The sequence below is a fragment of the Hippopotamus amphibius genome, chromosome 11 (assembly GCF_030028045.1).
Source record: "Hippopotamus amphibius kiboko isolate mHipAmp2 chromosome 11, mHipAmp2.hap2, whole genome shotgun sequence".
NCBI classification, from domain to species: Eukaryota; Metazoa; Chordata; class Mammalia; order Artiodactyla; family Hippopotamidae; genus Hippopotamus; species Hippopotamus amphibius.
In genome coordinates, this window is record NC_080196.1 from 26,739,313 (window position 1) to 26,811,068 (window position 71,756).

At 43.3% G+C, this 71,756-nt stretch overlaps 3 protein-coding genes across 3 annotated transcripts; all 3 read left to right on the plus strand.

Moving 5' to 3' along the window:
• Window positions 1-15,907: 15,907 nt before the first annotated feature.
• Window positions 15,908-23,943, plus strand: LOC130831761 (glutathione S-transferase A2-like). Its single transcript, XM_057700140.1, has 7 exons — window positions 15,908-15,983; window positions 16,076-16,189; window positions 18,564-18,615; window positions 19,480-19,612; window positions 21,556-21,697; window positions 22,833-22,964; window positions 23,821-23,943. Exons 2-7 carry the CDS (start codon window positions 16,103-16,105, stop codon window positions 23,941-23,943), a joined length of 669 nt encoding a protein of 222 aa, XP_057556123.1. The 5' UTR covers window positions 15,908-15,983; window positions 16,076-16,102.
• Window positions 23,944-27,431: 3,488 nt separating this feature from the next.
• LOC130831845 (glutathione S-transferase A2-like) lies at window positions 27,432-41,460 on the plus strand. Its single transcript, XM_057700273.1, has 7 exons — window positions 27,432-27,581; window positions 32,811-32,924; window positions 35,479-35,530; window positions 36,536-36,668; window positions 37,478-37,619; window positions 39,889-40,020; window positions 40,875-41,460. Exons 2-7 carry the CDS (start codon window positions 32,838-32,840, stop codon window positions 40,995-40,997), a joined length of 669 nt encoding a protein of 222 aa, XP_057556256.1. The 5' UTR covers window positions 27,432-27,581; window positions 32,811-32,837; the 3' UTR covers window positions 40,998-41,460.
• A 3,053-nt stretch (window positions 41,461-44,513) lies between these two features.
• On the plus strand, window positions 44,514-57,982 carry LOC130832054 (glutathione S-transferase A2). The gene is made up of 7 exons (XM_057700611.1): window positions 44,514-44,646; window positions 49,362-49,475; window positions 51,382-51,433; window positions 52,426-52,558; window positions 54,438-54,579; window positions 56,614-56,745; window positions 57,607-57,982. The coding sequence occupies exons 2-7, from the start codon at window positions 49,389-49,391 to the stop codon at window positions 57,730-57,732; spliced, it is 672 nt and encodes a 223-aa protein (XP_057556594.1). The 5' UTR covers window positions 44,514-44,646; window positions 49,362-49,388; the 3' UTR covers window positions 57,733-57,982.
• Window positions 57,983-71,756: the final 13,774 nt, after the last annotated feature.

A 71,756-nucleotide genomic window follows, 5' to 3' on the forward strand; every position in this document is an offset into this window, starting at 1 on the left:
TGCCATTCTCTAATTGAGGCCAAGGAAGTATTAATCCAATCCTAAGCCATAAGATGGGATAGGGCGAGTGCATGGCAATATTGGTATATGCCATTACAACCTTTTATAGGGATTGCAGGAGGAGTTGTTTTGGTGTAAACCATTAGAGACTGCATACCCCTTAGGGGACCAGTTTCATACTGTTCCATAGGAACCATTAAGTAGTATCACACCCTCCGTCCCACAGCAAACATCCCAAAGAATCTGATCTTGTCTGTCAGCCCATATCCGTTTTATTTCACACAAAGGTCTATCAGGGATGGCATAATTAGTAAACTTAGTATCCAAAGCTCAAACCTGAAAACAAATGTACAAAGTTCATCTCCGGAGATTCTATATCCCACTCAAGATGGCGTTTCTTTGGAACGCTCATCATATGGCTTAATTCTCCGAGATGGAATCCACACAGTTTCCAGGCCTTGTCCTGGTGACACACAAGCAAACCCTCTTCCCCATGTGATTAACCTTCCTGATGACCAGATATTAGTCAATGGGTCCTGCCACCATAGCAGCGGCTGTGCATCATTAAAATGAGTCACATTCTTAGACGAGGCTTGAAAATGCCTCTCAGCTGCTGTATCTGTAGCCTGTGCAGATACATTAAAAAAATTAATAGTAAATAAGGCTTTATTTAAAATTGTTTGTTGCCCTTGGGTGATTCCCCCTTTTTGTTTTTGGAGCATGTTTTTAAGTAGTTGGTTTGCTCTTTCAACTATTGCTTGTCCCTGGGGGTTGTAAGGAAGTCCTGTAGAATGTGATATAGACCACATATCAAGAAATTGTTGAAATGCTTCACTAATATAAGCAGGGCCATTATCTGTTTTAATGGCTTGTGGCAACCCCATGACTGCGAAGCATGCATATAAATGCTTTTGCACATGCTTTGCAGTTTCACCAGACTGGGCAGTAGCCCATATAAATTGAGAAAATGTATCAATGGTTACATGCACATAGGAGAGCTTACCAAAGGATGAGATGTGAGTAACATCCATTTGCCATAAAGAATTAGGGCGCAAGCCCCGTGGGTTTACACCAGGTTCAGATTGCTGAGGATTATTAATAATTTGGCATGATGGACACGTTCTTAATATATCTTTGGCTTGATTCCATGTAATATCAAACTTCATTTTTAAGCCTTTAGCATTTACATGAGTCAATTGGTGGATATGTTGAGCTTCATCCAATACGGGTGCAACAAGTCTATCAGCAGCTCTGTTACCTGTTGCCAGAGGCCCAGGCAAAGTAGTATGGGCCCGAATATGGGTAATATAAAAAGGAGCGTTTCTAGAATGGACAACTCGTTGAAGTAATAGAAAAAGATCATAAAGAGGCTGTGGAATAGACTGCTTGATAGTAGCAGTTTCTATCATATTAGTGGCTTGAACCACATAGGCAGAATCAGATAAAATATTAACGGCCTGAGGTATGTCTTGCAAAGCACAGATAACTGCATATAATTCTGCTTGCTGAGCTGAAAAGTGAGGGACAGGGATTTGTCGTGTTTTAAATCCCGTATATCCCGCTCGGCCCTTACTAGAGCCATCAGTAAAAATTATAGAAGCATCTGGTATAGGATCAGATTTTGTTATTCGAGGTAGAATCCATTGAGTTCTCTTAAGAAACTGCAAAATGGGATTTTTCGGATAGTGATTATCAATTTTTCCAATATAATCAGCAAAGGCAATTTGCCAACTTACACAATTTTGGAAACAAGCCTGAATTTCTTTAGTAGTTAAATTAATAATTATATGTGAAGGGTCAGTTCCAATTAAATGCTTACTTCGAGTTCTTCCCTTCAGAACCAACTGAGTTAATAATTCTAAATAAGGTGACAAGGATTTTACCACAGTATTTGCTAAAAACAACCATTCCACAATTCCTTCATTTTGCATTAATATCCCCGTAGGTGAATGAGGAGAAGGTAATATAATTAATTGCAATGGCTGATTAACAGTTACTCTCTGTAATTGAGAAGAATGAATTTTACTTTCTACAAGTTTTAGTTCCTCTAAAGCAGCTGATGTTAAAGTTCTTGGACTATTTAATTTTGAATCCCCTTTTAACAAAGCAAATAGGTTAGACAATGCATAGGTGGGGATCTCCATGCATGGGCGAAGCCAATTAATATCTCCTAGGAGTTTTTGCAAATCATTAAGAGTTTGGATTTGATCTGACCTCAGTTCCACCTTTTGTGGTCTAATAGTTGTTCTATCAACTATTGTGCCCAAATATTGATATGGGCTATGCATTTGTACCTTTTCTGGAGCTATTTTAAGTCCTGCTCTATCAAGGCAAAGCTGCATGCTAATATACGCAGAAGTAAGTAAATCCTGATTAGGAGCAGCACACAAGATATCATCCATGTAATGGATAAGATAACAATTAGGAAATTCTAGTCGTACTGGTTCAAGGGCTTTAGCAACAAAATTCTGGCAAATAGTAGGGCTATTCAACATGCCTTGAGGTAACACCTTCCATTGAAACCTTTTTCGAGGTTCTTTATTATTTAGTGCAGGCACAGAAAAAGCAAATTTTTCTTTATCTTTGGGATGTAATGGAATGGTGAAAAAGCAGTCTTTCAGATCAATAACTATTAAAGGCCAATTAGCAGGGATCATATTAGGTGATGGGAGGCCTGGTTGTAAGGCCCCCATTGGTTGTATAACTGCATTGACTGCTCTGAGATCTGTTAATAAATGCCATTTACCAGTTTTTTTCTTTATTGGAAATACTGGAGAGTTCCATGGGCTAAAAGATTCTTCAATATGTCCTTTTTCTAACTGTTCAGTCACTAATTCTGTTAGAGCTTCTAACTTTTCTATGGTTAAAGGCCACTGCTCAACCCATACAGGTGTATTAGTTTTCCAGGTCAATGGGATTGGTGCTGGGGGAAGCAGTAAGCTTTTACGAACAGTGGCCACTAGTGAAAAGACTGATATCCAAGACCTTCTCTATTTGCATTACCTTCAGCTGGAATGGGAAATAGTTTCCCTTGATGATATTTACCAAAACCTAACCCTGGCTGATATCCTTGATTTATTTGCATTTCTTGACTTTGCATACTATAAGTATCTATCGTTGGAATGTGGATTTCAGCCTTCCATTGTTGCAATAAATCCCTTCCCCATAAATTAATTGGAAGGTCTGCTATATAGGGTTGTAAGTGGGCTGGCTGCCCATCTGGGCCAATACAAGGCAATATTTTAGCACTTTGCTGCAAGCCATGAGCTCTACCTAAACCTACCACTGTGATGTCTGCAGGACAAGTAGGCCAGCGAGAAGGCCAATGATTACTGCTTATAATTGAAACATCAGCACCTGTGTCTATTAATCCTCTAAAAGCTTTTCCATCTATAGTCACTGAGCACGTCGGGCGTGTTTCTAAAATTTTTTCAGAGAGGAAAACTCCAGCCTCTCCTGTGCTTCCAAAGCCTTTCATTCTCCTTACTTTTGTACTATTGCCAATCTTATAATATGGCAGAATAAGCAACTGTGCTATTCTATCACCTGGATGGGCTTTCCATGGAACCGAAGTTGATATCATCACTTTAATTTCTCCAGTATAATCATTATCAATCACTTCAGTATGAATTCTAATTCCTTTTGATGTTAAACCAGACCTTCCTAGTATTAAGCCAACGGTTTCTTTTGGCAAAGGTCCAGTAATTCCTGTTCTGACCAATGTTGGAGTTTCTGCAGGCAGTATAATAATAGATTCTGCACAAGGAAGGTCTAAGGCTGCGCTGCCTGCTGTGGCTGGTGATAATTCCATGACACTGCGGAGTATTGGGCCATTTCTGCCTGTTTCTAGATCTGATAGGCTCCCTTTGGTTGCGGGGCTAGGAGTGAGCCCCGTTGATAGTTTCCCGACAAGGGGATTCCATCCTTATGGAAGTTAGATTTACACTGGCTTGACCAGTGAAATCCTTTTCCACATCTTGGACAAAGTCCAGGCTGTTTTTGCCCTTTGATTAAGGGTATCGGCTCATGTACTGCCTCATAAATTCCATTAGGATTATTAGGATCCACTCCAGGTGCCACCCTTTCATGAACAGTCACTGGAAATGCCATTTGCATAGCTTCCAGATCTCCCTCTTGTCTAGCCTGCAAAATGCCCTTCTGTAAGGGTGATAAAACTGAGTGTCCTTTAGACACAGGAAAGGCATAAGCTCCCCCAGGCGGCATTAAAGAGGGTGGAGGAGGGGGCAGTATAGGAAGTTCGCCCTTCTCCACAAGTGAGGGAGCCAAGGGTCTTAATCCCTCAGCCATTTGTATTCCCTTTTGTTTTTCAGTTTTGTTTGGCACCGCACATGCCCATCGGTCCTCTGACGGATCGGCTTTTTCATCAGAGCTATCTTTTGAGCCTTCAGGAGCCCATAGAGGCTCTAATACTAACTTAATCAGAGACCACATTGACCAAACAGAACCTGGTACGGGAGTCCCTTTAGAATGCAATTTTTTAAGTTTGCTCCCAACCTTATCCCCAAGTACATAAACCCAGTATTAGCCTAAAGAAGGAAACGATATACAATATTCTCAACTATTTACAGAATTTCTAACAATCGACCTTCACTTGCTTTTTACAAGACCTTCACTTGCTTTTTACTCCACCTGCCCTTAGGAGCTGCCGTAACAGGCATACATCTGGTCGATATTAATCTGAACTTTCTTTATTTCCCATATTTTACCCCGAACACAGACTACCCAAGAGATTTACTTACTGGCAGGATTTTTTCAGAGGCCTCTTACTCTCCTCTTGGGGGCTTCACGGCACTTCCCAATTCTTTATTTTTATCAATTTCACTTTCCGTGAACCTTCGTCACTCAAGCCTTTTGAGCCCCACGTTGGGCGCCACTTGCCGAGACCAGCTCGGCAACTCGAGGTGAGTGACGGGTGCCGCAAGCTTGAAGAAGACACAGACACAGACTGAAGAGAAAGATGGGACCGGGGGGCTCAAGACCTCTTGGATCAAGAGCCCCACTGACTCATCCCAGGCTGCTTTTATTGAGTTCGTGGGCTAACATTCTCAGGTTACACTCATAAACAGTCAAAGGCCTCACATGATTGAGGCAATTATCTTTGTTTACTTCCTGGGTCTGAGTTGAGCAGGTGTGGATTTGAGCTGGGGGTGGAGAGCAAAACAGCCCTGGGGGCAGGAGACCTCTCTCAGATATTGGGGGTCTGTGCCCCACCCGTGTTGACCCCTCTGCGACTGTGCCTGTCTTAGGTTGTTCCTCCCTTGAGGAATCTTACCCGTCTCTGGCTAACCAGTCATCCTCCAGGGCCAAACACGGTGATATAAGGAAGGTTCTATGCACCAACTCTGTTGGCCCCTCTGCGGCTGTGCCTGTCTTAGGTTGTTCCTCCTCTGAGGAATCTTACCCGTCTTTGGCTAACCAGCCATCCCTCAGGACCAAACAGGGTGATATTAGTCTCCACGCCCCGCACCCTCAGCTCCTCCACTGCTCAAGAATCCCATCGCTTGGCCCACATCAAAAAGGTTCCAGAATGTCTTCCCACACTTGTCCTTTGAAGTAAAATGCTGACTCAAGAGTTAATGATTGGGGGGCTTCCCTAGTGGCCCAGTGGTTAAGAATCTGCCTGCCAATGCAGAGGATATGTGTTCGAGCCCTGGGCCAGGAAGATCCCACATGCTGCGGAGCAACTAAGCCCGTGCGCCACAACTGCTGAGCCTGTGCTCTAGACCCTGCAAGCCACACCTACTGAAGCCCGCACACCTAGAGCCCGTGCTCTGCAACAAGAGAAGCCACCTCAGTGAGAAACCCCTGCACTGCAGCAGAGTAGCCCCTGCTCACCACAACTAGAGAAAGCCTGTGCACAGCAACGAAGACCCAATGATGCCAAAAATAAAATAAATAAAATAAATAATGAAATATGTCTTTAAAAATAAAAGAGTTGATGATTGGGAAATGTGAACATATGTGAAAATGTAGAAACAAAGAATAACAGTTGGGCTAGGGAACTGGTAACACGTTAGACTGTAATTCTGCCACATGGCAGATACAGCTAACTTCCAGTTCCCTAGAAGATATAGATAAAGGCCTGACGCACATTCCCAAGTTGTTTTTACAGGAAGCAGACCCCCACCAGATGGAAACTGCTGACCACAAGAACGTAGACCCTAGACTGGTTGAAACCTGAAGGTTGAGGATGCTTGAAACGTCACCTTGCTGCCAACCAATCCGAGAACTGTCCGCGAGCTGATCACGCCCTGCTCCTTGCACACTATAAACTCCTCACTTCCCCTCCAGGTGGGTCACACAGTGTCGAGGGCATGAGCCCACTGTGGCCCCCTGTGTCTGGCAAAGCAATAAAACCTTCTCTTTTCTACTTCACCCAAAACTCTGTCTCCACATTTCTATTGGGCCCCTGTGAACAGAGGCCCAGTGTCAGCAACAGTTGCTATAGCAACTTACTACAGCTGGGGGCTTAACACAACAGGATGAATTCTCTCACACTTTTGGAGGCCAGAAGCCCAAAGTCAAGGTACTGCCTTTCCCCCGGAGGCTCTAAGGGGGGTCCTTCCCGCCTCTTCTGGCTGCTGGTGGCTTTTTTTGCATCCTTGCTTTCCATGTCTTGTGGCTGCGTCGCTTCAGTCTCTGCCTCCAACTTCACATCACCTCATGCTCTGTGTGTGTGTGTGTGTGTGTGTGTGTGTGTGTGTGTGTGTGTGTGTGTATTTTCTCTTCTGTTATAAGCACACTTGTCTTTGGGTTCAGGGCTTATCCGTGTAATCCAGGACGCTCTCACCTCAAGTTTCTTAATTACATCTGCAAAGGCTCTTTCTCCAAATTCGGTCCCATCCAGAGCTTCCAGGTATTTGGACATGGACCTTTTTCTTCTTTTTTTTTTGAAGGCTATCATGCCATTCACAATAGGGTAGAGATGAAAAAAGATTGTTGGCAATTGCTGAAGCACGGCATGGGTGCATTGAGGTTTTTATAGTAGTCTATTACTTTGTATTTGTTACAAATTTTCCACTTAATAACTTTGAAAAAGCTCTGTTATCTATTGAGCTCCTAGTATGTGCCAGGTCTATGCTGAACTGTGAGGACTTGAGTGAAAGCAAAGTGAAGGCCTGGCTCCCAGGAGCTCATAGTCTATGGGGGAAATAATCTTAAACTTGTAATGTCAAGATAATGTAAGAAAAGACTTCATAGGGGAAATACAGTAGTAGCTCAAGGTAGAGTATTCCAAACAGAACAAATAGCATGTGCAAAGGCACAGAGCCTAGGAAGGGTGATTTCAGTGTCGCAGAGAGGAAAAAGTGTAAAACATCAGGTTGTCAGATCTAGCAGATAAAATACAGGATACACGTTAAATGTGAATTTCCGATACACAATAAATAATTTTTCCTATAAGTATGCTCCATACCATGTTTAAGATGTACTTCACAAAATGTTGTTTATTATGTGTCTGAAGTTCACATTAATTGGGTGTCCTGTGTTTTATCTGCAACTCAATGTAAAAAGTATTGCAGAGGTCCATGTGCCCTTTTAGGACCGGAGCTCCCTGGTACCCCCACAGGAGAGGTTTACCATCTGCCTTAGTGCTTGCATCGAATTCATGAAAACCTTACAGTTAGTGTTTTCAAGATGCCATACTTCACTGACTGGCAGAGAGGGTCCAATTAACCTGAAAGTTTGTGTTTATCTTTTAATTGTCAACCTTGAAAGAAACATATTAAAAACCATATGATAAAAACCATATGATCATCTCAATAGATGCAGAAAAAGCTGTTGACAAAGTTCAACATCCATTTATGATAAAAGCTCTCCAGAAAATGGGCATAGAAGGAAATTACCTCAACATAATAAAAGCCATATATGAGAAACCAAAAGCCAACATCGTTCTAAATGGGGAAAAACTGAAAGAATTCCCTCTAAGAACAGGAACAAGACAAGGGTGTCCACTCTCACCATTATTATTCAACATAGTTTTGGAAGTTTTAGCCACAGCATTCACAGAAGAAAAAGAAATCAAAGGAATCCAAATTGGAAAAGAAGTAAAATTGTCACTCTTTGCAGATGACATGATATTATATACAGAAAACCCTAAAGACTCTGCCAGAAAGCTGCTAGCACTAATTGATGAGTTTAGTAAAGTAGAGTTTAGTAAAGTAGCAGGATACAAAATTAATGCACAGAAATCTCTTGCATTCCTATATACGAACAACGGAAGAGCAGAAAGAGAAATTAAGGAAACTCTCCCATTTACCATTGCAACAAAAAGAATAAAATACCTAGGAATAAACATGCCTAAGGAGGCAAAAGATCTGTATGCAGAAAACTTTAAGACACTGATGAAAGACATCAAAGACGACACAAACAGATGGAGGGATATACCATGTTCCTGGATTGGAAGAATCAACATCGTGAAAATGACTGTACTACCCAAAGCAATTTACAGATTCAATGCAATCCCGATCAAATTACCAATGGCACTTTTCACAGAACTAGAGCAAGAAATCTTATGATTTGTATGGAAATGCAAAAGACCCCAAATAGCCAAAGCAATCTTGAGAAGGAAAAATGGAGTTGGTGGAATCAGGCTTCCTGACTTCAAACTATACTACAAAGCCATAGTGATCAAGACAGTATGGTACTGGCACAAAAATAGAAAGGAAGACCAATGGAATAGAATAGAGAACTCAGAAGTAAGCCCAAACACATTTGGGCACCTTATCTTTGACAAAGGAGGCACGAATATACAATGGAAAAAAGACAGCCTCTTTAATAAGTGGTGCTGGGAAAATTGGACAGCTACATGTAAAAGAATGAAATTAGAACACTTCCTAACACCATACACAAAAATAAACTCCAAATGGATTAAAGACCTACATGTAAGGCCAGACACTATCAAACTCCTAGAGGAAAACATAGGCAGAACACTCTATGACATACATCAAAGCAAGATCCTTTTTGACCCACCTCCTGGAATCATGGAAATAAAATCAAGAATAAACAAATGGGACCTCATGAAACTTAAAAGCTTTTGCACAGCAAAAGAAACGATAGACAAGACTAGAAGGCAACCCTCAGAGTGGGAAAAAATAGTTGCCTATGAAACAACGGACAAAGGATTAACCTCCAAAATATACAAGCAGCTCATGCAGCTTCATACCAAAACAGCAAATAACCCAATCCACAAATGGGCAGAAGACCTAAATAGACATTTCTCCAAAGAAGACATACAGATGGCCAACACACACATGAAAAGATGCTCAGCATCACTAATCATCAGAGAAATGCAAGTCAAAGCCACAATGAGGTATCACCTCACACCAATCAGAATGGCCATCATCACAAAATCTGGAAACAACAAATGTTGGAGAGGGTGTGGAGAAAAGGGAACTCTCCTGCACTGTTGGTGGGAATGTAGGTTGGTACAGCCACTATGGAAAACAGTTTGGAGGTTCCTTAGAAAACTACAAGTGGAACTACCATGTGATCCAGTAATCCCACTACTGGGCATATACCCAAAGAAAACCATAATCCGAAAGCAAACATGTACCATAATGTTTATTGCAGCACTATTTACAATAGCCAGGACATGGAAGCAACCTAAATGCCCATCAACAAATGAATGGATACAGAAGATGTGGCATATATATACAATGGAATATTACTCAGCTATAAAAAGGGATGAGATGGAGCTATATGTCATGAGGTGGATAGACCTAGAGTCTGTCATACATAGTGAAGTAAGTCAGAAAGAGAAAGACAAATATTGTATGCTAACTCACATATACGGAATCTAAAAATGGTACTGATGAACTCAGTGACAAGACAAGAACAAGGACACAGATGCGGAGAATGGACTGGAGAACTCGAGGTTTGGGGGGGTGGGAGGTGAAGGGGAAGCTGATACGAAGCAAGAGAGTAGCACAGACATATATATACTACCAATTGTAAAATAGACAGCCAGTGGGAAGTTGTTATATAACAAAGGGAGTTCAACTCGAGGATGGAAGATGCCTTAGAGGACTGGGACGGGGAGGGTGGGGGGGACTCGAGGGAGGGTGGGGGGGGAGTCGAAGGAGGGAGGGAATACGGGAATATGTGTATAAAAACAGATGATTGAACTTGGTGTACCCCCCAAAAAATAATAAATTTAAAAAAAAAGAAACATATTAACCAATTGTATCACGATAAGAGGATGACACCTTTTTTTTTTTTTTTTTTTAATCTAGCTTGGAACCCAAGGCCCTGAATACCTTGGGAGCGGCTTTTCCCTAAGTGGACCCTCTCCCCTTCAGGGAGGAGGAGTTAGTCAACTGTAAACACAGCTTATAAACACAGGTTGACTCAGCTTTGAGGTGCTGAGCCAAGTGGGAGACAGACTTTCATAGCGCAAGTACTGATTTTTTACATCTGTGTAATATGCCCATAGCACAAGAAAAACTGTTTCATACTCACATCGTGACTTCTTGCTGTGCTTAGGTGACAATTTTAGTCCATTGCTGTCGGACACATTGTTACAGAAATGTAAAAATGAAGAATTTAGAAACCCAGGCATGAGAATTTCGATCTGAGGAAAAGTAAGGATATGAGGAGAAAAGAGAATGGTAGCACTTTAGACAATCAGAGAAAGTGACGAGTGTGTGAGAGAGTGCAGGTGTTTATGCTAAACTTCCTTACTCTGTAGGTGTAGTCGACACACAGCAGATAGAATTGTGATGCTTTAATACCATGCAGGCTTTGGAAACTCAAAATTAAGATTTATTATAAGAGGAATAATTAAGTCAACATCAGCAAAACTGGATTTTCACTCAGTCTTTGCTGTGGTCAACCAGCTGGCACGTCCCTTTCTGTCTTTCGAGTTCAACCACTTCATGGGAAACCTAGAAATGGGCCGAAGCAGGGTTGGCCCTATTGACATTTCGAGCGGGGTAATTCTTTGTTGGAGGAAGCTACTCTGTCTATTGTCTTTTCTTTCGTTAAAAATATTTATTATAGTCATGTACCTTGAGTTAGGCTTAAGGAATGTACTTGAAAGTGGTGTGAACATATACATTTCCTCAAATTTGCAAACTTTATATCTCTTAGATATCTGCAGTGACAGCTTATTTACACGTTTTGCAAGAAAGCATCACTTCATCAATACTGTTGACACGTCATTTCACTCTGTACTTGTAGAAAGAACACAGGGTGTGTGTGAAATTCCTTCCTCGTCCAGTGACAGCCTGGAGATTAGAATAGAGGGTGCACGTGGCTACAGGAGAATTACTGTGTTTTACAAAATACTTTATCCTGGAAGATTACATAGTTTAATAGCCAACTGCATCAACCATAGGTGTTTTCAACTAAACATCCCCTAAATGTGTCTATTAGGATAACGGACTTGATGAAGAAAGCTGGGTACAGTCCAGAGTGACTGGTGTGGACAAGGAGATGCATGTAGGAGGCAGGGCCCCCCCACATCAGAGGCACCTCTGGTCTCTACCCAGTGATGTGGTGCCCTCCCTCCTAGTTTTAGCAACCAAAAATGTCCCCAGACATTGCCAAGTACGCTCCGGGGTACGGGGCAGCAAAAGCTCCCCCCGTTAAGAGTCACTGGTGTGTATGACTTTTCAAACTTCCAAACCCAGGAAGTCTAGATGGGAAAACTCGATAACCACGGGAACAGAGACTTAGCTTTTAGAAGCACAGATGTTCACCTGGCATTGAAGATATAAGTCATTCGAACTGGAATGTAAGAACGAACAAAGTCCTCACATAGGAGAGTTTCAGTGAGATCCTGTGGAAGTCCTGGAACTGCCCAGGCCATGACAGAATTCACAGGGGAAGTACCTAAGATACTGAAAAGAGAAGATACTGAGATGACAATGAGGAAAAGCACTTTGCAAGATGCTACAGAGAACAGTGTTTGCACAGGGAGGATCCCACATGAAGAGGAGGAGGCAGACATGGGGTGGAGTCGCTGACTTGCAGGCTGAGATGCCGTGGAGGTGGGCCACCTGGGCAGCTGGGCAGCACCCTCAGCTTTCTCAGCCTGCAGCCGCTCCCCCTGCTCTGACTTGTTTGACTGAGAGAATCATGATTCTTGGCTTGGAACCAATTAAGGTGAAGTCACCACAGGGCTCTTGGGCACTGGAGGTTGCCTACAAACCTGTTTTTCTGACTAGATGTAAACCCCTTCAGGGCAGGGACCACATCAGGCTCCTATCGTGTTCCCCACCAGCCATCATTTCTTAGCACAGGAAACTGCTCAGTGAGTGTTAGTTGCAGAAGTTTGAAGGAAACTTGTTAAGAGAAGGAAATATGTTTACACACCAACCAGAAACAAGGTGTTGAAGAAAGATCAGTGGAGCCTCTGCATTTGCAGGGAAGGAGCAGGAGGTAGGAGAGAAGGGATCATTTCCACTACGTGTTAACAGTGAGCCCCTGAGACTGTGAAAAGCACTGGGTCTCCTATTGCCTTGGCTGGAACCTAGACAAAGGGGGTGGGGGTGGGGCGGGAAAGATTCCCCAGTGCCCAGATTAGGGAGTGAGTGGGGGCGGGGCCAGGCCTGAGGGGAAAGGCATGGGGGTGCATGGTTCAGGGGTAGGATCAGGGGTCAGCTGCAGTCTTGGGGCCACAAGAGGCTGCGTTCAGTGCTGTGCCAGATCTCCCTGCACTTTTGCCAAAAAACGTCCTGCAATCCAGGTTATTCATCAATAAGGGTCACTAAATCATTTCACAACAGTCAAATAAAAAGAGAGCAAGTTAGTTGAAAAAAAGTCTGGATAGGTATAAAATCTGATTCCTACTAGAGCTATGGGTCAAGAGGTAGACAGACAGTAGATAGATAGATAGACAGACAGACAGACAGATAGATAGATGATAGATAGATATAGATAGACAGACAGACAGGTACAGACAGAATAAAGAAGATGCACTGGCTACCTAGTGTGCTCAGAGTCTCACCCGTCTCCCAGGAAGTGGGAAGAGGAGGGAAATTGGACTTGTCGGTCCCTATTGTGAATGTTTTATACTTTCATTTCATTTTCTCAACAGCCCTCCTTAGTAGATATAACTGTATTTTAAAAGAGAACACTGGGGTACAGAGATTAAACACCCCCCCTGGGTGTATGAACCTTATAAGGAGAGGAGCCAGGCCTTGCTGCTGTGCGCCCTTCTCTCTGCTAAGAAATGCTGTCATTAGGAATTCCCCCCCTCCCCCCACCCCTCCGCGACGCAGCTCCTTCAGTTCACGCTGGAATCATCCCAGGACACAGTCCTTTCAAGGAACATAAGCCGACTTCCTTGTTAAGGTCAAACATAGTTATACTAGTGCTCAGTTTACTCACAGGATGTGTTTAGGGTGTCAAAATAGGGCGAGGCACATGTATCCGTTTTTCTTCCTGTTAAGTTCCCCCCAGTTAGAGAACAGCAAGGAACGTGTGAATTTGACCTTTCCCTCTGTCCCTAGTTCACTAAGGATTCCGAATGGGGAAAAACATTAAGAAACGAGTGTCTCAGAGAGCAGTAGAGAGTCCCTAAGCATTACTTGGTGGAGGGGAAAAGCCCCAGCCCAGAAGTCAGAAGACGCCTGAAAACTCACCCAATGCTCACCAAACGTGTCAGCTACGCAAGTAGCTTTTTCTCTTTGAACTGAAGTTTCCTCCTCTTGACAGTAGGATGTTAGAAGCTGTTTCCCAGAGTTGTCCTGGGGGTGGACACACTTGCTAGATATTGGGTGTAAATCAGGACCACCCATGTGTGACTAATGGCAAATCATGAAATCTCTCTAGTTCCTCATTTCTGGGGACCAGGAAGTTTATATCAGCTTTGCCCCAGCCTCGATCAGGCCTTTTGAAACCTCTTATTCAAAAGGTGAAGAAAGTTTCTTATAAGAAACATACGATAAAAACTCATATAAGTTAAAAATTCATTTCCCTTTGTAACGTGATCTTCGGTCAATGGATAAGCGAGCTCAGTGTGAGGGGGACCCGTGACCACTAGTTCACAGCAACGCCCTTCACAGGATTCTGCTGAATCACAGCACCTCTGATCCCATGATAAGAAAGTACAATATACACAAACTCCAATTACAAGACAGATGAGTTCAGTGTATTTCCAAAGGATTCTTTACTTTCTAAAGGTTAGACTATTGAATCTCACATTTAAAGTGTGGATATTGGGGCTTCCCTGGTGGCACAGTGGTTAGGAATCCGCCTGCCATGGCAGGGGACACAGGTTCAATCGCTGGTACAGGAAGATCCCACGTGCTATGGAGCAACAAAGCCCATGCGCCACAATTACAGAGCCTGTGCTCTAGAGCCCACGAGCCACAACTACTGAAGCCTGCGCACCTAAAGCCCATGTTCTGCAACAACAGAAACCACCACAAGAAGCCCATGGACCGCAATAAAGAGTGGCCCCTGATCAACGTAACTAGAGAAAGCCCGTGCGCAGCAACAAACACCCAACACAGTCAAAAATAAATAAAGGCGTTTCAATAGTTTAAAAAAAACAACTGGCACCTTAAAACAAAGAAATGCGGATATTGAAATCATTTTGATACCTAAACTTCAAGTCATTCAGGCTTTATGGGTAAAGAGAAATACATTTTTCTCCCGAACTCCACAACAACAAAATATGCAAGAGAAACAATGTTTTCTAAACAAAGCTTGGGATTTGGATAGAAAATGCAACTATTTATCCTTAAGTCCTGGCTTTGAAACTCCTGCTCTTAAGGAGTTCTGTATGTTTCCATACACAGGCATGACAGAACTAGTTCTGTCCATTGTTAAAGCCTTGTGTTTCATTCTTTGGTTCCCGGCTATATCCACACCTCACGCAGGCTGCTGCAGACCAAGAGCTTTCAAAGTTGGTGAAATGGACACAACTGAACTATCTCTTGCCATTACAATGATCCAAATGAGTGTACACATGCTTTCTTTCTCCCATACATGCAATGCACATATGACTGAAACTAAAAACTCATGAAACAATCCTTTATTTTAAAATTTAGTGGATTCCACAATCCATGAAGGATTTTCACGCGTATGTTGAAAAATACTAATATGGAAAATGAAGCCGAGACTTGGTTTTGTATTGAATTGGGGTTGATTCCGAGGTTGGTCAAGTTACTCTAGAAACCTCAGTATCGACAACTGTAAAATGAGAGCAATGACAACCTTCACAGCAGGTGATTTTTGTAGGGTTAAATGAAAATCAATTTGTGAGAGTGCCCAGCCTAAGAAAGACATTGAACAAATGTCAGTTCCATCTGACTGTAAAGTTAATGCAGCAACATCCCTTTTTCTAGATATAAGATGTACCCAGAGAGGCAATGTAGAATTCGGCGGAGGGAATGAAAGAATTAGCATCCTGTGTCTATGGAAAGAATTAGGATCTTTTGAGCAACAGTTAAGCAAATCTGAGCCCTAATTTCAGCTTTTGAACAAATGCAGCATAACAGCCAAGGCGCTGAAGAGTCTCTTCTGCCTCTTCCTTCTCACTGTCAGTGAAGCTCCAAGGCCCCTCCCTCCCAGGCTCCCAGGACCTGCATCTGTGTGAGTTTCAGCCCTGCCCTCTTTGTAATCCTGGGCATGGAATTTCCATGAACGTCATTTAAGCTCTGAGTGTCCCATTTCAGCAAGTGAAAAATGGAGATAATAAATATTTCATGCGACTGACTGTTGTGAGGACTAAAGATATAATGCATCCAAGGTGTTAGTGTTGCGTCAGGCCCATTAGGTTTTCAGTAAATGCTAGTTCTCTAGTCCCTCCCCTCCCTAATACCCACCCATGCATCCTTACCACAGACTCACCTCTTAGGCTGCCAAGACAATCAGATTTTACCCGGTGGAGACTGGAGAATGGTTTGGTGCAATTTCTGACAGTTAGCTATTGGGGGTGGGAATGTGGGCCAAGGAAGACATTCCAGGGACTCTTCCAACTCTGCCCCGAGGGAGGCAGATACTTCAGCATTGTTGGTGCTGTTCAGCCATATATCATACAGTGCAGTTTGCTTCTGTGGTTCTATGCTTTGTTCATTCATTCACTCATTCATTCTTTCCTTAGGTTTAGAGAAGCCAGGAGACTGCCATCATGGCGGGGAAGCCCACTCTTCACTACTTCAATGGACGGGGCAGGATGGAGAGCATCCGGTGGCTCCTGGCTGCCGCTGGAGTGGAGGTAGGTCCTGAGTTCTTTTCTTCTCCAGTTGGATCTAAATTGATTGTATCAAACTACTTTTCTCACATAAGCTAGGAGATTTTCTTATTAAATGACCCTTTAAGAATTTGCATTCAAAAAGTCTGTTAGGTGTTAAGAGATTAACAGATTTGTTATTAAAATTTCTTCTTATCAAAGAGAATAAACAACTGAAATAAATTTAAGAAACTAATCACAGTGAGTGGGCCTTATTTGGATTTTTTTTTTTTTTTGTCTGCGTGGCTTGCGGGATCTTAGTTCCTTGACCAGGGATCGAACCTCAGTCACAAGGCAGTAGAAGCCCATGTCTTAACCACTGGACCAAAAGAAAATTCCCTGGAGTTTGACTTTTAAAGCCATAAAATATTATTCATGACATTCATGCAACAATTACAAATGTGAGTATTGAATATCAATTGATAAGTAATCATTGTTAATGTGTCAGGTGTTTTAATATATTATGGTTAGTTTAAAAATAGTTCTTATGCTTTAGAAATACACACTGAAGTATTTTAAAATGACATGATATCTGGGATTTGTTTTATTTATAACGAGGGAGATGGAGGTGGGCGTATAGATGACTCTTGGTTGGGTTGAGCTGATAATTACTCAGGCTGGTTGATGGGTACAGGGAGGATCATTGTAATTTGCTGTTTATTTTGTGCATGCCACTAATTTCCATGAAAAAAAGACAAAAATATAAATATTAGAAAATAAATGTAATTACAGTTAAAACATAAACGAAGAATACGGTGAGGGGTGGATGGTAACACGTGACCTGTAGATTTAACGCACTCACTCAGCAGTGAATTGGTTGGGCACGTTGAAGTGCCAGGTTCCCTGCCAGGTCCTGGAGATACAGGGATGAACAAGACAGACACAGTCCCTGCCCTCAGGCATCTTACACTCTAGTGAGGGTACAGACAAGTAAGTGGGTAATTAAAAGAAGGGGAGGAACACCTAGGAGGACACCCAAGCATTTACAGTGTTAAAATGCCATATTCCCAGCAGCAAACTTGTAGGTTTTTGTGGGACTCTGCTGAGTGCTGCCCTCTAGAGGTGTCACTGAGAAAAGCACCTCCCAGCCCAGGTCAGGAGGACCAGCAACTCTGTGAGGGTTTCCTAGGGAGAGAATCATTGACAGACTCCAGAGATCGGGTCCCCCAGGGAAGAGCAAGCAGCAAAGGAGGGTCTCAGGTGAGGTGTTGTCCTGCAAAGGGAACCTCTGGTGTGCTCCCTGAGCCTCCTAACAGCGTGTTTACCTAAGCCCCGGGATTACGCTTTCTCGATTGCTTCATGAGTACACAGGACATTAGCCTTGTCCATTCTCAAGTTCATGAAGAGACAATACACACAAAATTCAAACAGTGCCAGGCTAGGTTGTTTAATTTCTGCAAATCAACAACCTACAGTTTTCACTGTGGTCCAGCTTTGGGGTCCAAGGATGTGTTCAGATCCCCTGGGGAGGATGAGTTCAGCACAGGAGGCTGAAGTAGGGGGAGAGGCTGAGAGCATCCCAGGCCTCCCTTGTGCAGCCCAGCCTGACTGAGGAGGGTGTGGGGCAAGGCTTACCAGAGGCCATTGGTCAGGACTTCTGGGTTCTCTGGGCTCAGAGGCTGATCCTCACAACCCGACCCATCTCCATCAGCCTCACAAACTACATCACACCAGCGAGTCCCATCCCACCTCGGCCACCGTCCCACAGTGACCACCAACCATCCTTTATGTTGTCTTGACCTGGACACTTTATACATTGTTGCCCACACACCTCACTGTCTGTATAGTCTGATCCTATGAGATCAGGTAGGTCCACAATAAACTGTTCCACTGAGCATGTTCGAAACCCCCCATTCTCAAACTTTTCACTATTAAGCCTCCTTTTTAAAATATTAAATTCAACAGAGGGAGGGAATATACAGCAGAGGCCCCTGATGGCAGCATCTTGGGGGTCACTGGCCTCATGAGTACCACATGCTGTGGGATACCCAATACCCTATCCTCACCTCACAGGGAGGGAGAGGCTTTCCAGAGATATTAGAACTCCATAACTAGAACTTCCCAGCATTCCCTCCAGGGATATTCCCCTCCCAAATCATTACCTAATCACTGACAGAGGTGGAGACACGGTGGAGGTGAATTGAACCTGCAAAATGAGCCATTACGTGCTGCAACCCATGCTTTTATCTCAGTGGCTCTAATCTAAACTTCCAAATGGCCATGATCACTGTCCTCTGTGCACCCTGCCAAACTCAGAAATCTTCCCTTCTCTATAGTCTGCACCACACAGGGGTCATTCGAGTTCAGTTATGCTGTGGAATCAAATAACAAGAACTCATTGACTGTTTCTGCTTTCCAGTTTGAAGAGAAATTGATAGAAACTCCAGAATACGTGGATAAGTTAAAAAATGGTAAGACCAAGAAACTATATTCTTCTGATGGGAGGATCTAGTAGAAGTCGTAAGTTGAGGTTTGAACCCCAGCAATGCCATGTGTGTGCATGGTAGGAGCGAGGTCAGTGGAGAGGGAGAAACATGGTTTAAACATGGTTAAACCCTTTATGGGTAGGGCTCCTTGAGCAGGTGTTGCAGCTCACTCAGGACTAGGAAGGGCTGGGACTCTGAGTATTAGCTAAACAACCAGCAAATACGGGTGCCCTGTGAACACCCTCTCTGTGGTCTCCCTGCCTTTCTGCACCATGAGTGACTGTATCAGTTCAGATGCTACACAGCCCTCCCACCCAAGGACAGGAAAACACATTCATTAAAGAAGGGGAGAAACAGGTCCAGCAGTTGCTGTGAGCCCTTTTCTTTGGAGCGTTTGACAATGTATAATAATACCCCAGCAATATTGCAGACTTGGTGAGCAGGGAAAGGCACCCAGATGGAAAACTCCAAAACCTGCCTTACATATTCCTAGACTCACTTTGTAACTTCCCCTTTAAATGGAAGCTGGTTGGCAGAACTGTTGCAGCATCTTCCAACTTTTGTTTTTAAATATCCATGAAAACAAATCAACACAATGTAAGGGAATGCCCATGTATCTGAATGGGAAATAAAAAGATAAATGAAATAATAGGATGAAAAGTAAAAGTCAGGTTGATAGGGAAAAGGAGGACTATAGGAAGCTAAAAACTAAATATCATCCTGCTTACACGTACCAGGTCATTTTAGTGTTTCAGTTTATATTTTCAGTCATTTTAACAAATATTTTTGCATCCTCAAAGGGTGTAATTCATCAAATATTTCACTCTATTTCTTTTCTTCTTTCAAAAGATGGGAGTTTGATGTTCCAGCAAGTGCGTATGGTTGAAGTTGACGGGATGAAGCTGGTGCAGAGCAGAGCCATTCTCAACTACCTTGCCACAAACTATGACCTCTATGGGAAATCCATGAAGGAGAGAGTGCTGTACGGTATTTTTTCTGTTCTTTCGTCACCAATTAATAGGAACAATGTAGGTCCCTCCTTGATGGAGCAGGACCATGGCAGGGCATAATGACCAGCAGCACCATAAGCCTTACAGGGCATAACCGAGTCCAGGACAGCAAAGACCTATGAGGATGAGGGAGGAGTAAACTTGGAGTGGAATTGAGTGCTTATGTAAGTGGATGCGGAAGATGGATCTAGCACAGTGACAAGGTTTCCAAACACTGATGCACTATGAAGCCAAAAGGATGGTAGAACCATGACTTCAGGGGCTGAGGCCCTTTTGAGCTGGACACCCTCCAACAGCTAGAGACAAGGGACAAAGCATCTGAGTGTCTAGAGGGGAAGGCCCAGGAAGGGAAGGATCTAAAGGAGTTGATTCTTAAGGTCCAGAAAGTATAGGAATGACGACCAGGGGCCTAATTTATTAGCCCTTTCTATGGGCTGAACCCTTGACAAGAGTTAGCAGAGGTTGAGCCCAAGATGGTAGGCTTATATCAAACATTTTGCTATGGATTTAATCAACCAGATTTATCAATGCAACCATATCTCGGGAGGGAGGGGTGTTCTCCTCTCTGTGGTGATGGGACCACATGATTGAAATTAAAATCGTATAGGGAACTACAGCAGTTACTCCAAAAGTTAAACATAGAATTACCAGATGAGTTGGCAATGCCTCAATGTAAATTAAAAAGAAACCACACTCAAAAAAAATAATAAAAATAAATGGATAAACCACACTAAAATTTGTACACGTACGATCATAGCAGCGTTGTTCATAATATTCAATAATTGGAATCAACACAAATGTCTGCTAACTGATGACTGAAGGAACAAAAGGTGGTACATCCACACAGTGGAATGTAATGTGGCCACGAGAAGAATGGAGTCCTGATCCACCCTACCACATGGCTGAACCATGTAAACATTCTCTTACGTGAAAGGAAGCAGATACAAATGACACATGTTGTATGCTTCCATTTGTCTGGCAGGTGCAGAACATTCGTGTCCATAAAACAGGAAGGAATTTAATGATTTCCAGAAGCTGGAGGGAGGGATGAATATTGAATGCCTGAGAAAACAGTCAACATCTCTCTTGGGAGTGATGAAAATATTTTGGAACAGAGTATGATGATGGTACAGAATTCTGTGACTTTACCAAAAAATCACACAATTTGACACCTGGAAAGGGTGACATTATGGCATATTAATTCTATTTCAAAAAGATTTTTATTTAAAAACACTCTTGTAGGAAACCATGCTTGGAAGAAAAACAACAAAATTACCTGCAATATGCCCTGCAGGAACCGTATGAAGAAATGCACTATTTCAGGGGATGTTTTGGGTGGAGTCTTGAAAAATGCAAACAAGGTCAGAGTTGGGCAACAATATGTGAGAGGGTTGTGGAACCATTTTCTATGGGGAATAACTGGAGGAAGTGCTAGTATTGGGCATCTAAATGGGCCTGGTGGTGTAACAGGATGGGACAGGGAGAGAGATGTGACTGGGGCCATGGTGCTTGGACTCTCCCTGGACATGACGGAAGTGGTACCAATGCATCACACTAACTGTGCACAGAACACATCACAGCAGAGATGGCAAACCCTACGTGTGGTCTCAGTGGTTACCTGCAGTGACTCCACCTGATTCTCTCTTGTCTGTTCCTCTGCATGGGTCCCTGATGTGCTCTGTCCCCATGCGTGGTCGTGTGAGTAACAAAAATATTAGACATATGTCGACTCAATGGCTTGTTCTAGAATGAAATGTTAAAATTAATAACAATCATAGCTGTATGGCTGGCATAGAGAAATGTATCCAATGGAGGTGAATTACTTTGCCAACTCCTGATGACCCATTCTTATCCATTCTCAGCTGTAAAATCTAAGGCAGGAGACATTTGCCATTTTGGTCATTTTGTCTTTCAGGGTTGATATGTATTCAGAAGGTGTGGCAGATTTGGGTGAAATGATCATGCTTTTGCCAATGTGCCCACTGGATCAAAACGATGCCAAGATGGCCCAGATCAAAGAGAGGACAACAAACTGTTATCTTCCTGCATTTGAAAAAGTGAGTGGACTGTTCAACAGTTTTGGCACTGAGATGAGAAGAACAAGAAAAACAGTGCCTGGGATTGCTAGGACATCAACCTTCTCTTCTGTAGGCCTTTCTGAATATTAATGTAGCACCCTGAGTCTCAGGGCGTTTTATAAAAAATTGACTATGAGGAAGAACTGTACTAGCTTTTCTCAAGTTATAATTTTTCAGCAACATTTTGATTTACTCAGACCCAGCATGGAATTCTCAATTCAATGGAGTTTCATGGTTATAATTAGAGCTTGGGTTGTGGAAGCTCTGGGGGCTCTTGATCCAAGAGGAGCACAACGCCAGCAATATGTCAGAAAATATTCTGGTACCCTGTGTAGGGAGACATGAGACCAGCTGCCCTTCAGGAAATGTGGTAGTGTTTCGGGGATGGATGAAATGTATCTAAACAGAGGATGCTCAGTGGGGTGGGGAAAAAGAGGCAGAGGCAGAGCTGTTTAGGGAAAAATAACCTACAAATTCTGGTGACATGGCTCTGAGACTGCTGAAGAAAGTCATGTAAAATCAAGGAAATAGTGTTCCATCATGATACCTAGCATGTATCTCTTTGAAGATAACAGGAGAACATTTCAAGATCAAAACTATCTGAAATCATGTATAACAAAAATCATGAATCAAAAAAAATGATTGTAAGAGAGGAAATGAGGAGAGCAGACAAGCGATGTGAAGAAAAGCAGAGTTGGCCATAGTTTGCTCCAGGGATATAGGAGCCTGTTTTGAAGATGAAGTCACTATCTAAGTTGGGGAGAGAGAGAGAGAGAGAGAGAGAGAGAAATAAAAGGCCAAGTCATTAAGCTCATGGCTGCACACTTTAGGGTGTGGGCCAACAGAAACATGGTACAGATGGTGCGAAGCCCTTGGCCCCCTGGAAGAAACACGGAAGGCAACCACAGCCAGGAGGGAACAGGACAAGGAAATGGTAGTCTGGTTTCATTGAGGAGGGAACAGAAAGAACCAACCTGGCCAGCATTCACTGAGTCAGTGGGGAGCAGAAACTCATTGTGGGGAGGAGGGGGACATGGGGCTGGGGAGACAGGGGAGGAGCAGGTGCCCAGCCTGCCTGGGCCTGTGTTCCTGATCTGACCCCTCCACTCACCAGGTGTTGAAGGGCCACGGACAAGACTACCTTGTGGGCAACAAGCTGAGCAGGGCTGACATCCAGCTGGTGGAACTTCTCTACTATGTGGAAGAGCTGGACCCCAGCCTTTTGGCCAACTTCCCTCTGCTGAAGGTGAGCTCTCCCACCGCCTTCGGGGGACCACCCACACCTCCCACCTCGGAATCTGCTCTCTGGACCCTGGGATGTGATGCGAGGGTCCCCCACACTGTCCAGGCCTCACTGTCCCCAGGTCTCCACACGTCACTCCAAGGCCCTGGTCTGGGGCATGGGAAGAATCTGGTCACGCCAAGGACAGTGGAGGTGGACGCTGCCCCAAACAGAATGACCTGCCTTCTATAAGGAGGGAGACCCAGGACTGGGCATCTCCCAACTGCTGTTCCATTTCAGTCTCTGTCCTCATTTCCTCTTTGCCTCCCTCTGTCCCAGCTGTGTCCTCCTCTTTCTCTGCCTGAGTCTGTCTGAGTGAGTCTCCCACCATCTCATTTCCTCCCCTCAGCTCCTGTTCCTTCTCTCACATGTTGGTTTCTCTCTGCCCGACTCTCCCTCTCTGAGGGCAGATTGGTTCTGACTGGCCTCATCGTTTACCTTTCATGTTTTCTGTCTTCAGTTCTAGCGCAATTCCCCTATAACTTCCTGTCTTATATCTTGGAGCCTTTATCTGTGTTGTGGTGTGAGACACATTACTCTTCCTCATACTGCATGAGAAGGTGCATCAGCAGGATTTACGTGTAGGAGGAAGATCAGGAAGACTTGAGCTAAATGGAGTCTTAATCTAAGACATCTCTGGGGAAAACGCTGCTGCACTGTTATCTTCCAGTCTCACTGGGAGTCTGTGTCCAGCCTCATCCTGGTGCTGATGGAGGGGCCTCAGCTGGCCCTTGTCTAGGAGGGTCTTGGAGTCCCTGACCTTGCTCATGACGGGGCTGGTCTTTGTCTTCACTCTGAGCTGTGCTCTTGTGCATTGCAGGCCCTGAAAACCAGAGTCAGCAGTCTCCCTGCCGTGAAGAAGTTTCTGCAGCCTGGCAGCCAGAGGAAGCCTCCCATGGATGAGAAACGTTTACAAGACGCCAGAAAGGTTTGCAAGTTTTAATAAAGCAGGCAGGGCTGCCCAGGAACAAACTTCTGAAATTTTCCAACAATGAAGTTTTTACCTAAATACAGATCCTGGGTGAGATTAACAAACTATTCCAAGGTTTTAGTAGTCATTAAATAAAAAGCTCCCATGAGCCAGTTTACTTACAATGTATTCTTTTTCATTATGATCAAAAGAAAATCAGATTTTTCACTCTCCTAACCTGTCTCTGTTTTGGAATTAAAAATTGTTAGAACAGGAAACAGGTTATATAGTCCCCTTACATTTTCCAGGGTTATCATATAACATCTGTCACATAGTCTATCAAAGAGAAGAATGTAAAAGTTCATATCTGACATTCTTCGGTTTTCCCAGAAAAGAGCTACCTTTCTGGGCCATGGCAGAAAGACGTTTTCTTTATTTCTTTGAGAGACATTTTCCTTTTGGCAATAAAAATGTTTTCCTTATGCATTTTTGAACAACTGTTATGTCTACTCTGGACTCTCTAGGGTTCTGGGAGGTGGGGAAACAATAAGAAAGAACCCAAGGGACCCAAGCTCTGTGCTCGGGGGACCCTGTCCTGGCCGCCTGGTCGTCACAGCTCTGCTGCACAAGGCTCGGTGGGGCCTCAGCCGCAGTTCACGCGACGTCCCCCAGGCCTGGGCTCCACAACACAGGTCACATGTGTGAATTTAATATGAATGAACATACATGACGTCATTTCCCCAGGCCTCGCACAGAGCCAGAAAGCCTGGATTAGGAGTGATTCTGGCTTTAGTCACATGCGGGGCCTGCAGTGAATGCCCCCCAGGAAATCTGGCCTTTGGAGTATGGGGTTCCTTCCTCCTGGAGTGGGCACTCCCCCAGGTGATGGGGCGGGGCTGGAGCGGACAGACACACGGGCTCCCTGACTGCAGCTTCACTGCTCTGTTCTCTACTGACATCAAAGCTATTTCCCTGAAATGCAAACCTGAGGATCACGCCCTGCTGTCCCTCCTTCAGTGACTCCTGCTGCCTGCAGGGTGGCCTCCTCACGTCCATCCTCACCCCCCGAGCTCTAGCCCCATCACACACCGGGGCCTGGGGGGCCATCTCCTTCCGGCCTCAGCACCTTTGCTCCCTGCCTGGGCGGGTCGTCCCCTTGGCCGCACTAATCTCCTCGCCTTCGTGCTCCCTAGGGAGAGCTGGGGGCACCTCTGTGCCTCCCCCTGGAGCGAAAAAACCTCCAATAACCCTGAAGACCACTGGCCTCCCCCCAGTCTGTGAGTTCCTTTGTGGTCCCAGCCCTGCTGTTTCCTCAGGACTGAACCATGAGCGGTCATACCACCGTGTACAGCTCCACACACACCTCGTGCCCCACGAGTGCAGGTCTGGGCTGTGGGAATTCATCACAATCTCCAACGCTCTCATCTGCCTGACAGCTGTATTCATTCATCCAAGTCTTCAAGACATACGTATTCCTATCACTCCAATGATAGCATCGGGTCCTATTGCAAATAAACCACTCCCCAAAAATCTCTATGTGACAATGGGGAAAATTAGAATGCTGAACATTTAATGAAATGAAGGAACTATAATTATAAATTATACAAATTATAAAATTTTAGTATGATGGTATAGCATGATTATATTTACAGAAGGTGTCCTTAGCTTTCAGAGAGTAACTTGCTAAATGCTGGATGGGTGGAGTGATGAGCTGGGTAGGATTTCCTTCACAGTAATCCTGTGCTGTGGGGCAGTAAGCGCGAGTGTGTATTGGTTTCCTGTAGTTGCTGTATCAACTCACTACAGCTGGGGGGCTTAAAACAACAGGATGAATTCTCTCACACTTTTGGAGGCCAGAAGCCCAAAGTCAAGGTACAGACTGGGCTGCACTTCCTGCGGAGGCTCTAGGGGGAGTCCTGATTTAATTTAGTATTAAAACATAATGTCAAGATAATGTAAGAAAACACACAATAGGGGAAATAGAGTGGTCGCTCAAGGTCAAGGATTCCAAACAGAACAAGTAACACGTGCAAAGGTCCAGATGCCAGGGAGGCTGATCTGAGTGTGGCAGAGAGGAAAAAGAATAAAAAGTTGATTTGCCAGATTTAGCAGATAAAATACAGATAAATGTGAATGTCTGATACACAGTAAGTAATTTCTTCATCAGTATGTTTCATACAATGTTTAGGACATACTTACATGAAAGAATTACTTGTTGTGTGTCTGAAATTTTACATTTAATTGGGTGTCCTGTGTTTTATCTGCAACTCAATGTAAGAAGTACTGCAGAGGCCCATGTGTCCTGCAGTGACCCCAGCTCCCTGGTATCCCCACAGGAGAGTTTATCATCTGCCCTAGTCCTTGCATCCAATTCATGAAACACTTACAGTAAGTTTTTCAAAAAACATATGTCAACATACAGATGGCCAAAAGGCACATGAAAAGATGCTCAATATTGCTAACTATTAGAGAAATGAAAATCAGAACTGCAATGAGGTATCAACTCCCTCCAGTGAATGGCCATCATTAAAAAATCTACAAAAAATAAATGCTGGAGAGCGTGTAGAGAATAATGAACCCTCCTACACACTTAGTGGGAATATAAGTTGGTGCAGCCACTATGGAGAACAGCATGGAGGTTCCCTAAAAAACTGGACATAGAGTTACCATATGATCCTGCAATCCCACTCCTGGGCATATATCCAGAGAAAACTCTACTTCAAAAAGATACATGCTGTGTTCATGGCAGCAGCAATTTCAATAGCTAAGACATGGAAGCAACCTGAATGTCCATCAACAGATGAATGGATAAAGAGATGTGGTACATATACACAATGGACTATTACTCAGGCATAAAAAAGAACGAAATAATACCATTTGTAGCAACAGGGGTGGACCTAGAGATGATCATATAAAGTGAAGTAAGTCAGGCAGAGAAAGACAAATAGCATATCATAAGATATCACTTATATGTGGAATAAAAAAAATGATACAAATGAAGTTATTTACAAAACAGAAATAGACCCATAGACCTAGAAAAAAAAAAAAAAACTCTTATGGTTAGCAAAGGGGAAATGTAGGGGAGGGATAAATTCAGAGTTTGGGAGTAACGTACACACTATGTATAAAATACAGAACCAACAAGGGTATACTGTATAGCACAGGGAACTCGTCACAATCTTTGGTAGTAACCTATAAGGGAAAAGAATCTGAGAAAGAATATATATATGTGTATATACATGTGTGTATGTATAACTGAATCATTTTGCTGTACACCTGAAACCAATACAACATTGTAAATTAACTATACTTCAATTTGTTTTAAATGGTTAACAAAATGAAGAAAAGAAAGCGCCATACTTGGATACTTCACCTGCTTGCAGATATGGTCCAATCAGTGTGAAACTTTGTATTTAATCTTTAACTGCCATCCTTGAAAAGAACATGTTAACCAGTTGTAGCATCATGAGGGGATGACTCATCACGTTTTCTTTTTTGATCTAGCGTGAAACCCTGGCCCTGAACGCTATGGGGAGGGCTTCTCCCTAACTGGACTCTCCCCTTCAGAGAGGAGGAGTCAGTCCTCCTCTATAAACTGTGACAACAGCTCATAAATGCATGTGGACTTGGCATTGAGGTGCTGAGCCTAGTGGGAGACAAACTTGCATAAGGTAAGTACTGATTTTATACATCTGTGTAATGTGCCCATAGCACAAGAAAAACTCTGTTTTGTACCACATAGTGCATTCTTGCTGTGCTTAAGGGACAATTCAAGTTGTTTCATTGTTGTTGGATACATCATTATAGAAATATAAAAATGAAGAATTTAGCATGGGAATTTAGATCTGAGAAAAATTAATTATATGAAGAGAAAAAAGAATGCTAGCATTTTAGACACTGATAGCATTTTATTTAAATGATAGGAATTTAGCATTTAGAGAATATGACCAGTGCGAGAGAGAGTGTAGGTGTTTATGCTGAAGTAACTTGCTCTGTAGATGTAGTCAAAACACAACAGGTACAAGCTGTGATGCTGTAATACTATGCGGGCTGTGAAATATCAAAATTAAGATTCATTATAATAGGAATGTCTGAATGTCAACAGAAACTCAGTCTGTGCTGTGATTAGCCAGCTGGCAAGTCCCCTTCTCTCTCTGGTGTTCAAGCAACTCATGGCAAACCTCCAAAGGAAGGCTTGATGGGGAAACTAGGTAATACAGGAGCAGAGAATTAGCTTTTAAAAAGTTCAGAAATTCATCGGGCCAGAAGGTCCAAGTCATTCGAATGGAATGTAGGAGTGAACAATGCAGGGTTAAAAGTATTAATGTCGGGGGTGGGAGGGAAACAAAGGCCTTGGACAGGAGAGGTTCAGAGAGATGCTGTGAAAGACCTGGAGCTGTGCCGGGTGCGGCAATTCACGGGGAAAATAGAGTGCCTAAGACTGAAAAGAGAAGATATTGAGAGGGCAATGCAGAGATGTACTTTGTAAGATACTACAGAGAGCAACATTTAGACAGGGATGAGGTCTGATCCCAGATGAAGAGGAGGAGGCAGACATGGGGTGGAGTTGCTGACTTGCAGGCTGAGATGCCGTGGAGATGAGGCCGACCTGGGCAGCTGGGCAGCACCTCAGCTTCCTCAGCCTGCAGCCGCTCCCCCTGCTCTGACTTGCTTGGCTTAGAGATCATGATTCTTGGCTTGGAACCAATTAATTAAAGTGAAGTCACCACTGGGCTCTTTGTGTACTGTTAGTTGTGTACAAACCTGTTTTTCTGACGAGACGTAAACCCCTTTAGGGCGGGGACCACATCAGGATCCTATTGTGTTCTCCACCAGCCATCATTTCTTAGCACAGGAGACTGCTCAGTGAGTGTTAGTTGCGGAAGTTTGAAGGAAACTTGTTAAGAGAAGGAAATACGTTTACACATCAACCAGAAACAAGGTGTTGAAGAAAGATCAGTGAAGTGTCTGCATTTCCAGAGAAAGAAGGAGGTTGAAGAGAAGGGATCTTTTCCATCGAGTATTGATGGTGAGACCCTGAGCTCCTGCTGTAAAAAGCAGTGGGTCTCCCATTGCCATGGCTGGAATCCATGCAAAGGGGCTGGGGGACCAGAAGATCCAGAGTGCCCAGTGAGTGGGGGCGGGGCCAGGCCTGAAGGTGGGAGGCAGGTGGGGTGCATGGTTCAGGGGCAGAACCAGGGGTCCACTGTGGTCTTGGGGCTGCATAAGGCTGTGTTCAGTGCTGTGCCAGACCTCACTGAACCTTTGCCAAAAACTTCCTGCAATCCAGGTCACTCCTCAATGAACATCAGTAATCTTTCACACAAACCAAATAAAAAGCCATTTATGACTTAGTTGAAAAACAGTCTGGATATGTATAAAATCTTATTCCCACTGGAGCTGTGAGTCAAAAGCTAGACAGATAGTCACATGATAGATAGATAGATAGATAGATAGATAGATAGATAGATAGATGATAGATAGAAGACAGGCAGACAGATACAGACAGAAAAAAGAAGACACACAGGCTACCCAGTGTGCTCAGAGACTCTCCCGTCTCCCAGAAACTGGGAGCAGGAAGAAAGTTGGATTTGCTTGTCTCTATTATGAATTTTTTATACCTTATCTAATTTAATTTTCTCAACAGCCCTCACTAGTAGATATAACTATATTTTAAAAGAGAACATTGAGGTACAGAGATTAAAGAACCTGCCTGGGTTTATGTTCCTCTTGGCGAAAGAAGTTGGGCTTTGTCTCTAAGCCTCCCTTCTCTCTGCTAAGAAACACTGTCATTAGGCACTACTTCCCCCCCAGCACCACCACCCTGGAGACTCAGCTCCTTTAGTTCTCACTGGAGTTATCCCAAGATACATTCCTTTCAAGGAATATAAGCCTACATCATTATGCAGGTAAAATATAGTTATACCAGCACTCAGTTTACTCACAGTAAGTGTTTAGGATGTCAAGTAAAGCAAGACACACTTGTATCCATTTTTTCCTCACATCAAGCCCCTAAGAATCAGCTAACAAAAGGGAACTTGTAAATTTGATGTTTCCTTCTCTCCTTTGTATTTACCTGTTAGCTAGTGGATTCTAAATGGGGGAAAGTTAATAAACAAGGGTCTCAGAGAGCAGCAGAGAAACTGCCTAAGCATTATTTGGTAGGGGGCGACAGCCCCAGGCTGAGACAGGCTGGGACCTGGGACCCTTTGCTTCAGTGCTGCAGTGCTTGCTCCTGGACAAACATCTCCTGGAGCACCAAAATACAAAGAAACTATAAGGGACTAAAAATAATTGTGTGCAGGCACAGTTGGGCCACATTATGGACAAGAAGATACAAAATGACCAAAAAATAAACTCAACTGCCGCGTGTGAAGAGCTCAGAGCAAAACCAAGGTGTCAGGAGCAGAAGCAAAACCAGGGTACTGTGCATGCTGCCTGCGCTCAATACCACCAGAGGGGTGGGCAAACCACCTATGCCACCCCTCAGGCGGACACCTGGACACACCCCTACCCTCACCCCATGTAAGGAACCAACTCGCCTCCCCTTGGGGGGCAAGCAAGGAAACCTGTTGTTCTCAGTCCTCCCTGCTGCATCACAGGCCCCCAGAAAGCCTTGCCTGAATTTCTTGTCTGGCCTCTAATCAATTTCTATTGATTGCGGAAGGCCAAGAACCCTGATGGGTATCAATTCCTTCAAACTAACCCAACACTCACAAAACTGTGAGCTAGGAAAGTAGCTTTATCTCTTTGAACTTGGGTTTCCTCCTCTTGACCGTAGGATGTTAGAAGCTGTTTCCCGGGATTGTCCTGAGGGTGGACACACTTGCCAGACATTCAGTGTGAATCAGGAACACGCACGTGTGACTGATGGCAAATCACAAAATCTCTCTAATTCTCATTTTCTGGGGACCAGGAAGTTTGTGTCATCTTTGCCGCAGCCTTGATCAGGCCTTTGGAAACTTCTTATTCGAAAGGTGAAGAAAGTTGCTTATAAGGAACATACGATAAAATATTATGAAAAATGCATTTCCTTTTGTCATGTGATCTTCGGTCACTGGATAAGGGAGCTTAGTGTGAGCAGGACCCGTGACCACTAGTTCACAGCAACACCCTTCACAGGATTCTGCTGAATCACAGCACCTCCGTTTCCCATGATAAGAAAGTACAATATACACAAAGTCCAATTACAAGACAGATGAGTTCAGTGTATTTCCAAAGGATTCTTTACTTTCTAGAGGTTAGACTGTTGAGTCTTACATTAAAAATGTGGATAATGAAGACATTTTGATATCTAAAATTCAAGTCATCCATACTTTTCAGGGAGATATTTATTGGATAAAGAGAAGTATATTTGTGACCAAACTCCACGACAACAAAATTTTGCAAGAGAATCTTAATGTTTTCTAAACAGAACTTGGGATTTGGATAGAAAATGCAACTGTTTCTCCCTAAGTCCTGGCTTTGGAACTCCAACTTTTAAAGAGTCCTGTGTTCCCATTCATACCCATTAGTTCTGTCCATTGTTGAAGCCTTGAGTTTCATTCTCTGGTTCCCGGCTATGTCCACTCCAGGTAGGCTGCTGTAGACCAAGGGCTTTCAAACTTTGTTGACTGGACACAACCAAAGTGTCTCTGACCATTACAATAACCAAATGAGTGTGCACACATGCTTTCTTTTGCCCATACATGGGACGAAACTAAAAACTCATGAAGCAATGCTTACCTCTTTGGCATATAATGCACTCTGATATTTTCTGTTTTCTTGTCCTTTATTTTAAAAATTGGTGGATTTCACAATCCACTGAAGGATTGGCATGCATATTTTGAAAACCACTAATGGAAAATGGATCCGAGACGTGGGTTCGTATGGAAGTGGGTTTGAATCCTAGGTCCACCACCTACTTTGAGCAAGTTATCCTAGAAACCTCAGTGTCCTTAACTGTAAAATGAGAGCAGTGACAAAGTTCACTGCAGTTGATTTTTGAAGGGTTAAATGAAGATAAATTTGTGAGAATGCCCAGCGTATGACAGACATTGAGCAAATCTTAGTTCCATCACATGCTATAAAGTTAAAGCATCCACTTTCCTTTTTCTAGATATAAGATGTACCAAGAGAGGTAGAATGTAGAATTTAAAGAAGGGGGGGGGGGCGGGGGAGGAAGGTATTAGCATCCTGTGTCTGTGGAAAGAATTAGAATCTTTTGAGTGATAGTTAAGGAAATCTGAGCCCTATTTCAGCTTTTGAACAAATGCAGCATGGTAGCCAAGGAGCTGAAGATGGACTCTGCAGCCTCTTCCTTCTCACTGTCAGTGAAGCCCTCTGGCTCCATGGCCCCTCCCTCCCAGGCTGCCAGGGCCTGCATCTGTGTTTGTTCCAGCCCTGCCCTCTTTTTACTGCTGGGCATGGATTTCCATGAATGTCATTTAAGCTCTGAGCCTTGGTTTCATCAACTGAAAAATGGAGGTAATAAATATTTCATGTGACTGACTGTTGTGAAGACTAAAGATATAATGCCTCCAAAGGTGTTAGTGTTGGGTCAGGCCCATTAGGAGGTTTTCAGTAAATACTAGTTCTCTAGTCCTTCCCCTCCCTAATACCCACCCATGCATCCTTACCACAGACTCACCTCTTAGGCTGCCAAGACAATCAGATTTTACCCAACAGAGGCTGGACGATGGTTTGGCGCAATTTCCCGCTGTTGGCTATTGAGGGTGAGAATTTGGGCCGAGGAAGACATTCTAGTTGGAAGACTCTTCCAGCTCTGCCCCGAGGGAGGCAGATACTTCAGCATTGTGGGTGCTGTTCAGCCACATATCGCAAAGTACATTTTGATTCTATGGTTTTATTCTTTGTTCATTCATTCATTCACTCGTTCATTTATTCATTCATTCACTAAGGTTTGGAGAAACCTGGACGCTGCTGTCATGGCGGGGAAACCTAAGCTTCACTACTTCGATGCACGAGGCAGGATGGAGTGCGTCCGCTGGCTCCTGGCTGCCGCTGGGGTGGAGGTGGGTTCTGAGTCTGTTCATCTTCAGCGGGATCTAAATCGACGGTATCAAAGTACTTTTCTCACATAAGCTAGGAGACTTTTCTTGCTGAATGACCTGTTAAAAGTCTGGCATTGAAGCAAATCTGTCAGTTGCTAAGAGATTAACAGATTTATTATTAAAATGACTTCTTATCAAAGAGAATAAACAAAATTAATTTAAGAAATTATTCACATGTGTGGGTCTTATTTGGACTTTGATTTTTTTTTAAACTGTAAAATATTATTCATGACATTGATACCACAATTAGAAACAAGAACCTTAAATATCAATTGATACTAAGTAATTACTGTCAACATGTCAGGTATTTTACTGTATTGTGGTTAGTTTTAAAACAGTTCTTATGATTTAGAAATATACATTGAAGTATTTAAAAATGAAATATATGTTATATTGGATTTGTTTCAAATTATAATGAGGGAGAGAGGGGGTGGGCATACAGATGACTCCCTGTTGGGTTGAGCTGATAATTACTCAGGCTGGTTGATGGGTGCAGGAAGGATCATTGTAATTTGCTGTTTATTTTGTGCCTGCCACGACTTTCCATAATTAAAAAGACAAAAATATAAACGTTAGAAAATAAATGTAATTAAAGTTAAAACATAAACGAGGAATACAGTGAGCGGTAGATGGTAACACACGGCCTGTAGATTTAACGCACTCACTCAGCAGTCAATTTGTTGGGCACCTTGAAGTACCAGGTCCTGGAGATACAGGGATGAACAAGACAGACACAGTCCCTGCCCTTAGGCAGCTTACACTCTAGTGAGGATGCAGACAAGTAAAATGTGATTTTAAAAGAGGTGGGAGCGCCTAGGAGGTCACCCAAGCATTTTACAGTGTTAAAATGCCATATTCCCAGTAGCAAACTTGTAGGTTTCTGTGGGACTCTGCTGAGTGCTGCCCTCTAGAGGTGTCGCTGGGAAAAGCACCTCCCAGCCCAGGTCAGAGGGAGCCAGCAACTCTGTGAGGGTTTCCTGGGGAGGGAGTCATGGACAGACTCCAGAGATCGGGTCCCACAGGGGAGAGCAAGCAGTAAAGGAGGGTCTCAGGTGAGGTGTTGTCCTGCAAAGGGAACCTCTGATGTCCTCCCTGAGCCTCCTAACAGCGTGTTTACCTAAGCCCCGGGATTACGCTTTCTTGATTGCTTCATGAATGCACAGGACATTAGCCTCATACGTTCTCAAGTTCATGAAAAGACAATACACAAAAAATTCAAACAGTGTCAGGCTAGGTTGCTTAATTTCTACAAGTCAACAATCCACAGTTTTCACTGTGGTCCAGCTTTGGGGTTCAAGCATGTGTTCAGATCCCCTGGGGAGGATGAGTTCAGCACAGGATGCTGAAGTAGGGGGAGAGGCTGAGAACATCCCAGGCCTCTTCTTGTGCAGCCCAGCCTGACTGAGGAGGGTGTGGGGCAAGGCTTACCAGAGGTTCTTGGTCAGGACTTCTGGGTTCTCTGAGCTCAGAGGCTGATCCTCACAACCCCACCCATTTCCTACAGCTTCACAAACTACATCACACCAGCGAGTCCCATCCCACCTCGGCCACCCTCCCACAGTGACCACCAACCATCCTTTATGTTGTCTTGACCTGGACACTTTATACATTGTTGCCCATACACCTCACTGTCTGTATAGTCTGACCCTATGAGATCATATAGATCCACAATAAACTGTTCCACTGAGTGAGTTAGAAACTCCCCATTCCCCAAATTTTCACCACCAAGACTCCTTTTTAAAAAATTTCTTCTTGGAGTATGGTTGATTTATAATGTTGTGTTAGTTTCAGGTGTACAGCAAACTGAATCAGTTATACATATATAGGTATCCATTCTTTTTTAGATTCGTTTCCCATATAGGTTGTTACAGAATATTGAGTAGAGTTCCCTGTACTATACAGTAGGTCCTTATTCGTTACCTATTTTATATATAGTAGTATGTATATGTTAATCCCAATGTTCTAATTTATCACTTCCTCCAACGTTTCCCCTTTGGTGACCATAAGTTTGATTTCAGGAGACTCCTTTTTAAAATAAAAGAGTTGAAGGGAGGGAGGGAATATACAACAGAGGCCCCTGATGGCAGCATCTTGAGTGTCACTGGCCGCATGGATATCCCATGCTGGGGGACACCCAATACCCTGTCCTGGTTTCACAGGGAGAGAACGGCTTTGCAGAGATATGAAAACTCCATAACTAGAAGAACTTCCCAGTCCCTTCCTTCCAATGACATACCCCTCCCACATCACAACCTGATCAGTGACAGATGTGGTAACAAAGGAGGTGACTTGAACCTACAGGATGAGCAGTTACCTGCTGAAACCCGTGTTCTTCTCTTGGTGCTCTAACCTAAATTTCCAAATGGCTGTGATCACTGTCCTCCATGTACCCTCCGTGTACCAAACTCAGAAATCTTCCCTTCTCCATAGTCTGCACCACACAGGGGTCATTCAAGTGCAGTTATGCTGTGGGATGAAATAACAGGAATTCATTGACTATTTCTGTGCTTTCCAGTTTGAAGAGCAACTTATACAAACTCCAGAAGACCTGAATAAATTAAAAAATGGTAAGACCGAAAAACTATATTCCTCTGATGGGAGGATCTAGTAGAAGTCATAAGCTGAGGTTTGAACCCCAGCAATGCCATGTGTGGGCATGGTAGGAGTGGGGTCAGTGGAGAGAGAGAAATATGGTTAAAGGTAAGGGGTGGGGCTCCTTGAGCAGGTGTTGCAGCTCACTCAGGACTAGGAAGGGCTGCGACTCTGAGTATTTGCTAAAGGAACCAGCAAATACTGGTGCCCTGTGAACGCCCTGTCTGTGCTCTCCCTGCCTTTCTGCACCATAAGTGACTGTATCAGTTCAGGACCACATACAGCCCTCCTAGCAAGGACATGCAAACACATTCATTAGAGAGAAGAGGGGAGACACAGGCCCAGCAGTTGCCAGGAGTTCTTTTCTCTGGTGTGTTTAACAAGGTAACATCCTAGCAATGTTGCAGACTCAAATAACCAGGTGGTGTTGAATTAGTTGGCGGCCAGGTGAGTGTGTAGGAGGGAGATAAAGTGCAGGGGCCAGCAGCAGTGGGGTTGGGAAAACAGGCCTCCCCTGCACACTGTCCAGTGGTGGGATTTGAAGAACGTACAAAACTCTTTATATAGGAGTCTCTCTTAGAACTGGCCTTAATGCCATGAACGCCAAGAGGCTTACATTGGGAAGTTCCCTTTTGACTTGGCAACTGGCCAATATAGGAGAAGAAATTCTCCTATATTTGTCCTAAAAAAAAATCATGAAGTCAAATCAAATACATAAAATAAAGGGACCTATGATGATCTGAGTGGGCAATAAAAAGATAAATGAAATAATAGGTCGAAAAGTAAAAGCAGATTGATAAGAAAAAGGATTACAGAAAGCTAAAAGCAAAATGCTATTTCCATTGTAATGTTGCAAGGTAATAATCTGTGTTTCCTTTTATATCTTCAGTCATTTCAACAAACATTTTATTTCATAAAACATTTCACTCTAATAAATAGTACGAGTCTGCCAGCATTTCACTCTTCTCGTCTTTCAAAAGATGGGATTTTGCTGTTCCAGCAAGTGCCAATGGTTGAAATCGATGGGATGAAGCTGGCGCAGACCAGAGCCATTCTCAACTACATTGCCACCAAATACAACCTCTATGGGAAAGACATGAAGGAGAGAGCCCTGTACGGTACTTTTTCTGTTCTTTCATCAGGGTTAATAGGAGCAATCTAGGTCCTTCCCTGGGTGATCAGGATGTACTCACAGGGAACATGCCCTTAGTGGGTATAACTGAGGTCCAGTACTGCAGAGACCTGTGAGAATGAGGGAACAGTAAACCTGGAGTGGAATCAAGTGCTTATGGAAGAGGATGTGGACCATGGATATAGCACAGTGACAGGTTTCCAAACACTGATGAACTATGAAGCCAGAAGGATGGTAGAACCATGACTCCAGGGCCTCAGGCTCTTTTGAGCTGGGCACCCGCCAACAGCTAGAGACAAGGGACAGAGCATCTGAGTGTCTAGAGGATAAGGCCGGAGAAAGGAAGGATGGGACAGGGAGAGGGACATGACTGGGATGACTGAACCAGGACTCTCTGGACATGATGGAGGTGGTAGTAATGCATCACACTAACTGTGCACAGAACACACCTCAGCAGAGATGGCAAACCCTATGTGTGGTCTCAGTGGTTACCTGCAGTGACTCCACCCATTTCTCTCACGCCCGTGACTCTGGACGGGTCCCTGATGTGCTCTGTCCCCATACTTGGTCACGTGTATACCAAAAATATTAGACCTATAACTACCTCGATGGCTTGTTCTAGAATGAAATGTTAAAATTAATAACAATCATAGCTGTATGGCTGGCATAGAAAAATGTATCCAATGGAGGTGAATTACTTTGCCAGCTCTTGATGACCCATTCTTATCCATTCTCAGCTGTAAAGTCTAAGGCAGGAGACATTCGACAATTTGGTCATTTTGTCTTTCAGGATTGATATGTATTCAGAAGGTGTGGCAGATTTGGGTGAAATGATCATGCTTTTGCCACTATGTCCACCTGATCAAAAAGATGCCAAGATAGCTGAGATCAAAGAGAAGACAACAAACCGTTATCTTCCTGTGTTTGAAAAAGTAAGTGGACTGTTCAGCTTTTTTGGCACTGAGATAAGAAGAACAAGAAAAATAGTGCCTGGCATTGCTAGGGCATCAACCTTCACTTCTGTGGGCCTTTCTCAATACTAATGTAGCCCCCTGACTCTCAGGGCATTTTATAAAAATTGACTATGAGGAAGAACTCTACCAGTTTTACCCAAGTTATAATTTTTCAGCAACATATTGATTTACTCAGACCCAGTCTGGAATTCTCTACTCAATGGAATTTCATGGTTGTACTTAGAGCTTGGGCTGTGGAAGCTCTGAGAACCACACTGGAGCCTGGAGTAGATGGATCCTGCAGAACACAGTACAGGGCTTTGGTCCAAGAGGAGCATAACACCAGCAATATGTCAGAAAATATTCTGGTACCGTGTGGAGGGAGACATGAGACCAGCTGCCTTCAGGAGAATGTGGTAGTGTTTCAGACATGGATGAGATACATCTAAACAGAGCATGTTTACTGGGATGGGGAGTAAGAGACAGAGGAAAATCTGTTAAGGAAAAAATAATCTAAAAATTTTGGGGACATAGCTCTCAGACTTTTGAAGAAAACCATACGAAACCTAAGAAATAGTGTCCCATTGTGATGTATACATATCTCAGTAAATGTTTTTCCTTGAAGGTAACAGGAGAACGCTTCAAGATCAAAACCACCTGAAAAAAAAAAATCAATCAACCCATAAACCAAAAAAAAAAAAAAAACCACCTGAAATCATGCTAAACAAAAATCCTGAGCAAAAAAAAAAAAAAAAAAAAAAAAGATTGTAAGAGATACAAGAGTCTTAAGTAGAAGTAAAAAGACTAACACCAACAGGCTCATCTTTAAAAACCATTAGATTACTCTTTCATTCACTCAATAAATGTTAATTCATTGCTTGCATGTCTGGCCATATGCAAGGAATAAAGAATTTAACAGTAATCAGAAATGACACCCTCCTGGCCCAGTTGGTGCTGAGAGTTTAGGGCACATGCACGTGATGACAATCTTCGGTCAGCGCAATCTGAGTCCATCTGTACTTTAAAATCAAAGAGCCCCAAGATGTGGGACTTCCCTGGTGGTTCAGTAGTTAACACTCCATGCTTCCAATCCAGGGCATGCAGGTTCGAACCCTGGTTGGGCAACTAAGATCCCACATGCTTTGCGGCCAAAAAAAGAAAAGAAGAATCAAAAGGGGGGGGCCATGATAACATAAATAAAAACTGTATTTTACAAAATGTTTTGATGTAATTATACTCTTTGCCAAATAATTATCCGTACTTCAAAGCATATTTGCCAAAATGTTATTTAGTTGGTGGCACTATGTGTGTTTTTTCTCTTTGTACTTTATGACTCCCATATTGCTGGAATATTTTAATAAACATCCACTTATTTCCCCAATATTTTATTATGAAAAATTGCATACATCCAGAAACGTTTAAAGATATGTATAATGAACACATATGAACCCACCAGGTGAATAATAAAATTACCTTTGGTTTGCTTTATCATATGTCCATGAATCCCCATCCCTGTTCTGTCAAACATGTTATTTGGATATATTACCAAGTGAGTTCAGTCATCGGTGCAATTCCCTCCTAGACATGCAGCACGCGGATTATTACATTGTGCAAGTTAGGAGTCAGGAGATGGGAGTTCAAGTTGACTCAGGTTTATTTCAGGTCCCAGGGAGAGACCAGGAAACGAGGAAGTATACAGGATATGAGAAGAAATACAGATTCAGCAATACTTTGCTTAGGGTTGGAGAAAGTTGTCGTGACGATGAAGTCACTACCCAAGTTGGGGGAGGGGAGAAAGAATTGAAAGGCCATGTCATTAAGCTCAGGGCTGCACACTTTAGGGTATGGGGCCAACAGAAACACGGTGCAGACAGTGCTAAGCCCTTGGCCCAGCAGAAAAAGCACATAAGCCTAAACCCTTGGCCCAGTGGGAGAAACACATAAGCCTAAACCCTTGGCCCACTGGGAGAAGCACGTAAGCCTAAACCCTTGGCCCAGTGGAATAAGCACCGAAGGCAGCTACAGCCAGGAGGGAACAGGACATGGAAATGGTAGCCTGGTTTCATTGAGGAGGGAACAGCAGGGACCCACCTGGCCGCATCACTGAGTCAGTGGAGAGCAGAAGGTCTGAAGGTTCACACCCACCCAGTGAGGGGCAGAGGGGCAGGTGGGGCTGGGGAGACAGGGGAGGAGCAGAGACTCAGCCTGCCTGGGCCTGTGTTCCTGATCTGACCCCTCCATTCACCAGGTGTTGAAGGGCCACGGACAAGACTACCTTGTGGGCAACAAGCTGAGCAAGGCTGACATCCACCTGGTGGAACTTCTCTACTACGTGGAAGAGCTGGACCCCAGCCTTTTGGCCAACTTCCCTCTGCTGAAGGTGAGCTCTCCCACTGCCTTCGGGGGGCCACCCACACCTCCCACCTCGGAATCTGCTCTCTGGACCCTGGGATGTGATGCGAGGGTCCCCCACACTGTCCAGGCCTCACTGCCCCCAGGTCTCCACACGTCACTCCAAGGCCCTGGTCTGGGGCATGGGAAGAATCTGGTCACGCCAAGGACAGTGGAGGTGGACGCTGCCCCAAAGAGAATGTCCTGCCTTCTATAAGGAGGGAGACCTAGAACTTGGCATCTCCTGACCGCTGTTCCATTTCAGTCTCCGTCCTCATTTCCGCTTTGCCTCCCTCTGTCCCAGCTGTGTCCTCTTTCTCTGCCTGAATCTGTCTGAGTGCATCTCCCACCATCTCATTTCCTCCCCTCAGCTCCTGTTCCTTCTCTCACATGTTGGTTTCTCTCTGCCCGACTCTCCCTCTCTGAGGGCAGATTGGTTCTGACTGGCCTCATCGTTTACCTTTCATGTTTTCTGTCTTCAGTTCCAGCCCAGTCTCTTATAGCTTCATTTTCATGTCCTGATATCTTGGAGCTTTTATCTGTGCTGATATCTGAGACACATTACTCTTCCTCGTACTGCATGAAAGGGTTAAATCTGCAGGATTTATATGTAGGAAGAAGATTGCGAAGCTGAATGGAGTCTTAAACTAAGACATCTCTGGGAGAAAAAGCTATTGTCTACTCACTTTCTGTCTCACTGGGTGTCTGTGTCCAGCCTCATCCTGGTGCTGATGGAGGGGCCTCAGCCGGCCCTTGTCCAGGAGGGTCTTCGGGTCCCTGAGTTGTGCTCATGATGGGGCTGGTCTTTGTCTTCACTCTGAGCTGTGCTCTTGTGCATTGCAGGCCCTGAAAACCAGAGTCAGCAATCTCCCTGCCGTGAAGAAGTTTCTGCAGCCTGGCAGCCAGAGGAAGCCTCTCATGGATGAGAAACGTTTACAAGAAGCCAGAAAGGTTTTCAGGTTTTAATAAAGCAGGCAGGGCCACCCAAGACAAATCTTCAGAAAATTTCCAACAACGAAGTGCTTACCTAAATATAGATCCCGGGTGTTGTGAGATTAATAAACTATTCCAAAGGTTTGGTGGTCGTTAAATAAAAAGCTCCCATGAGCCAGTTTACTTACAATGTATTCTTTTTCATTATGATCAAAAGAAAATCAGATTTTCGATCTCCTTCTAACCTGTCTCTTGTTTTGGAATTAAAAATTAAATTAGAACAGGAAACAGGTTATATAGTCCCCTTACATTTTCCAGGGTTATCATATAACATCTGTCACATAGTCTATCAAAGAGAAAAATGTAAAAGTTCATATCTGACATTCTTCGGTTTTCCCAGAAAAGAGCTACCTTTCTGGGCCATGGCAGAAAGACGTTTTCTTTATTTCTTTGAGAGACATTTTCCTTTTGGCAATAAAAATGTTTTCCTTATGCATTTTTGAACAACTGTTATGTCTACTCTGGACTCTCTAGGGTTCTGGGAGGTGGGGAAACAATAAGAAAGAACCCAAGGGACCCAAGCTCTGTGCTCGGGGGACCCTGTCCTGGCCGCCTGGTCGTCACAGCTCTGCTGCACAAGGCTCGGTGGGGCCTCAGCCGCAGTTCACGCGACGTCCCCCAGGCCTGGGCTCCACAACACAGGTCACATGTGTGAATTTAATATGAATGAACATACATGACGTCATTTCCCCAGGCCTCGCACAGAGCCAGAAAGCCTGGATTAGGAGTGATTCTGGCTTTAGTCACATGCGGGGCCTGCAGTGAATGCTCCCCAGGAAATCTGGCCTTTGGAGTATGGGGTTCCTTCCTCCTGGAGTGGGCACTCCCCCAGGTGATGGGGCGGGGCTGGAGCGGACAGACACACGGGCTCCCTGACTGCAGCTTCACTGCTCTGTTCTCTACTGACATCAAAGCTATTTCCCTGAAATGCACACCTGAGTTTCACCCTCTGCTTTCTCTCCTTTAGTGACTCCTGCTGCCTGCAGGGTGGCCTCCTCACGTCCATCCTCACCCCCTGAGCTCCAACCCCATCACACACGGGGGCCTGGGGGGCCATCTCCTTCTGGCCTCAGCACCTTGGCTCCCTGCCTGGGCGGCTCGTCCCCTTGGCCGCACTAATCTCCTCGCCTTCGTGCTCCCTGGGGAGAGTTGGGTGCGCCTCTGTGCCTCCCCCTGGAGCGAAAAAACCTCCAATAACCCTGAAGACCACTGGCCTCCCCCCCGTCTGTGAGTTCCTTTGTGGTCCCAGCCCTGCTGTTTCCTCAGGACTGAACCATGAGCGGTCATACCACCGTGTACAGCTCCACACACACCTCATGCCCCACGAGTGCAGGTCTGGGCTGTGGGAATTCATCACAATCCCCAACACTCTCATCTGCCTGACAGCTGTATTCATTCATCCAAGTCTTCAAGACAAACGTATTCCTATCACTCCAATGATAGAATCAGGTCCTATTGCAAATAAACCACTCCCCAAAAATCTCTATGTGACAATGGGGAAAATTAGAATGCCGAACATTTAATGAAATGAAGGAACTATAATTATAAATTATAGAAATTATAAAATTTTAGTATGATGGTATAGCATGATTATATTTACAGAAGGTGTCCTTAGCTTTCAGAGAGTAACTTGCTAAGTGCCGGATGGGTGGAGTGATGAGCTGGGTAGGATTTCCTTCACAGTAATCCTGTGCTGTGGGGCAGTAAGCGCGAGTGTGTATTGGTTTCCTGTAGTTGCTGTATCAACTCACTACAGCTGGGGGGCTTAAAACAACAGGATGAATTCTCTCACACTTTTGGAGGCCAGAAGCCCAAAGTCAAGGTACAGACTGGGCTGCACTTCCTGCGGAGGCTCTAGGGGGAGTCCTGATTTAATTTAGTATTAAAACATAATGTCAAGATAATGTAAGAAAACACACAATAGGGGAAATAGAGTGGTCGCTCAAGGTCAAGGATTCCAAACAGAACAAGTAACACGTGCAAAGGTCCAGATGCCAGGGAGGCTGATCTGAGTGTGGCAGAGAGAAAAAAGAATAAAAAGTTGATTTGCCAGATTTAGCAGATAAAATACAGGATAACTGGTAAATGTGAATGTCTGATACACAGTAAGTAATTTCTTCATCAGTATGTTTCATACAATGTTTAGGACATACTTACATGAAAGAATTACTTGTTGTGTGTCTGAAATTTTACATTTAATTGGGTGTCCTGTGTTTTATCTGCAACTCAATGTAAGAAGTACTGCAGAGGCCCATGTGTCCTGCAGTGACCCCAGCTCCCTGGTATCCCCACAGGAGAGTTTATCATCTGCCCTAGTCCTTGCATCCAGTTCATGAAACACTTACAGTAAGTTTTTCAAAAAACATATGTCAACATACAGATGGCCAAAAGGCACATGAAAAGATGCTCAGTATTGCTAACTATTAGAGAAATGAAAATCAGAACTGCAATGAGGTATCAACTCCCTCCAGTGAATGGCCATCATTAAAAAATCTACAAAAAATAAATGCTGGAGAGCATGTAGAGAATAATGAACCCTCCTACACACTTAGTGGGAATATAAGTTGGTGCAGCCACTATGGAGAACAGCATGGAGGTTCCTTAAAAAACTGGACATAGAGTTACCATATGATCCTGCAATCCCACTCCTGGGTATATATCCAGAGAAAACTCTACTTCAAAAAGATACATGCTGTGTTCATGGCAGCAGCAATTTCAATAGCTAAGACATGGAAGCAACCTGAATGTCCATCGACAGATGAATGGATAAAGAGATGTGGTACATATACACAACGGACTATTACTCAGGCATAAAAAAGAACGAAATAATACCATTTGTAGCAACAGGGGTGGACCTAGAGATTATCATATAAAGTGAAGTAAGTCAGGCAGAGAAAGACAAATAGCATATCATAAGATATCACTTATATGTGGAATAAAAAAATGATACAAATGAAGTTATTTACAAAACAGAAATAGACCCACAGACCTAGAAAAAAAAAAACTTATGGTTAGCAAAGGGGAAATGTAGGGGAGGGATAAATTCGGAGTTTGGGAGTAACGTACACACTATGTATAAAATACAGAACCAACAAGGGTATACTGTATAGCACAGGGAACTCGTCACAATCTTTGGTAGTAACCTATAAGGGAAAAGAATCTGAGAAAGAATATATATATGTGTATATACATGTGTGTATGTATAACTGAATCACTTTGCTGTACACCTGAAACCAATACAACATTGTAAATTAACTATACTTCAATTTGTTTTAAATGGTTAACAAAATGAAGAAAAGAAAGCGCCATACTTCAATACTTCACCTGCTTGCAGATATGGTCCAATTAGTGTGAAATTTTGTATTTAATCTTTAACTGCCATCCTTGAAAAGAACATATTAACCAGCTATAGCATCATGAGGGGATGACTCATCACGTTTTCTTTTTTGATCTAGCGTGAAACCCTGGCCCTGAACGCTATGGGGAGGGCTTCTCCCTAACTGGACTCTCCCCTTCAGAGAGGAGGAGTTAGTCCTCCTCTATAAACTGTGACAACAGCTCAAAAATGCATGTGGACTTGGCATTGAGGTGCTGAGCCAAGTGGGAGACAAACTTGCATAAGGTAAGTACTGATTTTATACATCTGTGTAATGTGCCCATAGCACAAGGAAAACTCTGTTTTGTACCCACATAGTGCATTCTTGCTGTGCTTAAGGGACAATTCAAGTTGTTTAATTGTTGTTGGATACATCATTATAGAAATATAAAAACGAAGAATTTAGCATGGGAATTTAGATCTGAGAAAAATTAATTATATGAAGAGAAAAAAGAATGCTAGCATTTTAGACACTGATAGCATTTTATTTAAATGATAGGAATTTAGCATTTAGAGAATATGACCAGTGCGAGAGAGAGTGTAGGTGTTTATGCTGAAGTAACTTGCTCTGTAGATGTAGTCAAAACACAACAGGTACAAGCTGTGATGCTGTAATACTATGCAGGCTGTGAAATATCAAAATTAAGATTCATTATAATAGGAATGTCTGAATGTCAACAGAAACTCAGTCTGTGCTGTGATTAGCCAGCTGGCAAATCCCCTTCTCTCTCTGGTGTTCAAGCAACTCATGGCAAACCTCCAAAGGAAGGTTTGATGGGGAAACTAGATAATACAGGAGCAAGGATTTAGCTTTCAAAAGTACAGAAATTCACCTGGCTAGAAGGTCCAAGTCGTTCACATCGGAATGTAGCAGTGAACAATGCACTGTTATAAATATTAATGTGTGGGGGGGAAACAAAGGCCTTAGACAGGAGAGGTTCAGTGAGTTCCCTGAAAGTCATAGAGCTGCCCAGGGCAGGATGACGTCACGGAAAAACTGCAGTACCTAAGACTGAAAAGAGAAGATATCGAGATGGCAATGAGGAGAAGCACTTTGAAAGATGCTACGAAAGCAATATTTGGACAGGGATGAGGTTTGATCCCATGACAGGATGGGTAGAGTCATTAACTTGGAGGCTGAGATGCCGTGGAGGTGGGCCACCTGGGCAGGTAGACAGCAATCTCTGCTCTCTCAGCCTGCAGCTGCTCCCCTTGTTCTGACTTGCTTGGCTGAGAGAATCATGATTCTTGGCTTGGAACCAATTAAAGTGAAGTCACTGCTGGGCCCTTTGTGTACTGTCAGTTGTCTGCAAACCTGTTTTTCTGACTAGCTGTAAACCCCTTCAGGGCAGGGACCACATCAGGCTCCTATCATGTTTCCCACCAGCCATCATTTTTTAGCACAGGAAACTGCTCAGTGAGTGTTAGTTGCGGAAGTTTGAAGCAAACTTGTTAAGAGAAGGAAATACGTTTACACACCAACCAGAAACAAGATGTTAAAGAAAGATCAGTGAAGTGTCTGCATTTCCAGGGAAAGAAGGAGGTTGAAGAGAAGGGATCTTTTCCATCGAGTATTGACGGTGAGACCCTGAGCTCCTGCTATAAAAAGCAGTGGGTCTCCCATTGCCATGGCTGGAATCCATGCAAAGGGGCTGGGGGACCAGAAGATTCCTGAGTGTTCAAATCAGGGAGTGAGTGGGGGCAGGGCCAAGCTTCGGAGGAAAGGCAGGTGGGGTGCAAGGTTCTGGGCGGAACCAGGGGCCACATGCAAAAGGCTGTGTTCAGTGCTGTGCCAGACCTCACTAAACCTTTGCCAAAAACTTCCTGCAATCCAGGTTAACTAATCAATGAGCATCACTAATCTTTCACACAAAGCAAATAAAAAGAGAGCTGGTATACGACTTAGTTGAAAAAAAGTCTGGATATGTATAAAATCTGATTCCTACTAGAACTACGGGTCAAGAGGTAGATGGACAGTCAGATAGATAGATAGACAGACAGACAGATACAGGCAGGAGAAAGAATATGCACTGGTTACCCAGTGTGCTCAGAAACTTGCCCATCTCCCGGGAACTGGGAGCAGGAGGGAAATTGGATTTTCTAGTCCGTATTATGAATTTTTTATACCTTATCTAGTTTAATTTTCTCAACCATCCTCTCTAACAAATATAACTATATTTCTCAACCATCCTCACTAATAGATATAGCTATATTTTGAAAGAGAACATTGAGGTCCAGAGATTAAACAACCCCCTGGGTTTATGTACCGTGTAAAGAAAGGAGTCAGGCTTTATCTCTAAGCCTCTCTTCTCTCTGCTAAGAAACGCCGTTGTTAGGAACTGCACACCCCCCAACCCCCACCTCCCGACCCTGCCCCAGAGACTCAGCTCCTTTAGTTCACACTGGAATTATCCCAGGATACATTCCTTTCAGGGAATATAAACCTACTTCCTTACAAAGGTCAAATATAGTTATACTAGTGCTCAATTTACTCACAGTGAGATTTTAGGATGTCAGAGTAAAACAAGGCATGCTTGTATCCTTTTTTCCTCGTATCAAGCCCCTAAGAATCAGCTAACGAAAAAGGACTCATGAATTTGATGTTTCCTTCTCTCCTTCCCATCTGTTAGTTGGTTAATGGATTCTGAATGGGGAACAAATTAATAAACAAGGGTCACAGAGGGCAGCAGAGAGAGTGCCTAAGAATTACTTGGTTGGGTGGGGGGAGCCCCAGACCAGAAGTCGTAAGATGCCTTCAAAGGACCTCAACACTCACAAAACGAGTGAGCTAGGAAAGTGGCTTTATCTCTTTGAATTTCAGTTTCCTCCTCTTGACAGTAGGATATTAGAACCTGTTTCCCAGAGCTGTCCTGAGGGTGGACACACTTGCCAGACATCCAGTGTGAATCAGGAACACGCACGTGTGACTGATGGCAAATCACAAAATCTCTCTAGTTCCTCACTTTCTGGGGACCAGGAAGTTTATATCACCTTTGCCGCAGCCTTAACCAGGTCTTTGGAAACTTCTTATTCGAAAGGTGAAGAAAGTTGCTTATAAGGAACATAACGATAAAATATTATGAAAAATGCATTTCCTTTTGTCATGTGATCTTCGGTCACTGGATAAGGGAGCTTAGTGTGAGCAGGACCCGTGACCACTAGTTCACAGCAATGCCCTTCACAGGATTCTGCTGAATCACAGCACCTCTGTTTCCCATGATAAGAAAGTACAATATACACAAACTCCAATTACAAGACAGATGAGTTCAGTGTATTTCCAAAGGATTCTTTACTTTCTAGAGGTTAGACTATTGAGTCTTGCATTAAAAATGTGGATATTGAAAACATTTTGATATCTAAAATTCAAGTCATACATATTTTTCTGGGAGAAGTATATTTTCAGGTAAAGAGAAGTATATTTTTGTTCCAAACTCCACAACAACAAAATTTTGCAAGAGAATCAGTGTTTTCTAAACAGAGCATAGAGTTTAGATAGAAAAATGCAACTGCTTCTCCCTAAAAGAGAGAAGCTTTGGGATTCCTGCTTTTAATGAGTCCTGTGTGTTTCCTATTCACAAGCATGATCGAACTAGTTCTGTCCATTGTTGAAGCCTTGAGTTTCATTCCCTGGTTCCAGGCTACGTCCACTCCTCACGCAGGCTGTTGTAGACCAAGGGCTTTCACACTGCACTGACCCAACGAGACCCAAGTATCTCTCACCATTACAATGACCAAATGAGTATGCACACATGCTTTCTTTTGCCCATACACGTGACAAAACTAAAAATTCATGGAATGATGCTTTCCTCTGCCACATACAAGGCACTCTGATGTTTTCTATTTTCTTCTACTTTATTTTAAAAATTGGTGGGTTTCACAATCCACTGAAAGATTGTCATGCATAGCTTGAAAAACTCTAACATGGAAAAATAAAGCCTAGACTTGGGTTCATTTAAAAGTGGATTTGAATCCCAGGTCTGCCACCTACTTTGGACAAGTTACCCTAGAAACCTCTGTATCCCCAACTGTAAAATAAGAGCAATGACAAAGTTCACTGCAGTTGATTTTTGTAGGGTTAAATGAAGATAAATTTGTGAGAATGCCCAGAATATGACAGACATTGAACAAATGTCAGTTCCATCTGACTGTAAAGTTAAAGCAGCAACATCCCTTTTTCTAGATATAAGATGTACCCAGAGAGGTAGAATGTAGAGGTCCAAAAGAAAGGGGGAAAAAAAGGAAGGAATTAGCATCCTGTGTTTGTAGAAAGAATTGGGAACTTTTGAGCAACAGTTAAACAAATCTGAGCCCTAATTTCAGCTTTTGAACAAATGCAGCATAACAGCCAAGGCGCTAAATACAGTCTCTGCTGCCTCTTCCTTCTCACTGTCAGTGAAGCCCTCTGGCTCCAAGGCCCCTCCCTCCCAGGCTCCCAGGGCCTGCATCTGTGTGAGTTTCAGCCCTGCCCTCTTTGTAATCCTGGGCATGGAATTTCCATGAATGTCATTTAAGCTCTGAGTGTCCCATTTCAGCAACTGAAAAATGGAGATAATAAATATTTCATGCGACTGACTGTTGTGAGGACTAAAGATATAATGCATCCAAGGTGTTAGTGTTGGGTCAGGCCCATTAGATTTTCAGTAAATACTAGTTCTCTAGTCCCTCCCCTCCCGAATACCCACCCATGCATCCTTACCACAGACTCACCTCTTAGGCTGCCAAGACAATCAGATTTTACCCGGTGGAGACTGGAGAATGGTTTGGTGCAATTTCTGACAGTTAGCTATTGGGGGTTGGGAATGTGGGCCAAGGAAGACATTCCAGGGACTCTTCCAACTCTGCCCCGAGCGAGGCAGATACTTCAGCATTGTTGGTGCTGTTCAGCCATATATCATACAGTGCAGTTTGCTTCTGTGGTTCTATGCTTTGTTCATTCATTCACTCATTCATTCTCTCCTTAGGTTTAGAGAAGCCAGGAGACTGCCATCATGGCGGGGAAGCCCACTCTTCACTACTTCAATGGACGGGGCAGGATGGAGTGCATCCGGTGGCTCCTGGCTGCAGCTGGAGTAGAGGTAGGTCCTGAGCTCATTTAATATTGTTTACATTAATTATTATTGGAGTATGGTTGCTTTACAATGTTGTGTTAGCCTCCACTGCACAACAAAATGAATCAGGCATACACATGCACTGAGTTCATTTCATATTAAGTTGAATCTAAATTGACTATATCAAAGCACTTTTCTCACATAAGCCAGGAGACTTTTCTTACTACATGACCTGTTAAGAGTTTTGCATTAAAACAAATTTGTCAGTTATTAAGAGATAAACAGATTTGTCCTAATATGTTATTAAAATGTCTTCTTATTAAAGAGAATAAACAATTAAAATAAATTTAAGAAATTAACCACATTACATGGGCCTAATTTGGATTTTGATTTTTTAAATTGTAAAATATTATTTATGACAGTTATATAACAATTAGAAACATGAACATTGATATTGATATTTAAAAATATAAATACTAGGAAATAAATGTAATTAAAGTTAAAACATAATCCAGAAATACATTGAGGGGCAGGTGGTAACACACGGCCTGTAGATTTAATGCACTCACTCAACAGTGAATTGGTTGGGCACCTTGAAGTGCCAGGTTCCCTGCCAGGTCCTGGAGATACAGGGATGAACAAGGCAAACACAGTCCTTTCCCTCAGGCAGCTTGCAATTTATTGAGGATGCAGACAAGTAAGTGGATGATTAAAAGAGGGGGGGAGCACCTAGGAGGACATAAGCATTTTACAGGGTTAAAATGCCATATTCCCAGCAGCAGACTTGTAGGTTTCTGTGGAACTCTTCTGAGTGCTGCCCTCTAGAGGTGTCACTGAGAAAACCACTTCTCAGCCCAGGTCAGAGGGACCAGCAACTCTGTGAGGGTTTCCTGGGGAGGGAGTCACAGACAGACTCCAGAGATCGGGTCCCCCAGGGGAGAGCAAGCAGTAAAGGAGGGTCTCAGGTGAGGTGTTTTCCTGCAAAGGGAACCTCTGGTGTGCTCCCTGGGCCTCCTAACAGCGTGTTTACCTAAGTCCCTGTGTTCGGAGCCCCTGGGCAGGATGAGTTCAGCACAGGAGGGTGAAGCAGGGGGAGATGCTGAGAGCATCCCAGGCCTCCTCTTGTGCAGCCCAGCATGACTGGGGAGGGTGTGGGGCAAGTCTTACCAGAGGTTCTTGGTCAGAACTTCTGGGTTCTCTGGGCTCAGAGGCTGATCGTCACAATCTCACCAATCCTTGTCAGCCTTACAAGCAACATCACACCAGCAAGTCCCATCCTACCTCGGCCACCCTTCCACAGTGACCACCCACCAACCCCATGTTGTCTTGAACTGGGTATTGCCCACACACCTCACTGTCTGTATAATCTGACCCTATGAGACCACGTAGATCTATAACAAACTGTCCAGCAAGTTAGAAACTCCCAATTGCCAAACTTTTCACCATCAAGCCCCCTCTTAAAAATATAAAATTGAATGGAGGGAGGAAATATATGGCAGAGGCCCCTGGTGGCAGCATCTTGGGGGTCACTGGCCTCATGAGTACCACATGCTGTGGGATACCCAATACCCTATCCTAACCTCACAGGGAGAGGAAGGCTTTCCAGAGATATAAAAATTCCATAACTAGAACTTCCCAGCATTCCCTCCAGGGATATTCCCCTCCCAAATCATTACCTAATCACTGACAGAGGTGGAGACTCGGTGGAGGTGAATTGAACTTGCATAATGAGCCATTACGTGCTGCAACCCATGCTTTCATCTCAGTGGCTCTAATCTAAACTTCCAAATGGCCATGATCACTGTCCTCTGTGTACCCTGCCAAACTCGGAAATCTTCCCTTCTCCATAGTCTGCACCACACAGGGGTCATTTGAGTGCAGTTATGCTGTGGGATGAAATAACAAGAACTCATTGACTGTTTCTGCTTTCCAGTTTGAAGAGATACTTATGAAAACTCCAGAAGACTTGGATAAGTTAAGAAATGGTAAGCCCAAGAAATTAAATTCCTCTGATGGGAGAATCTAGTAGAAGTCATAAGTTGAGGTTTGAACCCCAGCAATGCCATGTGTGTGCATGTAGGAGCGAGGTCAGTGGAGAGAGAGAAATATGGTTAAAGGTAAGGGGTGGGGCTCCTTGAGCAGGTGTTGCAGCTCACTCAGGACTAGGAAGGGCTGCGACTCTGAGTATTTGCTAAAGGAACCAGCAAATACTGGTGCCCTGTGAACGCCCTGTCTGTGCTCTCCCTGCCTTTCTGTACCGTGAGTGACCGTATGAGTTCAGGATGCTACACAGCCCTCCCACCCAAGGACAGGGAAACACATGCATTAGAGAGAAGAGGGGAGACACAGACCCAGCAGTTGCTGTGAGTCCTTTTCTCTGGAGGGTTTGACAAGGTAACATCCTAGCAATATTGCAGACTCAAATAACCAGGTGGTGTTGAATTAGTTGGAAGTCTAGGTGAACGTGTGAGGAGGGAGATAAAGTGCAGGGGCCAGCAGCAGTGGAGCTGGGAAAACAGGCCTCCCCCGTACACTGTCCAGTGGTGGGATTTGAAGACCATGCAAAACACCCTTTGTAGGAGTCTCTCTTAGAGTTGGCCTTAATGCCATGAACCTCAGGAAAGTTACTTTGAGAATTTCCCGTTTGACTTGGCAACTGGCTGGTGGAACTTCCCCTTTATTCTTCCTAAAAATCCATGAGACAAATGAAACAAAATTAAGAGACATAGCATGATCTACATGGGAAATAAAAAGTTAAGTGAAATACTAGATTGAAAAGTAAAAGGCAAATTGGATAAGGAAAAGGATTACAGGAAGCTAAAAGCAAAATGCTCTATCCATTGAAATTTTACCAGGTAATAATTTTTGTTTCCTTTTATGTCTTCAGTCATTCCAACAAAAATTTTGATTCGTAAAATGTTTCAGTTTACCTAAATAGTATGATTCATCCAACATTTCACTCCTCTTCTTTCAAAAGATGGGAGTTTGCTGTTCCAGCAAGTGCCAATGGTTGAAATCGATGGGATGAAGCTGGTGCAGACCAGAGCCATTCTCAACTACATTGCCAGCAAATACAACCTCTATGGGAAAGACATGAAGGAGAGAGCCCTGTACGGTACTTTTTCTGTTCTTTCATCAGGGTTAATAGGAACAATCTAGGTCCTTCCCTGGGTGAGCAGGATGTACTCACAGGGAACATGCCCTTAGTGGGTATAACTGAGGTCCAGTACTGCAGAGACCTGTGAGAATGAGGGAACAGTAAACCTGGAGTGGAATCAAGAGCTTATGTAAGAGGATGTGGTCCATGGATATAGCACAGTGATGGCGGTTTCCAGACACTGATGAACTATGGAGCCAGGAGGATGGTAGAACCATGACTCCAGGGGCTCAGGCTGGATACCCACCAACAGTTAGAGACAAGGGACAAAACATCTGGGTGTCTAGAGGATAAAGCCTTGGAAGAGAAGGGTCTAGAGGAGTTGATTCTTAAGTTCCAGAAATTATAAGAGTGATAGCCAGAAACCTAATTTATCAGCCCTTTATACAGGATGACCTCTTGACAAGGGTTTGCAGAGATTGAGCCCAAGATTCTAGACTTATCTGGAACATTTTAATATCAGTCTGTAGCAGCCAGATTTATTCAATGCAACCATATTTGGGGGGTGGGGAGTCTCCTCTGTGTTGTGATGGGACCACATGATTGAATCATGGAATGTGGCAGTTACTCAAAAAGTTAAACATAGAGTCACCATACAACTCAGCAATCCACTACTAGAAAGATACTCGAGAATTAAAAATACAACCACACTAAAACTTGTACACAAAAGTTCATAGCACTTTTGTTCATAACATTCAAAAAGTGGAAACGACACAAATGTCCATTAACTGGTGAATGGATGAACAAAGGCCAGCACATCCGTACAATGGAATATTATTTGGCCATGAAAAAGAATAAACTCTTGATCCGTGCCACAATGTGGATGAATCTTGAAAATATTCTCTTACAGAAAGAAATGAGAAAACATTCTCTTACAGAAAGAAATGAGACGCAAATGATGCATGTTGTAAGATTCCATTTGTCTAGCACATGCAGAATATTCCTGTCCATAAAACCAAAGTAGTTTAGTGATTGACAGAAGCGGGAGGGAGGAAAGAATGTTCAATTTGGGTAATGATTTCTTGAGGTAGTGATGAAAATATTTTGGAATTAGAGTATGATGATGGTACAGAATTCTGTGACTTTACAAAAAAAAAATCACACAATTTTACAGTTGGAAAGGATAACATTCTGGTATGTGAATTCTATTTCAATAAAACTGTATTTTAAAACACTCTTGAAGGAAACCATGTTAGGAAGAAAAAAAAAACAAAAGCAAAATTACCTGGAATGTGCTCTGTAGGAATTGTATGAAGAATTGCAGTATTTCAGGGGAATTTTGGGTGGAGTCTTGAAAAATGCAAACAAGGCCAGAGTTGGGCAACAGTATGTGGAGAGGGTTGTGGAACCATGTTCTATGGGAAATAACTGGAGGAAGTGCTGGTATTGGGCATCTAAATGGGCCTGGTGTTGTAACAGGATGGGACAGGGAGAGGGATGTGACTGGGACGACTGAGCCAGGACTCTCTCTGGATGTGATTGAGGTGGTACTAATTCATCACACTGTGCACAGAACACAACACAGCAGAGACGGCAAACCCTAGGTGTTACCTGCAGTGACTCCACCTGTTTCCCTCATGCCTGTGACTCTGGACGGGGCACTGATGTGCTCTGTCCCTATACTTGGTCATGTGTGTGACAAAAATATTAGACATATGTCTACTCGATGGCTCGTTCTAGAATGAAATGTTGAAGTTAATAAAAATCATAGCTGTATGACTGGCATAAAAAAATGCACCTAATGGAGGAGAATTACTTTGCCACCTCCTGGTGACCCATTCTCAGCTGTAAAATCTAACACAATTTGATGACTTGGTCATTTTGTCTTTCAGGATTGATATGTATTCAGAAGGTGTGGCAGATTTGGGTGAAATGATCATGCTTTTGCCACTATGCCCACCTGATCAAAAAGATGCCAAGATAGCTGAGATCAAAGAGAAGACAACAAACCGTTATCTTCCTGTGTTTGAAAAAGTGAGTGGACTGTTCAGCAGTTTTGGCACCGAGATCAGAGGACCAAGAAAAATAGTGCCTGGCATAGCTAGGACATCAACCTTCACTTCTGTGGGACTTTCTCAATACTAATGTAGCCCCCTGACTCTCAGGGCATTTTATAAAAATCGAGCATGAGGAAGAACTCTACCAGTTTTACCCAAGTTATAATTTTTCAGCAAAATTTTGATTTACTGAGACCCAGTCTGGAATTCTCTACTCAATGGAATTTCATGGTTGTGCTTAGAGCTTGGGCTGTGGAAGCTCTGAGAACCACACTGGAGCCTGGAGTAGATGGATCCTGCAGAACACAGTACAGGGCTTTGATCCAAGTGGAGCACGATGCCAGCAATACGTCAGAAAATATTCTGGTACCATACATAGGGAGACATGAGAGCTGCTGCCCTTCAGGAGAATGTGGTAGTGTTTTGGGGATGGATGAGGTATATCTAAATAGAGATGGAGGCAGTGAGGTGTAGAGGAAGAGACAGAGGAAAAGTTGTTCAGGAAAAAATAATCTAGAAATTTGGGGACATGGCTCTCAGACTTTTGAAGAAAGTCATGTAAAACCAAGAAAATAATATTCCATCATAATACCTAGTATATATCTTAGTTAATATTTCTCTTTGAAGGTAAGAGGAGACTATTTCAAGATCAAAACTACCTGAAATCATGCTAAAGAAAAATCATGAACTGGGGGGAAAAATGATTGCAAGAGATACAGGTGGCAAACATAAAAATAAAAAACTTAACACCAATACCCTTATTTTTATGAAATTTAAATCGTTCTTTCATTAATTTAACAAGTATTGATTCATTCCTCATGTGTCAGGCCCTATTCAAGGGGTGAAAAATTTAATAGTAATCAGAAAATACATTCTTCTGGCCTTATGGTGCTCTAACCTAGGCATATTCACATGGTGGAAACCTCTGTAGTCATTGCAGTTTAAGTACATCTCTACTTTGAAATCAAAGACCTTCATGATAGCATAAATGAAAAATGCATGTTACAAAATAACATTGGATGTTTTATTATATTCTTTAATTTTTAGCCACACTTCTACGTACATAGTCTCGTAGGGTATTTGCCAAAATGTTATTATCTTTACTTGGCGGTGATATGTGTGTTTTTGCATCTATAATTTCCATATTGTTGTAATATTTTAAATAGGCATCACATATTGTTTCCAATATTTTATTATGGAAAATTCAACATATAGAAATGTTGAAAGAGATGTACAATCAACTCACATATACCCACCACGTAGATTCAAAAATCAGTATTTTATTATTATGTTTGCTTCATCATATATCTCCCCATCCTTTTCTCCTCTAATCAAGCATATTATCTTTTGGTGTATTTTCAAAGTAAGTTGCAGACATTAAGTGCAATCACCCCAGACAATACAGTGTGCATATTATAACATATTCCACAACGCTACTGACAGACACAGGTAGAACAGAAGTCAGAGACCACGTTGTCAGAGAGATGGGAATTCAGATTGACCCAGGTTTATTTAGGTCCTAGAGAGAGAGAGACCAGGAAATGAGCAGAACAGAGAAGAGGAGAGAAGAAATACAGACTGCAATAATTTGCTTAGGGTTGTAGAAGGCTGCCATGAAGATGGAATCACTGCCCAAGGTGGGATAGGAAAGAGAGAGATGGCTGAAGGGCCACATCGTGAAGTTCAGGGCTGCACACTTTAGGGTGTGGGGCCAACAGAAACATGGTACAGATGGTGCTAAGCCCTTGGCCCCCTGGAAGAAGCATCTAAGGCAGCCACAGCCAGGTGGGAACAGGACAAGGAAATGGTGGTCAGACTTCCACTAAGCATCAGGAGGGAACAGCAGGGACCCACCTGGCCCGTCTCACTGAGTTGGGGGGAGCAGAAGGTCTGAAGGTTCCTGCCCGCTCAGTGTGGGGCGGAGGGGGATGTGGGGCTGGGGAGACAGAGGAGGAGCAGGTGCCCAGCCTGCCTGGGCCTGTGTTCCTGATCTGACCCCTCCATTCACCAGGTGTTGAAGGGCCACGGACAAGACTACCTTGTGGGCAACAAGCTGAGCAAGGCTGACATCCACCTGGTGGAACTTCTCTACTATGTGGAAGAGCTGGACCCCAGCCTTTTGGCCAACTTCCCTCTGCTGAAGGTGAGCTCTCCCACTGCCTTCGGGGGCCACCCACACCTCCCACCTCGGAATCTGCTCTCTGGACCCTGGGACTGTCATGCGAGCGAGGGTCCCCCACACTGTCCAGGCCTCACTGCCCCCAGGTCTCCACACATCACTCCAAGGCCCTGGTCTGGGGCATGGGAAGAATCTGGTCACGCCAAGGACAGTGGAGGTGGACGCTGCCCCAAACAGAATGACCTGCCTTCTATAAGGAGGGAGACCCAGGACTGGGCATCTCCCAACTGCTGTTCCATTTCAGTCTCTGTCCTCATTTCCTCTTTGCCTCCCTCTGTCCCAGCTGTGTCCTCCTCTTTCTCTACCTGAGTCTGTCTGAGTGCATCTCCCACCATCTCATTTCCTCCCCTCAGCTCCTGTTCCTTCTCTCACATGTTGGTTTCTCTCTGCCCGACTCTCCCTCTCTGAGGGCAGATTGGTTCTGACTGGCCTCATCGTTTACCTTTCATGTTTTCTGTCTTCAGCTCTAGCGCAATTCCCTATATCTTCCTGCCTTGATATCTTGGAGCCTTTATATGTGTTGTGATGTGAGACACATTACTCTTCCTCATACTGCATGAGAAGGTGAATCTGCAGAATTTACATGTAGGAAGAAGATTGGGAAGACTTGAGATGAGTGAAGTTTTAAACGAAGACATCTCTGGGGAAAATGCTGTTATGCTGCTATATTCCTGTCTCACTGGGTGTCTGTGTCCAGCCTCATCCTGGTGCTGATGGAGGGGCCTCAGCTGGCCCTTGTCTAGGAGGGTCTTGGGGTCCCTGACTTGTGCTCGTGATGGGGCTGGTCTTTGTCTTCACTCTGAGCTGTGCTCTTGTGCATTGCAGGCCCTGAAAACCAGAGTCAGCAATCTCCCTGCCGTGAAGAAGTTTCTGCAGCCTGGCAGCCAGAGGAAGCCTCCCATGGATGAGAAAAGTTTGGAAGAGGCAAAGAAGATTTTCAGGATTAAATAAAGCAGTCATGGCTGCCCAGGAAATGCGAGACCAATCTCCTGATGTTTTCCCACAGTGAAGTGCTTTACCTAAATGTAGATTCTGGCTACTGTGAGGCTAATAACTTTTCCAAAGTATAAGGATTGATTTAATTGGTATGCAGATTTAATTGCATAACACTCTATCTTATTTTGCTCACATATGAAATCATGATCTCCTCCTGGAATGTGCTTCGGGCTTAAACATAAATAAAGGGAGCAAATGTATCATAGACTCTCTGATCCGTTTAAAAGATTGTCATATACCAGCTGTCATTGTCAAAAAAGGGTTAAGTAGAAATTTTCATCTGACATTCTTGGTGACACAAAAATACTCCTTTCTTTTTGCATTTTGCTGCCTCTCTGACCCACAACCTCAAAACTTTTCTTCTCTTTTTTTTCAGAGAACGTTTTTCCTTGAGATAATCAAAGTTTTTTCCTCTTCAGTTATGGAACTAATACTTATTTTATATCTAATACAGAACATTCAGGGTTCCAGGAGCTTGGTAACTAAGGATTAACAAGCCAGATATAGTCCCTGTCCTCAAGGAGGTTACACTAGTGAGAAAGACAACAAAATGGGTGATTCTAATCCAAAATCAAGCCTGCCTTGTGTATCATGCCCCTACAGCTGCTATAACAAATAACCACAGTTTAGTGGTTAACACAATGGAAATGTATTCCCTTACAGTTCTGTAGGCTCTTCGTATGAACTCAAGGTGTGACAGCGTCATACTCTCTCTGCAGGCTTTAGGAATGATCTTTCCTCACCTGCTTCTAGCTTCTGACGGTTGCTGGCCATCCTTGGCTTATAAATACACAACCCCAACCTCTGCCTCTGTTGCCACATGGTTTACTTTCTAGGTGTGTATGTCTCTGTCCAAATTTTTCTCTTCTTATCAGGACATCGGTAATTGGATTTGGGCCACCTCAATTCCGTATGTCCCCATCTTAACTCAATTGCATCTGCAAAGACCTCATTTCCAGATAAAGTCACCTTCACAGGTACCCGGGGTTAGGACTTCAGCATATCCTTCTGGGAGGACACAATTTCATCTACAATCCCTGAGCTAGGGGGTGAGATGATGCTGAGCCAGACCCTAATCAGGACACCATTGCCCAAATCTGTGGGTCCGTCAGCTTCTCAAGGAGGGGAGGCAGGTCTGAAGTGAAACCTGAAGGAGAGACAAGTCCCACTTAGTGAAGGGGGTGAACTTTGGTTGGGCGGCAGGAGGTCAGCAGAGAGGCAAGCATGGTGTGTCTGAGAAAGGGGAAGCCGGTGAGTGGGGGAGGAGGGTGGGTATTAAAGCGCAAGGTGGGAAGGGTCACGAGGAGGTGAGATTAGGGATCACAGCCCATTGTGCGGGGGACTTTGACAGCCATGGTGAGAAGTTTGGATTTACCCTAAGAAAAGTAGGAAGCCGCTGATCAGATGTAGCCATGCACTCTGCTTTACCAGCCTGAGGTACATCTAATCGAATCATATTTTTAAAATATTCATTTTAAGTCACTCAAGCATCCATCTCAGAATAGCAAGAACATTCTCTCCCCAGAGTCTGTTTCCCATGTTAAATCTGGGGCTTATCCATTCAAGGCGTCAGGCAGTCCTGGGACCCATAGAAGGTCCTATCAGCACCCTGCAGGGACACCCATTCTTTGCTGCCCTCCCTGCCTCGCGGTGTCCTCTTATCCCACAGATGCCTTGACTCAAGGAGATTGGGTTGAAGCACTGTTAGTCCCTGGGCTCCACAGCTGCAGAGGGAAGGAAGGGGAGGGCTCCCTCCCCGCTGTCACTCAGGCCTGGGACCGCCAACGATGGATGGAGATACACAGTCATTTCCCCCATGCGTCACGGTGAAGGAGGGGCTGGGACAGAGTGATTTCTAGCCTCAGCCACCTACTCGGCCTGTGGGATCCATGGGCTTGAGCCCAGGGCCCTAGTCCTGACTGCCCATTTTCACAGCGTGAACTTCCCATGGGTGAGTGGGTGCAGTAGACAGAGGCAGGGGGCACATGTGTCCTTCGTGTCTACTCAACGTCAGGCCAACTCAGCCCACCAAGACGTGCCGCGCTGTCCTTCCAGGAGGCTCCTGGGCCCCTCTGCACCTTTACTTGCTTTCTCTCCAGCTCCAGACTCCTCAAGGGCTTTGTGAGGAGGAGAGGCTTTCCATCCCTACAGCGATATATTCTTGTACCCTTGCACCAAATAGGGGTTCTCAGCCTCGTGACACCTAGCCTTCTCTGGGTCATAATATGTATTTTATAATTCCTTTTTATTATCCTTAGGTGAACATCATAAGATTGACTTCATTGTGGCTGGTGCTGTGAATGCAACAAGAATAAGCTATCACCTCCACTCAGAAAGTGTGGCTGGGGAGAGTTGAACGAAATGCCCATTTACAAAGCTGAGGGTAGGGTTACGGTAGAGCGAAGGAAGGTGATGCCTCTGGGGCCTCTGCCTGCCCTCCATCCCCTCAATAGGACAAAGGCAGAAAGCATGGGACCTAGGAATGCATGAGAGTCATGGGTGCAGGCAAGGGCCACCCAGACAGGAGCTGATGGCCTTCTTCGAGGAAGACACACACTGCCAGCTCCAACAGCCCAGAACACATGGACAGTGTAGAAAAGTCACAAGGGACTGGAAATTATCACAAAGATTTGTGCCTTGTTTGCACTACAGCTTCATCCATTTTTATGCTATATATAGTTTAATTAGAACATAAAGGGAATTTTTAAAAAATGTTTGGCGTGTAAATTAATGTATATATTAATTTATATTCACTATACCAGATGTTAAATATTTTGAATACCACTCCTGGGTAATCTGTGACATAAACACATAAAGATATCTGTTACCCTGCATTTGGTATTTGATCCCTACACCATCCACCATTCTCATGGGGAGATAATACATACATATGATATGTATGCACACACATGTATGGAGAGAGAATACATACACATAACATGGAGAGAGAATACATATATATAACATGTATACATATATATATTATCTCTCTATATATTATCTCTCCGTGAAAATGTTAATGTAAGTAGACATTCGTTACTCTGACTGTCCTGGGGGGACTGGATCAAGATTTGAGCTATTATGTATAGCAACTTGCCAATTTCCCAAAACCTCCTTGAAGAACAGATCTGTATCAGAAGCATTCTGTCAGCCAGGGCTGCTTGGATCCAGAAGCCGTGTGTCAGCACAACGTTAATCTTTGTTGACTGCAATCCATCTTGCCTCCTACCTGTTCCTCATAATATTTGATCACCTCCTGCCTGCACTCTATAGCTCTGTTTGAATAAGCTGTCCTTTGAAACTTTCAACATAGTTGCAACATTCTAAGTCAACAAGCCAGATAAACACACCCCGTTAAAAAAAAAAAATTTAGACTTTGACTCAAGTATTGATAAATCAAGTATTGATAAAATCCTCTTAATGATTATGGTTCCAATAAACAATATTTAAAGGATTTTATTCATTGTTTTATTCAATAAGTGTTTACTGAGCACCTATGTTGTTCCCTGCATTTTTCTAGACACAGAGGATGCTACGGTACATATAAGAGCATTTTCCTGCTCAGATTATGAGTAAATAAATCAACTTAAAAAGTTAATGATGCTTAATGATGAATGTTATGAGGAAAATAAAAGAGCAGTGTGATGGATGGTGATGGGGCAGTGGTTAACTTTGAAGGAGTGGTCAGAGCAGACTAAGTCCTGACCGACAGAAAAAAGCAAGCATGAGAAGACCCAGAGTAACAGAATCAGAACAAGAGGTACCAGGGCCTTGGTCAGGAACAACTTTGGTGTATTTCAGGCACAGTAGGCAGGCTAGTGTTGCGGTAACATCGTGAGGAAGTATGAAAGATGAGGTCAGAGGTGTAGGCCTGGTGTATCAGTTATCTCCTGCTACATAACAAATCACCCCAAAGTTTAGTGATGTATTGTCAAGCAATGAACATGTATTGTCTAAGACAATCTCTGAGGGTCAGGGATCTGGTTCTGGGTCAGGATCTCCCAGGAGGCTGCAGGCAAGCCCTCAGCAGGGCTGTACTCATCTGAAAGCTTGCCTAGGGCTGGGGGACCCACTGCCAGGATGGTTCACTCCCGTGGCTGCTGGCAGAGCCTCTGTTCCTGCCTCATCTGCTTCCTCATAGGGCTGCTTGAGTGTCCTCATGACGGACCCACTGACTTCCCCCAGAGCAAGCAGTCCAGGAGCGAGCAAGGCAGAAACAGCAATGTTTTTTATGACCTAGCAGTGGAAGTCATGGTTCCAAGGATAGGGATAGATTGAGGAGCTCGCCCAGGATGAGAGAGAAGGGAGGGAGCCAGCCAAGGAGTCTGAGGAAGAGGTGTCTGTGAAGGCGGGGAGAGCCAGGGAAGTACGGCATCATAAAGCCTGGGAGAAGGAAAAAGAGAGCTGCGGGGTGCTGGGACAGGCGCCTGACGGGGTGGGTTCTCATGGGAAGTGGGAGGTAGAGACAGTAGCCACTGACAGCCCTTTGGAGAAGGTTTTCTCCCCCAAAGGTAGATGAGTGGGACAGTAGACTTCATCTGAGATCTAGGAAAGAAAGGGAAGGTTAAGTAGTTTGGGCTTTCATTTGCAATTGTGGGAAGTCACCCAAGAATGGCCACGGTGGGCGGGGAGGGGGGGAGGGGCGGGTATCACAGCCACAGTTTCCTAAAGCTGGTCCCCGGGGAGTGAAAGTGTGCCACCTAGTGTTCAGCCATGGCATCGGTCACACTAACTGCTCAGAGTAGGCTGGGCCTCTTCAGTTCAGAGCAATCTGTTTGCTGGAACAGAGAAATTTCTTATAAATCTAAAATCCATCTTGGAGTAAACTGCCCCAAGAGCAACTAAAGCGGCTGACGGAAGGCTGAGTTGGAACATTCTCCACGCCTCCCTTCAACACTTCTTTCCTGCACCCTCATCTCTTCACCTTCATCCATAAGGCCCTCTGTTCAGTGTCCTTTTCCATCATGTTTCTATGACACAGATCAGAGTGATGCTTCCACAAGCCAAGGAACCCCAAGGACTGCTGACAGCCACCAGGAGCCAGAAGAGCATCATGGAACAGATTCTCCCTCGGAGACTTCAGAAGGAACCAACCTTGTCGACACTTTGATTTCAGACTTCTGACCTGCAGAACTGTGAGAGAATAAATGTCCGTTGTTTAAGCCACGCAGTTTGTGGTAATTTGTTACAGTGGCGGCAGGAAACTAGTACAACCACTTTGCAATAAACAAGAATGAATACACCCAACAACACAGATGAATCTCAAAATGATTACACTGCGTGGAAGAAACTAGACAAAAAAGAACACGTGCTGTAGAGTTCTATTTATACACAATTATAGAAAATGCAAGTGAATTTATTGTGACAAGAAGTCATCAGAGGTGTGTGGGGGGGCAGGGGGAAGAGATTCCAAGAGCATAGGACATACTACATGCACTGTATTCCTTGTGGTGATGCTTTCACTGGTGCATACATGTCAAAACATCCAACTGTATACTTAAATTATGTGCACTTTATTACATGTCTATTATACCCCCAAATATGGTACTAAGACTAAGGGAGCCAGGTAAAACCCCGCAAATCTATCCTGTGATAGTCCTTCTGGACAATTCCTCTGCTCCCCCAGCTGCCTTGCCTGCCTCTCTCTCTTCTAGAATGTTGCCTTGTAATTACGGTCAGGCTTAGGTCTCTCCTGTCCTAATCCCCTTGGCCACCTACGTTTCCACCCCTCAACAACAACAACAATAAACACTCCAGAACAAATCCAAGAAGTTCTCCTTCATCCCTGGTTGGTTTTCCCTTTGGTATTTCCTTCCCTCTTTCCTGTTGTTTCCAAAACTTGAGTAATCCACGCTCCAGCTCTACGTCTCTCCAAACTCTGGAGCTTTGGTTTCTTAACTAATGAACTAATCTCCATAGTAGTGCCGAGACCAGCTCGGCGACTGGAGGTGAGTGACGGGTGCCGCAAGCTTGAAGAAGACACAGACACAGACTGAAGAGAAAAGTGGGACCGGGGGGCTCAAGACCTTTCGGATCAAGAGCCCTGCTGACTCATCCCAGGCTGCTTTTATTGAGTTCTTCCGCTAACATTCTCAGGTTACACCCATAAACAATCAAAGGCCTCACATGACTGAGGCAATTATCTTTGTTTGCTTCCTGGGTCCGAGTGGAGCAGGTGTGGATTTGAGCTGGGCATGGAGAGCAAAACAGCCCTGGGGGCAGGAGACCTCTCTCAGATATTGGGGGTCTGTGCCCCACCCCTGTTGGCCCCTCTGCGACTGTGCCTGTCTTAGGTTGTTCCTCCCTTGAGGAATCTTACCCGTCTCTGGCTAACCAGTCATCCTCCAGGGCCAAACGGTGATATAAGGAAGGCTCTATGCACCACCCCTGTTGGCCCCTCTGCGGCTGTGCCTGTCTTAGGTTGTTCCTCCTCTGAGGACTCTTACCCGTCTTTGGCTAACCAGCCATCCTTCAGGGCCAAACAGGGTGATAATAGTCTCCATGCCCCACACCCTCAGTTCCTCCACTGCTCAAGCAGGACATTCTGAATCCCATCGCTCGGCCCACATACTTTAACATTTTCAAGGTTTCAGAAAGGCTCCTGACTGTCTTCCCACATAGTAGTTCTAATAGTTCAAAAGTCTTTCCTCAGTTCTATCTTCTTCGACCTCTTTACGGCACATCCAAGCCCTGCCTTCTTCTCCATCAGCAATTTTCTGCCAGAGCCACCACCCTCCACCAGACGCTAGAGCTCATGTTGTCTGTACCTCCCTTTTACTTCGTTTCGTGATTCACATGCCTTTCTTGCCAACATGCTGTCACACGCATCTCATCCAATCCTGCTTCATTTCAAAAGGTCAGAATTTTCGCGAAATAAATAACGTATTATCAGTGACAGCCCTCCCCCCTCCAAAGCTCAGGCTTGTGAAGAAGGCTCTGAAAAGGCTCCAGAGTCTGACGTGGGGCAGAAATGCAGCGTGTGGCCTGGACGAGCCCAAGAGAAGCATGATAGGGATGTGAAGAAAATTAAACAGGGTCTGTACTGGAGACTAGTCGTGGAGGGAGGTGAGGGGAGAGCTCTGCTTTATTTTCTCCTGCTTTAGTGAAGTATAACTGACAAATAGAATCGTATAATATTTAAAGTGTGTAAAGTGATGTTTGATATACACCGTGAATGGATTGCCCCCATCGAATTAATTAACACAGCTATCGTCACCTTACATATTTACTTTTTTTAAATACAATATAGTTATCAACTAGTCACCGTGTTACACATTAGATCCTCAGACCTTATTTATCCTATAACTGAAATTTTGTACGCTTTTCCCAACGAAAGCTCTACTTTATTTTTTTAAAAAATTTTCATCTTTATTGGAGTAAAATTGCTTCACAATATTGTGTTAGTTTCTGCTGTACAACAAAGTGAATCAGCTATATGTATACATATATCCCCATATCCCCTCCCACCCACCCTCCATATCCCACCTCTTTAGGTTGTCACAAAGCATCGAACTGATCTCACTGTGCTCTGCAGCAGCTTCCCACTATCTATTTTACATTTGGTAGTGTATATATGTCAATGTTACTCTCTCACTTCATCCCAGCTTCCCCTCTCCCCACTGCATCCTCAAGTCCGTTCTCTGTGTCTGTGTCTCTGTTCCTGCCCTGCCACTAAGTTCATCAGTACCATTTTTCTAAATTCCATATATAATGCATTAGAATACGGTATTTGTTTTTCTCAGTTGCTTTACAATGTTATGTTAGTTTCTACTGTACAGCAAAGTGAATCAGTTATACGTATACATATATCCACTGAGAGCTCTACTTTAGCTGGATGGTAAAGGAAGGCCACCCCAGGGAGGTGACATTTAAGATGAGACACAAAAAGTGAAAAGGAACCAGACATATAAGAAGATGGGCAGGAGGGCTGGAGATGGAGGAACCAGTATTTTCAAAGCCTTGGAGTGGAAAGCAGTGTTTATGGTGCCCCACATCAAAGGAGGCGTGGCTGGAGGGTGGGGGTGCTGTTTGGCATGAGAAGGGGCAGCAGATGGCAGATGACACGCGCCTTCAGTCCTGTCAACGAATTTGGATTTTATTCTAGAGGAAATGGGAATCCAGTGTCTGGCTTTCTTCCATAAGATTTTGCCTAGACTATGCAGTATTTTGGGAGGTATAGTTTCACACTATAGCTATTTGAAAGCATAGCTTGATGGGGATATGTGCATAAAAACAGATGATTGAACTTGGTGTACCCCCCAAAAAATAATAAATAAATAAATAAAATTTAAAAAAAAAAGAAAGAAAGAAAGCATAGCTTGAACTACAGAAGAAAAACTCATCTGCTTCTGCACCAAAAAAGGCTGAAGAGAAAACTTAAAAACCAGTCACAGAGTGTGGATTTGCCAAACTGAACTAAATTAGCTTTCTGTAGTTTCATGGATAAGTATGCTGGTATAATTTATATAACTTATAAAATAAATGAATTGCAAGTGACGTTAAAAGGACAGGGGCTGAGAATTCCCTGGCGATCCAGTGGTTAAGACTCCGAGCTTTCACTGCCAAGGACCCGGGTTTGAGCCCTGGTCAGGGAACTAAGATACCACAAGCCTCACGGCCAAAACATTAAATAAAATTCTTAAAAAAAAAAAAAAAAAAGGACAGGGGCCAACTAATAACCTTAACTGAGACTACTATTTGCTGGTAACTCACTGAGAAGGTAAGTGTGGATCAAAACATTTTAACAGAATTATTTAAATATACTCAAGGAACCCCCTACTTAGACTCACCAAATCATTTCAAAATCTAAAGCAGCCCTGTAATAGTGGGCATAATTGCCTCTAATATTGTGTTTTAGGCCCGTTTGTGTCTACATTACTAAATTTCTGTAAATGTGTGTTTTGGAGCTGTTTTCTTCTCTTTGACCTATAATATCTCAGCATGTGGAAGAAGAGTTATTAACCTATTTTGTGCTAAGGACCCTTTGGCAGTATGAGATAGACTCCTGAATCAGGAAATTATTAAAAACAGAGAATAGGATACATAGGATTACAAAGGAAACCAATTACATTAAAATACTGCTATTAAAATAGTAAAAACTACATTTGTAGTACAGTAATATAGGTACCTTTTAAAATAAATATTCTAAATAACAAGATCTTGTGACAGGTCTAATAACTTCTGTGGTTTTGAGGTAGAAAAGAGTGCAAACAATAATAAGTGGAGGGACTTCCCTGGTGGCACAGTGGTAAAAAATCTGCCTGCCAATGCAGGGGACACAGGTTCGATCCCTGGTCCGGGAAGATCCCACATGCTGAGAAGCAACTAAGCCGTGTGCCACAACTACTGAGCCCACGCACCACAACTGCTGAAGCCCACGCACCTAGAGCACGTGCTCTGCAACAAGAGAAGCTAACACAATGAGAAGGCTGCGCACCACAACAAAGAGTAGCCCTCGCTCGCTGCAACTGGAGGCTGCAACTGGAGAAAGCCCACGCAGCAACGAAGACCCAACACAGCAATAAATAAATAAATAATAAATCTTAAAAAAACAATAATAAATGGGTATTTTTTTGCTCAGCTTTCTAGAAATGAAGCTTCCTGTACAAGAATGTATTTGCATTCACACAGATACTCCACGCACATGTACATCTGTGAAGAAAACACGTACTAAATGCTGATGGGCTGCATGGCACAATTGCAAAATTCCATGTTTTAAGATTCTTTGACAATTTAAAAACATTAGATTAGGGATAGTTAGGGAGTTTGGGATTGACATGTACGGACTGCTATGTTTAAAAGGGATAACCAGCAAGGACCTACTGTATAGCACAGGGAAGTCTGCTCAATTTTATGTGGCAGCCTGGTTGGGAGGGAGCTTGGAGGAGAATGGATACATGTGTATGTACAGCTGAGTCACTTTGCTGTGCACCTGAAAATATCACAACATTGTTAATCAGCTATACTCCAATATAAAATAAAGTTAAAAAAAATCAAAACATTAGGTTGATACATGTCATTGGGATTTCTTAAAGAATTGATTTTGCCTAATTTTTTCCAATATATTTTATTTTATTTATTTTTATAATTTTATTTATTTATTTATTTATTTTATTGGCTGTGTTGGGTCTCCTTTTGCTGTGCGCAGGCTTTCTTTAGTTGCGGCGAGTAGGGGCTACTCTTCGTTTTGGTGCGCGGGCTACTCGTTGCCATGGCTTCTCTTGTTGCGGAGCACAGGCTCTAGGCGCGTGGGCTTCAGTAGTTGCAGCACATGGGCTCAATAGTTGTGGCGCATGGGCTTAGTTGCTCTGAGGCATGTGGGATCTTCCCGGACCAGGGATCGAACTCGTGTCCCCGTGTCCCCTGCATTGGCAGGTGGATTCTTAACCACTGTGCCACCTAGGAAGCCCTCCAATATATTTTAAATCAATTAATTTATTTGCTTATCTAGCTCTTATTTAACTTATTATTTTTTTTACAAAGCTTCCTTTTCCACTAACAGAAACAATTTAGTTCCTGATACCAGTGATCTTCCTGCGAGGAGACTGAAGCACAGACCTTTCCAAATCAGACCAACATGTTCTAGGACAGCATCTTTATGGGAACAAAGCAAACCTCACTTTATGTCATAAGTGGGACATAAAGATTTTCCAGAAACCAGAAAATATGTATTCAATATCTAAGAACACAGGAAAATGTACCACATGCCAGGTTACTAGATTGACTTTCATAGAAGGGAATATCCTTATTCTTTCTCTTAAATTACCCAAGAATCCACATGACCAAAACCCAATTTCCATGGACATCTCAGAATGGAGGGATGATGCCAAGACAATTGGAGATGAAATTCTAGAATGTAGGCTGAAGATAATAAATAAAGCTTCGCAGTTACCGGTCTACTTAATTCTTTTTATTCTTACACACTTTAAACCATGGATTATTCTTTTTAATTTTTTGACTTCAAAGGCACATTTGAAAGCTGTGAAATTACCTACTTAGGTTTGCCTGACTATGTAAGTTCTTCTGGCTAGAATAAGACAAATGCACAATAATTGCTTTTCCTCCCTCCTTTTCCGCAAATAGGTGGGGAGAGCTGTTATCAGAGTTCTTAGAGTTTATAGAGCCTTCTTATGATTTTCCTTGACTTCAGTAAAAAACAGATTCGGAAGCATGTAGTTACAAAAGGAAAGAGAGAGCTGGAAAAAGCTGGTAAACGACATCTATTAATACTTGTTGCTCGGAGCTCTGTTTGGTGTCATTGGTCTGAAGAGGTCAGCACCTTCTCTTAAGCAAACAAATTCAGTTGTTAAAATCCAGCAAGTATCCTAGAATGTGTTTACTGTACGCTTAACACTTAAGTCACAGGTACTAAAAATGTTTCTAATTTTTTCTGTTTATAATAAAGTTATAAGTTTAATGAAAGCCACAATTATTATTTGAATGGTTTAAAATGAACTAGCCAATAAATAAAATAAGTAAAATTCACTTGAAAAAATAAAATAAAATAAAATGAACTAGCCATATTGATTCAGTCATATTTGTCAAATACTCGTTACTCTCTCACCTCAAATTTATACTATGTAAAATTTGAACAAGTAGACAAGAGATTTACCATTATATGTCACATATATGGATATTTTATTTTAAATATAGGCATGTGAGTGTGCAATATGAAGAATATATTTGTAAATAAATCAGCAACCTGTTTTTCATATTTGAAATTTTCATTTTGAGTTTATTTAAATTCTTTACCGGTCTTTTTTGGTTAGTTGTTTAATTGAAATCAAGTTTCATATAAATTAAGGTACCTTAGTTTTGATTTGTACTTTCATATAATTGTTAAGTTTTTAAAATTATTATAGAATGATGATACATCTTTTCAGAGGTAACCCACCTATAATCTAATTTTGTTCTCTTTTAGGAGATAAACACCCCAATAAAATATAAGGTCAAGACATTTTGACTTGAAATATTTAACCCAGCCAACTAATTTAGACTCTGGCATTCAGAATATGCTTTTGCTTTTAGGAAATATTAAAGCATTTCCAGTCTTGCTATTCAGAATAAATCCTATCCAGGTCATCTATCTGGGACTCTAAAACTTTGAGATGTATTAAAGTCTCAGAAATTATTATGAAGAACAGACCTTTGAACACAAAACAAAGGTGTTCAACAAACGGAAAGTGTTAAATGTTCCTTGTATTCAGTGTAATGTAAATGCATGTTTTATGGGTTGGAATCAAACCTGAATTCAGAAGGCTCATCTCGGCGGAGCACTGGTCACATCCATTCATCCCTAAAGCTGGAGTCAACACCGTTCCAAATCTCCTCGTGATTCAGAAGTCATACCAGGCCTTTAAAGGTTTAATCCACTACGAATAATATCAGTTTTTGCTAAGCAATTAAAAGTATTTTTATGATGGGAAATCTCATTCATTTACAAAAATAGAAAGAAGAGTATAATAAACCCCATGTACCCATCACCCAGCCGCAGCAATTAACAACAAAAGGTCACTCATGTTCCATTCGTATTTCTACCCACCTCCCCTCACAGCTCGGTTAATTCGAAGCAAATCCCAATATCATATTATTTCATCCATAAGTACTTTGACATGAGTCTCTAAAAGATAAAGATCCTTTTGGAAAAACATTCAATAATATTATCATACCTAAAAAATTAACAGTAATCCCCTTATATAAATGTTCAGTCACAGTTCAAATACTCCCGATTGTATCACATTAAAAAAAAATAACAGCTATATTAGAACCGGAAGTTAAAAAGCTCTATACGTTGCATTCGTATGAAGAATCTCAAATCTCTTTAACCTATAGGTTCCCCCGCCTCTTTGATTTTCATGCAATTTACACATTTTCTTATAGAAATATAAAAGTAGGGAGTCATTTGAAATGTATTAATCACTTGAGCTGGAAAACAGCGCTTCTTAAACTTGAATGTGCATATAAATTCCTGCTTAAAATAGAGATTCTGGGGTGGCACCTGAGACGCGACACTTCTAACAGCCTCCCAGGTGATCTGTATGTTGCTCGTCTGGGGACCACACTTCGAAGAGCAAGCCTATGGAGTTCCACATGGTAAATGTTGCTGATTTTGCTGTTTACATCCCTGAGGTGTTTCTCTGTTTCCTGTTAATTGATATCTAGAGGTTTGACTGAATTCCAGGTCAACTATTTTGGCAAGAATTCTTCATAGGTACTGCTGCATATTTTCTATGGCTTCACACCAGGAGGACGTCATGGCTGGTTGTCCTACGTTTTGTGATGTTAAATATTTAGGGCAGTCAGCCTGATCTTTCCACTACAGAGAGCCTAGTAGTAGTTTCAGCAGCTGTTGACATCATCATCATCCAGATGAATAATTCTCAATGCTGGCTGCACATTAGAATCACCTGGAGAGATTTTAAAAGACACTGATGCCGGAGTCCTTTTCCAGATCAATTATATCAGAACCTTTGGGGTGGTGCCCAGGCTGTGTGTGTGTGTGTGTGTGTGTGTGTGCAGAAAAGTCTTAATCTCACTCTTTTGATTTTCAGGAATCCTTAAGCACGGCAGGGAAGCCCAAGATTTACTACTTCAATGGAAGTGGAAGAATGGAAACCGTTTGGCGGCTCTTGGCCACAGCAGGAGTAGAGGTAAGATGCTGGAGTTATTTAATTTACTTTCATGTCATGGATGAGGAAGATGGGGTATATATGTATATAATGGAATATTACTGAGCCATAAGAAAAAATGAAATTTTGCCATTTGCAGCAATGTGAATGGACCTGGAGGGCATTATGCTTCGTGAAATGTCAGACAGAGAAAAACAAACACTGTATGATGCCACTTATATGTGCAATCTAAAAACTACAGCAAACCAGTGAATATAGCAAAAAAGGAGCAGACTCATAGATGTAGAGAGAAAACTAGTGGTTACCCGTGGGGAGGGGGGCAATATAGGGGTGGGAGAAAAGGAGGTACAA

Bases quoted from the DNA above. Each gene is read 5' to 3' on its own strand.
- LOC130831761 (XM_057700140.1), top strand. From the start codon at position 16,103: ATGGCGGGGAAGCCCACTCTTCACTACTTCAATGGACGGGGCAGGATG. The intron at 21,698-22,832 runs GTGAGTGGACTG...TCCACTCACCAG, and splicing joins ATCTTCCTGCATTTGAAAAA to GTGTTGAAGGGCCACGGACA. The intron at 22,965-23,820 runs GTGAGCTCTCCC...TGTGCATTGCAG, and splicing joins CCAACTTCCCTCTGCTGAAG to GCCCTGAAAACCAGAGTCAG.
- LOC130831845 (XM_057700273.1), top strand. From the start codon at position 32,838: ATGGCGGGGAAACCTAAGCTTCACTACTTCGATGCACGAGGCAGGATG. The intron at 32,925-35,478 runs GTGGGTTCTGAG...TGTGCTTTCCAG, and splicing joins TGGCTGCCGCTGGGGTGGAG to TTTGAAGAGCAACTTATACA. The intron at 35,531-36,535 runs GTAAGACCGAAA...GTCTTTCAAAAG, and splicing joins CCTGAATAAATTAAAAAATG to ATGGGATTTTGCTGTTCCAG.
- LOC130832054 (XM_057700611.1), top strand. From the start codon at position 49,389: ATGGCGGGGAAGCCCACTCTTCACTACTTCAATGGACGGGGCAGGATG. The intron at 51,434-52,425 runs GTAAGCCCAAGA...TTCTTTCAAAAG, and splicing joins CTTGGATAAGTTAAGAAATG to ATGGGAGTTTGCTGTTCCAG. The intron at 52,559-54,437 runs GTACGGTACTTT...TTTGTCTTTCAG, and splicing joins GACATGAAGGAGAGAGCCCT to GATTGATATGTATTCAGAAG.